This window comes from Tachyglossus aculeatus, chromosome 25 (genome assembly GCF_015852505.1).
Source record: "Tachyglossus aculeatus isolate mTacAcu1 chromosome 25, mTacAcu1.pri, whole genome shotgun sequence".
NCBI classification, from domain to species: domain Eukaryota; kingdom Metazoa; phylum Chordata; class Mammalia; order Monotremata; family Tachyglossidae; genus Tachyglossus; species Tachyglossus aculeatus.
In genome coordinates this window covers 26925626-26996608 of record NC_052090.1, presented here as the reverse complement: position 1 = coordinate 26996608, position 70983 = coordinate 26925626, and the positions used below count along the sequence as shown (strand labels likewise).

At 54.0% G+C, this 70983-nt stretch overlaps 1 protein-coding gene across 3 annotated transcripts; it reads left to right on the top strand.

The window, feature by feature from the left end:
- The first annotated feature begins 13399 nt into the window (after positions 1-13399).
- TPD52 (tumor protein D52) lies at positions 13400-58396 on the top strand. Of its 3 annotated transcripts, none has more exons than XM_038766456.1 (8): positions 13400-13522; positions 19507-19622; positions 19989-20137; positions 20264-20365; positions 25459-25507; positions 33382-33389; positions 46124-46297; positions 58009-58396. In XM_038766456.1, exons 1-8 carry the CDS (start codon positions 13504-13506, stop codon positions 58181-58183), a joined length of 792 nt encoding a protein of 263 aa, XP_038622384.1. In that variant the 5' UTR covers positions 13400-13503; the 3' UTR covers positions 58184-58396. The 3 variants fall into 3 exon arrangements, with proteins under 3 accessions (XP_038622384.1, XP_038622382.1, XP_038622383.1); XM_038766454.1 differs by lacking the exons at positions 33382-33389; positions 46124-46297; positions 58009-58396 and adding exons at positions 21136-21162; positions 22137-22178; positions 28513-28632; XM_038766455.1 differs by lacking the exons at positions 33382-33389; positions 46124-46297; positions 58009-58396 and adding an exon at positions 28513-28817.
- Positions 58397-70983: the final 12587 nt, after the last annotated feature.

Sequence of the window (70983 nt, the reverse complement as noted above, 5' to 3'; positions counted from 1 at the left end):
CTTCCCAAGCGCTTAGTACAGTGCTCTGCACACAGTAAGCGCTCAATAAATACGATTGATGATAATGATGTTGAGGATGATGAAAAGAGAAGAAGGAATCAGGCGAACCCTCGGCTTATACTTCTTTAGCTCAGATGCCAGTGGGAAAACTCAAACACTAAATGAAGTGGGGGACGTCAGCGTGGCTCAGTGAGAAGGGCACGGGCTTGGGAGTCAGAGGTCCTGGGTTCTAATCCCGGCTCCGCCACTTGTCACCTGTGTGACTTTGGGCAAGTCACTTCACTTCTCTGGCCCTCAGTTACCTCATCTGTAAAATGGGGATTAAAAGTGTGAGCCCCCACCGTGGGACAACCTGACTACCTTGTTTATACTTCTTTAGCTCAGATGCCAGCGGGAAAACTCAAACCCTAAATGAAGGGGGGATGTCAGCGTGGCTCAGTGAGAAGAGCCCGGGCTTGAGAGTCAGAGGTCCTGGGTTCTAATCCTGGATCCGCCACTTGACAACTGTGTGACTTTGAGCTAGTCACTTAACTTCTCTGGGCCTCAGTTACCTCATCTGTAAAATGGGGATTAAAAGCGTGAGCCCCACGTGGGACAACCTGACTGCCTTGCACCACCTCAGTGCTTAGAACAGTGCTTGGAACATTGTAAGCTCTTAACAAATGCCATCATTATTTTATTTTATTTTTTTATTTTTATGTCAAAGGTGACCTTCCCCCACTGGCCAAGGCAGGGGGCTGGCTGCGGGTTAGCGCAGCCCCAAGTCCCAAATGACGCCCACCTCTGCTGAGACCACCGGCTGGTAGGGCAGAGGAATGGGAGGAGAGCAGCCACTGCCGCCTGTGCCCTCTGACCTGTGCCCTCTGACCTGTGTTCCCTAGCCTGTGGCCCCTGGGAAGCTTTTCTCCCTCAGCTTTCCAACTCTGGATTTGGGATTGAAATGGCACTCTCCTTTCCCAGGGAAGCTCTCCTGCTCCAAACGGTCTGTCGGGCGACCACCGCCAGTGCTCCAAAATCCCAGGCACCTCCTGGGTGGGCTCTCCCCACTATCCCTGCTCCCCCCCACAGTTCCAGACAGAAACACGCAATCGTATTAATAATAATAATAATAATAGCATGTATTAAGCACTTACTATGTGCAAAGCACTGTTCTAAGCGCTGGGGAGGTTACAAGGTGATCAGGTTGTCCCATGTGGGGCTCACAGTCTTAATCCCCATTTTACAGATGAGGTAACTGAGGCACAGAGAAGTTAAGTGGCTTGCCCAAGGTCACACAGCTGACAAATGGCTGAGCGGGGATTCGAACCCATGACCTCTGACTCCCAAGCCCGCACTCTTTCCACTGAGCCACGCTGCTCGTTTACTATGTGTAGGGCACTGTACTAAGCGCTTGGGAAAGTACACTACAACAATAGGGACATTCCCTGCATACACACACACACACACACACACACATACACACTATTGGACAGGGGACAGGACAGGGCTCTGCATACATCAGGAACCCAATACAGTGCTCTGCACACAGAAGGTGTCCAGTACAGTGCTCTGCACACAACAGGCTGGAGAAGCAGTATGGTCTAGGACTCAGAGGACCTGTGGTTTACTACCCGCTCCACCACTTGTCCGCTGTGGGACCCTGGGCAAGTCACTTAACCTCTCTGTACCTCCGTTACCTCGTCTGTAAAATGGGGACTAAAACTACGAGCCCCACGTGGGAAAAGCACTGTGCTCAACCTGATTGTCTTGTCTCTAACCCAGCACTTAGTAGAACAGTGTTTGATACATAGTAAGCGCTCAACAAATACCATGAATATATATTTTTTTAAGTGGGCCCCCAAGGAGAGTACTGCGCACTCGGAAGCCCCATGGGGGACAGGAGCTCTACTTGTCTCTGATTGCATTGTATCTACCCCAGGGCTTAATACAGTGCTTGGCATAGAGTAAGTGCTTATCACAATCAATATCATGAATTGTGACGCTAAAAGGGCGCTAAAACCCGCCCTCTTCTCTCCATCCAAACTGCTACTGCATTAATCCAATCACTTTTCCTCTCGCACCTTGACTGCTGTATCAGCCTCCTCGCCGACCTCCCTGCCTCCCATCTCTCCCCACTCCAGTCCGTACTTCCCTCCGCCGCCCCGATCATTTTCCTACAAAAACGTTAATTCAGTCCATGTTTCCCTACTCCTCGGGACCCTCCGATGGTTGCCCAGCCACCTCCACATCAAACAGAAACTACTCACCACTGGCTTTGAAGCCCTCAATCCCCTTGCCCTCTCCTACCTCACCTCACTACCCTCCTACTCCAAACCAGCCCACACACTTGGGTCCCTCCATCTCGCCTATCTCGCCACCGACCTCTCGCCCACACCCTCCCTCCTCAAATCCAACAGACAATTAATTACTCTGTCCTCATTCGAAGCCTTAATGAAGGCATATCTCCTCCAAGAATCTTCCCTAAGCCCTACTTTCCTCTTCTCCCACTTGCTTCTGTGTCGCCCTGACTTGCTCCTTTAATAATAATGATGGTATTTGTTAAGCGCTTACTATGCACAAAGCACTGTTCTAAGCGCTGGGGAGGTTACAAGGTGATCACGTTGTCCCGGGGGGGCTCATGGTCATAATCGTCATTTTACAGATGAGGGAACTGAGGCACAGAGAAGTTAAGTGACTTGCCTAAAGCCACACAGCTGACAGTTGGCAGAGCTGGGATTTTAACCCATGACTTGAACCCATGACCTCTGACTGCAAAGCCCGTGCTCTTTCCACTGAGCCACGCCGCTTCTCCTTTCATTCATCCCCTCCTCCCAGTCCAGCACTTACGTACATATCTGTAATTTATTTATTTCTATTAATGGCTGTCTCCCCCTCTAGACTGTAACCTTATTGTGGGCAGGGAATGTGTCTGTTTACCGTTATATTGTACTCTCCCAAGCACTTAGTAGAGTGCTCTGCACACAGTAAGTGCTCAATAAATACAATTGACTGATTATTATTATTGTTGTTATTATTATTACTGTACAACATTTTGTAATAATAATAATAATAATGGTGTTTGTTAAGCACTTACTATGTACCAAGCACGGAAGCAGCATGGCTCAGTGGAAAGAGCCCGGGCTTTGGAGTCAGAGGTCAGGGGTTCAAATCCCGGCTCCGCCAACTGTCAGCTGTGTGACTTTGGGCAAGTCACTTCACTTCTCCGTGCCTCAGTTACCCCATCTGCAAAATGGGGATTAAGAGTGTGAGTCCCATGTGGGACAACCTGATCACCTTGTAACCTCCCCAGCACTTAGAACAGTGCTTTGCACACAGTAAGCGCTTAATAAATGCCATCATCATCATTATTCTAAGCACTGGGATAGATACAAGATTATCAGGTTGTCCACGTGGGGCTCACGGTCTTAATCCGCATTTTACAGATGAGATAACTGAGGCACAGAAGAGTTAAGTGACTTGCCCAAAGTCATACAGCTGACAAATAATAATAATAATAATAATAATAATAATAATAATGGCATTTGTTAAGCGCTTACTATGTGCAGAGCACTGTTCTAAGCGCTGGGGGTGGATACAAGGTGATCAAGTTGTCCCACATGGGGCTCACAGTCTTAATCCCCATTTTCCAGATGAGGTAACTGAGGCTCAGAGAAGTTAAGTGACTTGCCCAAGGTCACACAGCGGACATGTGGCGGAGCCGGGATTCAAACCCATGACCTCTGACTCCAAAGCCCCTGCTCTTCTCCACTGAGCCATGCTGCTCCAACAGACATGTGGCGGAGCCAGAATTAGAACTCATGTCCTCTGACTTCCAAGCCTGGGTTCGTTCCACTGAGCCATACTGCTTCTCTGTAGTCAGTGGAGTCTCAGGGTCAGGCAAGCAGGCCTGCTGGGCCCTGGCAAACTGCCTCCATTTTCAGTATTTCAGCCCTCGAGGGCATTAATAATAATAATAATAATAATAATAATGTTGGCATTTGTTAAGCGCTCACTATGTGCAAAGCACTGTTCTAAGCGCTGGGGGGGGGGATACAAAGTGATCAGGTTGTCCCATGTGGGGTTCACAGTCTTAATCCCCATTTTACAGATGAGGTAACTGAGGCTCAGAGAAGTGAAGTGTCTTGCCCAAGGTCACACAGCAGACATGTGGCGGAGTTGGGATTCGAACCCATGACCTCTGACTCCAAAGCCCGGGCTCTTTCCACTGAGCTGAGCCAGAGCAGAAGGAAAACTGAAAATTGTCAGCGGCAGTAGCCCAGGGAAGCAGCGTAGTCTAGTGGATAGAACCCGGGTTCTCATCCCAGCTCTACCGCTTTTGTGTGACCTTGGGCAAGTCACTTCAATTCCCCGTGCCTCAGTTACCTCATCTGTAAAATGGGGATTAAGACTGTGAGCCCCCCGTGGGACAACCTGATCACCTTGTATCGATTCCAGTGCTTAAAACACACACAGTAAGCACTTTAACAAATACCATCATTATGAATTCTCTGTGCCTCAGTTACCTCATCTGTAAAATGGGGATTCTATTCTATTTATTTTATTTTGTTAGTATGTTTGGTTTTGTTCTCTGTCTCCCCCTTTTAGACTGTGAGCCCACTGTTGGGTAGGGACTGTCTCTATATGTTGCCAATTTGTACTTCCCAAGCGCTTAGTACAGTGCTCTGCACATAATAAGCGCTCAATAAATACGATTGATGATGATGATGAGTAATAAATACCATAAACAACAACAACAACAGTACCCGGCACATAGTAAGTGCTTAACAGATACGATTAAAAAAAAAAAAGTAGCCCCAGTGCTTGGTCCAACAGTGCCAGGGCTGCATACGCCATCGCCAGTTCTACTCTCAGAGCGTGACTTGGTGGTTCCCTGGTCCAAAATGGGCCTGGTTGCAAGAGGGATGGGCAGTCTGCTTCCCAGGGCAGGCGTGGCCCACTGCCCTTACCTCTCTGGGGGGCCTGGCACTGTGAAAGCCACCCCTGCCCCGATCAAGGGGCCCCTGGCACAGGCTGGGCCAGAGTTAGGCCAGGAACCAGGACGCCGAGCCGTCATTTCGGCTTTCCCATCTGTCTGTCCCTCTGGAGACTGTAGGGAAGGCGACGGTAGGGGAGAAGGGGCAAGGTGGGGAGGGGGACTGAAGGAGACTCCAGGAGGGCGTCCAAAATCCAGATCCCAGAATGCGCTGGGCCCGGCCCTGGGCCTACAAGAGGCTGCTCCAGCCTGCAGGGTGGGCCGGACGTTTGGGGTGGACCGCAGCAACTGGGGTCACCTAGCCCCGGTGTGGGCTACCGGCCCATTTGTCTAACACAGAACCCTGGGGTGCCCTGCTTGGCCAGAGCGTGCGCTCAGCCCCGGCCAGTCCTGGCCAGTTGGGGCTCGGCTTCTCCTGGAGGTGGGCCGGCCACGGCCAGCCTAGGGCTGGGAGCGACGCCCACAAGTGAGGGGCTCGTTTTAGACGGTGAGCCCACTGCTGGGTAGGGACTGTCTCTATATGTTGCCAATTTGTACTTCCCAAGCGCTTAGTACAGTGCTCTGCACATAGTAAGCGCTCAATAAATACGATTGATGATGATGATGATGATGAAGGGTCGGGCCAAACACAGGCAACACGCCAGGCAGGCCAAGCATATGTAACCAAGCATATGTCTCCCCCTTTTAGACTGTGAGCCCACTGTTGGGTAGGGACTGTCTCTATATGTTGCCAACTTGGACTTCCCAAGCGCTTAGTACAGTGCTCTGCACATAGTAAGTGCTCAATAAATACGATTGATGATGACGATGATGTAACCAAGCATATGTCTCCCCCTTTTAGACTGTGAGCCCACTGTTGGGTAGGGACTGTCTCTAGATGTTGCCAACTTGGACTTCCCAAGCGCTTAGTACAGTGCTCTGCATACAGTAAGCGCTCAATAAATACGATTGATGATGATGATGATGTAACCAAGCATATGTCTCCTCCTTTTAGACTGTGAGCCCACTGTTGGGTAGGGACTGTCTCTAGATGTTGCCAACTTGGACTTCCCAAGCGCCTAGTACAGTGCTCTGCACACAGTAAGCGCTCAATAAATACGATTGATTGATTGATTGATTGATTGATGTAACACCCAAGATCACGTTAAATCTGCACGGTCTGTGTGGACGGAGAAGGAAGTGACCAACCTCTCTTTGTCCTCTGGGTGGCGCTCAAAGTGCGAATATAGGACAGTAAATTTTCTGGGGGGGGGGGGGGTTTAATCACATTTTTATTATTAATAATAATTAATGATACAATAAAATAGTATTAATTAATTCTAATACTAATAATAATCGTGATTGTGGCATTTGTTAAGCACTTACTGTGTGCCAGGCACTGTACTAAGCGCTTGGGTAAAGATAAGCAAATCAGGTTGAGAAGCAGCGTGGCTCAGTGGAAAAAGCCCGGGCTCTGGAGTCAGTGGTCATGGGTTCAAATCCTAGCTCTGCCAATTGTCAGCTGTGTGACTTTGGGCAAGTCACTTCACTTCTCTGGGCCTCAGTTACCTCATCTGTAAAATGGGGATGAAGACTGTGAGCCCCCCGTGGGACAACCTGATCACCTTGTAACCTCCCCAGCGCTTAGAACAGTGCTTTGCACATAGTAAGCGCTTAATAAATGTCATCATCATTATTATTATTAGAACAGTGCATTGCACATAGTAAGCGCTTAATAAATGCCATCATTAATTAATTAATTAATTAACACCATCCCATGTCCCACATGGGGCTCACAGTCATTCACTCATTCACTCAATTGTATTTATTGAGCGCTTACTGTGTGCACAGCACTGCGCTAAGCTCTTGGAAGGTACAATTCGGCAATGGATTGAGACAGTCCCTACCCCACAACGGACTCACAGTCTAGAAGGGGGAGACAGACAACAAAACAAAACAAGTAGACAGGTGTCAATGCCATCAAAATAAATATAATTTATCTATTTATTAATAAAATAGAGTAATAAATATGTACAAATGTGCACAAGTGCTGTGGGGGGGGGGTAGGGCAGAGGGAGGGAGTGGGGGGGAGGAAGAGAGGAGGAAAAGGGGGGTTTCAGTCTGGGAAGGCCTCCTGGAGGAGGTGAGCTCTCAGTAGGGCTTTGAAGGGAGGAAGAGAGCGAGCTTGGCGGGTGTGTGGAGGGAGGGCGTTCCAGGCCTGGGGTGGGACGTGGGCCAGGGGTCGAGAAGCAGCATGGCTCAGTGGAAAGAGCATGGGCTTTGGAGTCAGAAGTCACGGGTTCGAATCCCACCTCCGCCACATGTCTGCTGTGTGACCTTGGGCAAGTCGCTTAACTTCTCTGAGCCTCAGTTCCCTCATCTGTAAAATGGGGATTGACTGTGAGCCCCCCGTGGGACAACCTGATCACCTTGTGTCCCCCTCAGCGCTTAGAACAGTGCACATAGTAAGCATTTAACAAATATCATTATTATGATTATTATTATTATTATTAATGGCGGGATGGGCGAGAAGGAGGCTCAGCTCTATCCACATAATGGGTGTTGCTTGCTGTCGGATAACTTAAATGTGCTCCAGGCCAGTACCCAAAAACCAATGCAAATGGGGAACGGAAGATGCAATTTCTTGGGGTCCTAACAAGATTCTGCTCCTCTAGCCACAGTGCCCTAATGATTTTGATTTTTATTTTGTGGAATCACCCGTGATTTTATGTCCTCTTGGTCCTTTGTTTCATCTCTCCTTAGGCGTCTGTTGCCAGTCCTTTCTCTCCCTTTTTAATCCCATTTTTAACCAATCAATGGTATTTATTGAGTGCTTACTATGTGCAGAGCACTGTACTAAGCGCTTGAGAGAGTACAATACAAAAGAATTAGCAGACACGTTCCCTGCCATAACGAGCTTATGGTATAGATTTAAATGGCAAGGCCTCTGAGGGTCAGAGATGGCATCTAATTCCCACCTGAGTATTCTCTCCCAGTGCTTAGTAGAGTGCTCTGCCTACAATAAGCACTTAATAAATCCAATTAATAATAATAATGATGGCATTTGTTAAGCGCTTCCTATATGCCAAGTAAGCACTGGGGTAGATACAAGGTAATCAGGGTGTCCCAAGTGGGGCTCACGTCTTAATCCCCATTTTACAGAGGAGGTAACTGAGGCGCAGTGAAGTTAAGCGACTTGCCCAAGGTCACACAGCAGACACTACTATTACTACTACTACTACTACTACAGAGAAGCAGCGTGGCTCAGTGGAAAGGGCACGGGCTTTGGAGTGAGAGGTCATGGGTTCAAACCCCCGGCTCTGCCACTTCATCATCATCAATCGTATTTATTGAGCGCTTACTATGTGCAGAGCACTGTACTAAGCGCTTGGGAAGTCCAAGTTGGCAACATATAGAGACAGTCCCTACCCAACAGTGGGCTCACAGTCTAAAAGGGGGAGACAGAGAACAAAACCAAACATACTAACAAAATAAAATAAATAGAATAGCTATGTACAAGTAAAATAAATAAATCAATAGAGTAATAAATATGTACAAACATATATACATATATACAGGTGCTGTGGGGAAGGGAAGGAGGTAAGATGGGGGGATGGAGAAGGGGGACGAGGGGGAGAGGAATCAATCAATCAATCAATCGTATTTATTGAGCGCTTACTATGTGCAGAGCACTGTACTAAGCGCTTGGGAAGTACAAATTGGCAACACATAGAGACAGTCCCTACCCAACAGTGGGCTCACAGTCTAAAAGGGGGAGACAGAGAACAGAACCAAACATACCAACAAAATAGGATAAATAGGATAGAAATGTACAAGTAAAATAAAAAAATAAATAGAGTAATAAATATGTTATTTATTACTCTAGGAAGGAAGGCGCTCAGTGTGGGAAGGCCTCCTGGAGGAGGTGAGCTCTCAGCAGGGCCTTGAAGGGAGGAAGAGAGCGAGCTTGGCGGATGGCCAGAGGGAGGGCATTCCAGGCCCGGGGGATGTCCTCCTCCCACCTCAGCTCACTTCTCTCCATCTACAACCCAGCCCGCACACTTTGCTCCTGTAATACTAATCTTCTAGACTGTGAGCCCACTGTTGGGTAGGGACTGTCTCTATACGTTGCCAGCTTGTACTTCCCAAGCGATTAGTACAGTGCTCTGCACACAGTAAGCGCTCAATAAATATGATTGATTGATTGCTTCTCACTGTACCTCAGTTTCACCTGTCTCGCCGCCGACCCCGGCCCACGTCCCGCCTCTGGCCTGGAACTCCCTCCCACCTCAAATCTGATGGACAATTACTGCCCCCGGCCCCTTTCAAAGCCTTATTGAACACCCATCTCCTCCGAAAGTCCTTCCCAGACTAAGCCCCAGTTCTCATCTCCCACTCCCTCCTGTGTCGCCCTGACTTGCTCCCTTTGCTCTTCCCCCCTCCCAGCCCCACAGCACTTCATCATCAATCGTATTGAGCGCTTACCGTGTGCAGAGCACTGTACTAAGCGCTTGGGAAGTACAAGTTGGCAACACATCATCATCATCAATCGTATTTATTGAGCGCTTACTATGTGCAGAGCACTGTACTAAGCGCTTGGGAAGTACAAATTGGCAACATAGAGAGACGGTCCCTACCCAACGGTGGGCTCACAGTCTAAAAGGGGGAGACAGAGAACAAAACCAAACATACTAACAAAATAAAATAAATAGGATAGATATGTACAAGTAAAATAAATAAATAAATAAATAGAGTAATAAATATGTACAACCATATATACATATATACAGGTGCTGTGGGGAAGGGAAGGAGGTAACATATAGAGACAGTCCCTATCCAACAGTGGCCTCACAGTCTAAAAGGGGGAGCACTTATGTACATATCCGTAATTTAATTCATTTATATTGACCTCCGTCTCCCCAGACTCTAGGCTGTAAGCCCGTTGTGGGGAGGGAATGTGACTGTTTTACTGCTGTACTGTCCTCTCCCAAGCGCTTAACACAGTGCTTGGAAGAGAGAAAATACTCGATAAATATGACAATCAATGAATGAGAGTTCAATATAACAGAATTGGTAGACACATTCCTTGCCCACAGGGAGTCTAGGAGGGGGGACAGACATTAATATAATTGCCCTTTGCAACCAACAAGGGCCAGAGGACAAGGCGTGTTTGCTCACGAGGAGGCTGGCGGGCCTGTAGCTGGCCGCGGGATAATTCATTCACTCATTAAATCGTATTTATTGAGCGCTTACTGTGTGCACAGCACTGTACTAAGCACTTGGGAAGTCCAAGTTGGCAACATACAGAGACGGTCCCTACCCAACAATGGGCTCACAGTCTAGAAGGGGGAGACAGACAACAAAACAAAACATATTAACAAAATAAAATAAATAGAATAAATATGTACAAATAAAATAGAGTAATAAATACATACAAACATATGTATATATTTACAGGTGCTGTGGGGAGGGGAAGGAGGTAAGGCGGGGGGGGATGGGGAGAGGGAGGAGGGGAAGAGGAAGGAGGGGGCTCAGTCCTGGAAGGTCTCCTGGAGGAGGTGAGCTCTCAGTAGGGCTTTGAAGGGAGGAAGAGAGAGCTCATCATCTAATAATAACAATAATAATAACAATCATAACGATGGTACTTGTTAAGTGCTCACTTTGTGCCAAGCTTCATTCTAAGCGCTGGGGTAGTTAAAAGATAATCAGGTTGTCCCACGTGGGGCTCACAGTCTTAATTCCCATTTCACAGGTGAAGTAACTGAGGTATAGAGAAGTGGGGTTGCCCGAAGTCACACAGCTGACACAGTCACAACCCATGACCTCTGACTCGCAAGCCCATATGCTCTTTCCATTAAGCCACGCTGTTTCTCTGCTTACATAGAAATTCCATGTATCTAAAGGGCGGTTTTGACACCTGCCTACTTTTTTTGTTTCGTTGTCCGTCTCCCCCTTCGAGACTGTGAGCCGGTCGTTGGGTCGGGGCCGCCTCTAGATGTTGCCGACTTGTACTTCCCATCATCATCAATCGTATTTACTGAGAGCTTACTGTGTGCAGAGCACTGTGCTAAGCGCTTGGGAAGTAAAAACTGGCAACACATAGAGACAGTCCCTACCCAACAGTGGGCTCACGGTCTAAAAGGGGGAGACAGAGAACAGAACCAAACATACTAACAAAATAAAATAAATAGAATAGATATGTACAAGTAAAATAGAGTAATAAATATGTACAAACATATATACAGGTGCTGTGGGGAAGGGAAGGAGGTAAGATGGGGGGATGGAGAGGGGGACGAGGGGGAGAGGAAGGAAGGGGCTCAGTCTGGGAAGGCCTCCTGGAGGAGGTGACTCAAGCGCTTACTACAGTGCTCTGCTCAATAAATACGATTGAATGAATGAGTATAGGTAATGTAGAGAGAAAAACTCTCCAGAATATCCATATTTCCATATCGAGGCTAGAAATTCTGCAGTAGCCCTCACCTTCCTGCCGCAATCTCCGGGCTGTGGACGGACGGACGGGAGGTCCTCGGGACCCGGGGACCGGAGACCGGGGACCGGCCGGGGGACGGCCGGGGGGGGGGGGGGGACGGGGGGGACGGGACGGGTTGGCCGGGAGCGGGGGGCGGGGCCCGGAAACACGGGCCGCTAGGGGGCGGTAAGGGGCGGGTCCCGGACACCGGGGGCGGAGCGGCCGGTAGGGGGCGGGTCCCGGAGGGGACCCACCGGTAGGGGGCGTGTCCCGGCGGGCGGAGCGGCCGGTAGGGGGCGGTAAGGGGAGTGTTCCGGAGATCCTAGGTTTATTTATTTATCTATCAGTCAATCAATCAATCGTATTTATTGAGCGCCTACTATGTGCAGAGCACTGTACTAAGCGCTTGGGAAGTCCAAATTGGCAACACATAGAGACAGTCCCTACCCAACAGTGGGCTCACAGTCTAAAAGGGGGAGACAGAGAACAGAACCAAACATACCAACAAAATAAAATAAGTAGGATAGAAATGTACAAGTAAAATAAATAAATAAATAAATAAATAGAGTAATAAATATGTACAACCATATATACATATATACAGGTGCTGTGGGGAAGGGAAGGAGGTAAGATGGGGGGATGGAGAGGGGGACGAGGGGGAGAGGAGGGAATTATTTATTTTACTTGTCCATACCTATTCTATTTATTTTATTTTGTTATTCTGTTTGGTTTTGTCTCCCCTTTTAGACCGTGAGCCCGCTGTTGGGTAGGGACTGTCTCTAGATGTTGCCAACTTGGACTTCCCAAGCGCTTAGCCCAGTGCTCTGCACACAGTAAGCGCTCAATAGATACGATCGATGATGATGATGATGATGATCGGCCGGTAGGGGGCGTGTCCCGGAGGGCGAGGGAGCGTCGGCCGGTAGGGGGCGTGTCCCGGAGAGTTTAGGCGGATCGGCCGGTAGGGGGCGGTAAGGGGCGTGTCCCGGAGATCCTAGGTTTATTTATTTATTTATTTTACTTGTCCATGCCTATTCTATTTATTTTATTTTGTTAGTCTGTTTGGTTTTGTCTCCCCTTTTAGACTGTGAGCCCGCTGCTGGGTAGGGACCGTCTCTAGATGTTGCCAGCTTGGACTTCCCAAGCGCTTAGTCCAGTGCTCTGCACACAGTAAGCGCTCAGTAGATACGATCGATGATGATAATGATGATGATGATCGGCCGGTAGGGGGCGTGTCCCGGAGGGCGAGGGAGCGTCGGCCGGTAGGGGGCGTGTCCCGGAGAGTTTAGGCGGATCGGCCGGTAGGGGGCGGTAAGGGGCGTGTCCCGGAGATCCTAGGTTTATTTATTTATTTATTTTACTTGTCCATGCCTATTCTATTTATTTTATTTTGTTAGTCTGTTTGGTTTTGTCTCCCCTTTTAGACTGTGAGCCCGCTGCTGGGTAGGGACCGTCTCTAGATGTTGCCAGCTTGGACTTCCCAAGCGCTTAGTCCAGTGCTCTGCACACAGTAAGCGCTCAGTAGATACGATCGATGATGATAATGATGATGATGATCGGCCGGTAGGGGGCGTGTCCCGGAGGGCGAGGGAGCGTCGGCCGGTGGGGGGCGTGTCCCGGAGAGTTTAGGCGGATCGGCCGGTAGGGGGCGGCAAGGGGCGTGCCCCGGAGGGCGGAGGAGGAGCGGCCGGTAGGGGGCGTGTCCCGGTGGGCGGAGCGGCCGGGAGGGGGCGTGTCCCGGAGCTCCTAGGTGGATCGGCCGGTAGGGGGCGGGTCCCTACGGGCGGAGCGGCCGGTAGGGGGCGGTAAGGGGCGTGTCCCGGCGGGCGGGGGCGGATCGACCGGTAGAGGGCGTGTCCCGGAGGGCGGAGCGGCCGGTAGGGGGCGTGTCCCGGAGGGTCGGGTCGGGGCGTGTCGTGCCGGTAGCGGCCGGTAGGGGGCGTGTCCCGGCGGGGCGGGGCGGGGCGGAGCTGGAGACGGAAGCGCGGGCGGCGCAGCGGCACCCGAGGCCCGGGCCGGGCGGGACCGGACCGAACCGGAGCGGACCGGACGGAACCGGAGCGGACCGGCCCACAGCGGAGCCATGGACGGGGGCGGCCGAGGTGAGCGGGGCCGGGGCCGCCGCCGCCGCCGGATGCCGTCCTCCGGCTCGGTCGGTCTCTCGGTCTGTCTGCCGGGGCGGGGTCCGTTCCCCCCCATCTTACCTCCTTCCCTTCCCTTCCCACAACACCTGTATATATGTTTGTACAGATTTATTACTCCATTTATTTATTTTACTTGTACGTATCTATTCTATTTTATTTTGTCAGTGTGTTTGGTTTTGTTCTCCGTCTCCCCCTTCTAGACTGCGAGCCCGCTGTTGGGTAGGGACCGTCTCTAGATGTTGGCAGCTTGGACTTACCAAGCGCTTAGTACAGTGCTCTGCACACAGTAAGCGCTCAATAAATACGATTGATTGATTCCCCGGCCTCCCCAGGGCGGACCCCTTCGATCCCGATCCGATCCGGGAAAAGGCCTCCATCCCTCCCTCCGTCCCTCCCTCCCTCCTGTCATCCCGCTCCTCCGGCCGAGGTCAGCGCAACCCCCCGCCCCCGGCCAGGTGCCAAGCACTGCACTAAGCGCTGCGGTGGGGACCCCCGTCCCATCCCCCTTTTCCAGATGAGGGCACTGAGGCCCAAGTCCGTAGCATCATCATCATCATCAATCGTATTTATTGAGCGCTTACTATGTGCAGAACACTGTACTAAGCGCTTGGGAAGTACAAATTGGCAACATAACAGAGACAGTCCCTACCCAACAGTGGGCTCACAGTCTAAAAGGTAGCAGACAGTAGCAGACAGATGGAGGAGCCGGGATAATAATCATAATCATTTTGGTACTTAATAAATGCCATTATTATTTGTTAAGCACTTACTATGTGCAAAGCACCGTTCTAAGCGCCGGGGGAGGGGGGGGGAATACAGGGGGATCAAGTTGTCCCACGTGGGGCTCACAGTCTTAATCCCCATTTTCCAGATGGGGTAACTGAGGCACAGAGAAGTGAAGTGACTTGCCCAGAGTCACACGGCTGACAAGCGGGATGAGAACCCAGGAGCTTCTGACCCCCAGGCCCGGGCTCTAAATAATGATGATGATGATGATGATGGCATTTGTTAAGCGCTTACTATGTGCACAGCACCATTCTAAGCGCCGTTGGGGGGGATACAAGGGGATCAGGTTGTCCCACGTGGGGCTCACAATCTTAATCCCCATTTTCCAGATGAGGTAACTGAGGCCCAGAGAAGTGAAGTGACTTGCCCAAAGTCACCCAGCTGACAAGCGGGATGAGAACCCAGGAGCTTCTGACTCCAAGCCCGGGCTCTAATAACAATACTACTAATAATGATGATGGCATTTGTTGAGCGCTTACTATGTGCACAGCACCGTCCTAAGCGCCGGGTAGATGCAAGGTAATCAGGTTGTCCCACGTGGGGCTCACAGTCTCAATCCCCATTGTACAGATGTAGGCACTTAGTACAGTGCTGGCACACGGTAAGCGCTCAGTAAATACGATTGAAAGAAAGAAAAAGGTGAGGTCACTGAGGCCCAGAAAAGCTAGGTGACTTGCCCAGAGTCACACAGCTGACAAGTGGCGGAGCTGGGATTTGAACCCACGACCTCTGACCCCCCCAAGCCCAGGCTCTTTCCACTGAGCCACGCTGCTTCTCTGCCCACTAGTCCAGCCGGCTTCTGTTGGCCCACGGTGCTCCCATGTCCCATGCGGGCACAGGTCCAGCCTCCATCCCTGGGACCCACCCTGGCACGGGTCAACACGTGTGCGTCCACACACATGTGCGTCCACACACATGTGCGTCCACACCTAGGTCACGTGCACAGAGGTAGCCGGCCGGCCGGGCGGTGGTCCACAGAGGGGGCAGGCCAGGCCCTGGGGCAGCCCCGGTCTGCGGAGACTGTCCTGCCCTCCACACCCTCCGCCTCTCTTCCCAAAAGGGTTGGGGGGCAGGGGCGGATCCATCTGCCGTGGACTTTGGCAAGGAGTGGCCTCGTCTGGGCAACTGCCGCCGCGCCCCCTTTGCCCAGTGCCCGCCGAGATCGAGCCAGAGGTCAGGCCGCCCAGTCCATGCAGCCCGTCCCCCTGCGAGTAATAATAATAATAATAATGGCATTTGTTAAACGCTTACTACGTGCCAAGCACCCTTCTAAGCTCTGGGGTAGATACAAGGCCATCACGTTGTCCCACGTGGGGCTCACCGTCTTCATCCCCATTTGACAGATGAGGTCACCGAGGCCCAGGGAAGTGAAGGGACTTGCCCAGAGTCACACAGCCGACAAGCGGCGGAGTCAGAATCCGAACCCACGACCTCTGACTCCCAAGCCCGTGCTCTTTCCATTAAGCCACGCTGCTTCTCGTAATAATGGTAATTAAGTGCTTACTATGTGCCAAGTACTGTTTTAAGCGCTGGGGTAGGTACAAGTTAATCAGGTTGGACACGGTCCTTGTCCCACATGGGGCTCACATTCTCAATCCCCATTTTTACAGATGGACACAGTCCTTGTCCCTCATGGGGCTCACATTCTCAATCCCCATTTTTACAGATGAGGTCACTGAGGTATAGAGAAGCGAAGTGACTTGTCCAAGGTCACACAGCACACAAGTGGCAGAGCTGGGATTAGAGCCCATGACCTTCTGATTCCCAGGCCCGTGCTCTACGCTAGGCCGTGCTGCGTCCCCACACTGGTGGGGATGGGGAAACTGAGGCTCAGAGAGGGACAGGGACCTGTCCAGGGTTCCAGGGAAGCAGCTTTCTCCCCCTGGTCCATCTGACCTCATCCTGTCCAGCCTGCCCCTTACCCCACCAGGCCCTTCCCGCTTCCAGACTGTCGGAAGGGAATATGTCTGCCGATTCAGCTGTATTGTCCCAAGCGCTTAGTACGGTGCCCTGCAGGCAGCAGCGCTCAATAAATACCATTCGTCGACTGATCGATCAGAAGCCGCTCTTGGCTGCTTCCCAGGGTCGGAGTGCGCGGTGGGGTCCCGGGGGGTGGCGGGCGGGGGTCCGGTCACGCGGGGGCTCTGAAGGCGCTGCCGAGGCCGGGGGGCAGCGAGGAGGAAACCCACCCCACAGGCCCCCGCTGCCTTGCGGTTCTCGGCCCACCCCGGCAAATATTGATCTGAGGGGTGGTGCCTCGGCGAGCACGCCCTGTCATCCGGGAAGCCACGTGGCCTAGTGGAAAAAGCACGGACCTGAGTTCTAATCCCAGCTCTCCCACTTGCCTGCTGTGTGACCTTGGGTAAATCACTTAACTTCTCTGGGCCTCAATTTCCTCACTTATAAACTGGGGGTGAAATACCTGTTCTCCTTCTTACTTAGACTCGGGGACAGGGATCGGTTATCCTGTATCCACCCCGGCGCTTAGCACGGTTCTCGGCACGTAATAAATGCTTAACCAATGCCGTTATTATTCTTCCCGCCGCAGCCCCGCATCCTCAAGCTGGCTGCTGCCGAGATGTGGTCAGGATCCGGGCTCCAAACGAGGCTCAGTGACCGCCACCGCTCTCTGCCCTTCCAGTATCTTCTCAAGGAAGAGCCCACAGGCCCAGGCCTCTTTCCAGAAATCATTCTGGGACCCGGCCAAGGCCGAGGGTTGGTTGGAGATGGAGGGCCAGGCAGAGCACGGGGATCAGCCGGGGCCCTCGGGGCCAGATTTGGTGGCTTTCTGCGCTGGGAAGCAAGGCTATCCTCGGGCATTTTCTGGGCCAGTCTTTCCAGCCTCACCCCAGGTCCTCGCCCGGGCACTGCTGGGCATTTTGGCAGGAGCGACCCGAGGCTTTGGGGGTTTCTGAGTGAGAGGGGGCCAGGCCGGGGCCAGGATCACGTCCGGGACCAGCCTAGACAGCTCCCTCTCCCCGGCCCCTTCCCCATTCCCGCACAGTGCGGGTTGGGGGAGGCTGAGGCCTGGTGTCGGGGCACCGCAGGGCTGCCTGGTCCTCGGCCGTGGCACGGCGGGTGGGTGTGCCATCCATCTGTCCATCCGGGGCACCGACAGGCTCCCCACTCGAACGGCCTGCCCTTCCATCTGTGTCCCAAGCTCACCTGAGTCCCTTGCCCAGACCACCTGCCTGCCCGCCTGACCGCCCGCCCGCCCGGTAGAGTCCTGGGAGTGGAGGCTGGGGGCAGAGGAGGGACGGGTCGGTGTGGGAGGGACCCCAGCCTTCACGGCTGACGGGCACCTGCCCCGACCCCAGGCCGGCGTGGGGGTGGGTGTACAGTGGGCTCGGAGTGCGGGGGGACGGGGAGGGCCCGCGGGGCTGGAGCAAGATCTCCACGATGGCCCTGCCGCCACCCCCGCCCCTCCCTCCCGCCCACCTCGGGACTCGTGGCAGTGGAGAAACCGGGCGGACCTGCTTGGCCGCCTCCCCTCCCCCTCGGAGGAACGGGCCGTGGCCTTCAGGCTTCCCTCTGGGCTTGCGGGGCCCGGGTGCGGTGGGTGCCACCCACCTGCAGCGTCCACGTGCCCCGGCGACCCTTGGCCGGCTGGGGCTGTTGGCTGTGGAATCGATCCCAGGGGCCAACTGGTCCAGCCCCCTGCCTCCAGGCAGCAGTGTCTGCCCTACATAATAATAAAAATGATGGTATTCGTTAAGCACTTACTACGTGCCAAGCACCGTTCTAAGCACTGGGGTAGATACAAGGTGATCAGGTTGTCCCACGTTGGGTTCACAGTCTTCATCCCCATTTTACAGGTGAGGGAACCGAGGCCCAGAGACGTTCAGTGACTTGCCCAAAGTCACACAGCTGACAAGTGGCAGAGCAGAGATTAGAACCCACGACCTCTGACTCCCAAGCCCTTGCATTTTCCACTAAGCCACGCTGCTTCTCGCAGATCTCCACCCCTCCCTGGGCAGCCCATTCCTGGATCTGTCCCCCTGACCATCTGGGTGGTTCTGCCTTGCGTCCCACCGCGATCCCTCCTGCTTCAGTAGAAACACTTTTTCCATCCTCTGCCCCCAGCTGACCTTCCACCCCGACCTGCCCTGTCTCCGGGACTGAGGGGGTGCTGGATTTCTGGCCCAGGAGGGCGAGCGCCCCATGCCTTGTCACTCTGGGGGAGTCGGGGAGGGAAAGGGGGGTCGCGGGGGTGTGGGCCGCTGCGTGCTAGGGGAGAGTCTGGGATGGAGAGGGATGAGTCAAGGGTGTTGGATGGGCCATGCTGGGTCACTGGGGGAGAGTCTGGAATGATCTGTACTGGGTCACTTTTGGGGGGTCAGGGATGTGGGATGGAGAGAAGAGAATCTGGGGGTGTGGGACGGCCTGTGCCGGGTCACCTCGGGAGAATCAGCGGTGTGGGTCACCGGACGGGGTGGTGGCGGGGACATTCTGGCCGTAGCGTCCCCGGCGAGGCCCAGGAGCCGAGGGGAGGAAGCAGTCTCCGGGCCGGGGCGGCTCCAGGTGGCCGGACTTTGGCTGGTCCCGAGCTGGCAAACCTCACGGCCTCGCACCGTCTCAAGGCCTCCCTTGGCTCCTGCCTCTTAGAACACAACCTTGCTGGAGGCTGGGAAGGGCCCCCCTCCTCCCACAGGGCTGGGCTGGACCCCGAGGCCAAAGTACACGGGCTTCGATTCTCCTCGTACTGCTCAGGAAGTGGCGGGGAAGGGCGGCTCCTGGGGCGGCAGGATGGGTGTCGCCGGGGTGAGGAGCGGGGGTCCCCGGGGACGGACGCTGCAGTCCCGGTTCATCGGTCAGGGCGGCCCCTTCCTCCCTTCCACCGAGCAGGATGGACACCAACTAGCCAGCCCCCAGCTTGGGCCTGCCTCGTCCTGCCCCTCGGACATTCCGGCCCCCCGCCCCCAAATACTCCAGGCTTCCCTGGTGACAGGCTCAGCTCAGTTACCGGGGCAACGGCTGGCAGGTGCCTCTTTTCCCGGGATCGCCCTCCCCACCCCACCCCTGCCAGACTGATGCCCTGGTTGGTTAGGAGGAGCCCAGGGATAGCTCGGGGCAGGGCAAGGGGGGTAGGCGGCATCACCGCCCCTCTTGGCAGGCCCCTGCCCCCTGGTCTGCCTGACCCCCATCCCCATCCCCAGACCTGTTGAGGACCGAATCGCTCCTGGAGGAGGGAGAAGACGCGGCTGCCTCCGTCGGGGCCGGCGAGACCCTGTCGCAGCAGGAGCAGGAGGAGCTGAGGAAGGAACTCGCCAAGGTGACGGGCCTTGGGGTCCGGGTTCCCCGGTCCGGCCCGGCCCCACCCCCCCGCTCCCATCCCAGCCCTCCATCCTCCCCCAGCCCAAGCCCAGGCAACGGGGCTGGGCCGCTCAGTCGAGGCTGATTCCAGGCCCTGAGTCCAGCCCCTCCAAGCCTCACTGTTTCTGCTGGGGCAGTCGGCCCCTATGAGAAGGGACTGTGACTGAGCTGGTGGGGCGTCCCAGGGCATAGAGCATCTCCCCCTGTGCCGCCATGATGGTCGGTGGGCAACTTCCCTGCCCCTGCCCCTGCCCGGCGCCGGTCCCTGTGCCCCGGTCGCGGTGCCAGTGCCCTGACCTCACTGACCGCCGCTGCGCCTGGCCAGGTGGAGGAGGAGATCCAGACGCTCTCTCAGGTGCTGGCGGCCAAGGAGAAGCGGCTGGCGGACATCAAGAGGCAACTGGGGGTCAGCTCGCTGCAGGAGCTGCGGCAGAACCTCTCCGAGGCCTGGCAGGACGTGACCGCCACCACCGCGTACGTCCCCGGCGGGGGGCTGCCTTTGGTTGCCCTGGGTGGAAGGGGAGCCTGATGCAGGCTGGCCCGCGTCCTCCCTCCCCCCACCTCCTCTCCCTTCATGCTTCTCTTCCCGGGTACCTTCAGGTACAAGAGGACGTCCGAAACGCTGTCTCAGGCTGGCCAGAAGGCCTCGGCGGCCTTCTCGTCCGTCGGTTCGGTCATCACCAAGAAGCTGGAAGACGTGAGGTACGTGGTCTCGGCCGACCGGTCGGGGACGGTAATCCGTGGCTCGTGCTACTCCCCGGGCCTGTGGCCTTCCTTTTTCCGCAGATGATGCTCAGGTCCCCGGGCAGGCGGAGGGGGAGGCCTCGCGGTTCGGAATGGTTCTGGGCCATCTCTTGGGACTGTCCACTTTTCCATGGAAATGGTCTCAGTATTGGGAACACTGGGCCGGCTGGGCTGTGCTGGTTGCTTCTGAGCGTGGATGACCAGGGCATCGCCATCCGTGCCCCCCATGGCCTGAGAGGGCTCGGGCAGAAGGCCGCCAGTGCTCAGTGTCCTTCCATTACAGGCAGTTGGCATCTCCCCTCTGCCTTTGAGCCGTCCCCATCACCCTTGCCCGGGGCCCTCGCCGTCCATCTCATCATCCACCCTACCATCCTGACCCTCACCGTCCGCCTCACTGCCCACCCCCTTGCGTGGCCCTGCCGTCCACCCTGGGAGCTTGGCTGGGTGCTTCAGGCCGTGATCAGTGCGCACGAGTGTTCGCCGCGTCTCCTGGTGTCCGTGTGTGTGGCAGGGAGCGGGAGCTGTGTATCTCTATGGCTGATATCTCTTGGGGAGTGGGTTTGAAGGCCTGCGCCTTGGGGTGCCCTGAGAGGGTGAGGCGCCCCTGCGCCCATTCTCACGTCTCGTGGCGCAAGACCTTCCTGGGCCGGGCTGTGGGGATGTGGGGCCACAGCCGGTCACCTCAGCTTCCTCCTTTCTCTCCTGATGCTTCCGCTGGTTCCGTGCAGGGCACAGGCCTTGGCACCGTCCTTTAGGTAAGCGGAGCCGGGCGGGTGGGCGGCAGGGCCCGAGGGAGGGCTCTAGGCTTCCCCGCCCCCAGAGAGCTCCAACCGACGCTGTCGGAGCCGAGCCGGTGCTGGAGCCCAGCCCCGGTCCGTCGGAGGGACCGGGCTTATCCCCGTTGGCCGGGGCGGTGCCGGACGGCCCGCTGCACCGGCCGCTCCCCCGCTCCGCCTGGCCCCCGGCAGCGCTCTGATGGTTTGCTCCGCTCTGCGTCCCTTGGGGTCGTGGGTGGGGAGGAGAGGGGTGACTCAAAGGCACAGTCCGGCAGGCGGGAGGCCCCGGCCCCCAGGGACAGGCAGGGAGGGTCCAAGGGGTTGAATGGGGTCCCCGACCCGGGGTCCCCGACCCTCCCAGGTTTACCCATCCCCAGGTAAGTGGGTGGTTCAGATGGGATGGGAAAGGTCCCGGGGCATTGGAGGTTGTCTGGGAAGGGGCGGTTTCCTACCTTGTTAGGTTTAGCGGGTCGTGGCAGGGAAGGGGGTGAGAGCTGGATCTCGGGGCGGGCAGGACGAGGGGTCGTCGAAGCGGTTTCCCGGGAAGCAACCGGCCCCAAGTCCCCAGCCGGCTCGCCTTGTGCTCCTCTGTGCCGATCTGGTGCCGTCTGACTTGGCATCACTCGATGGGGAGTCAGTTCCCGGCCCTGGTGGGGGGGGCAATCAGACTGCAGCCCGATGGGGGCCTGGGATGGCGGCCCTGGGATCAGCGTGGCCTTTCCCTCTGACCGGCCCGCGTTTCTGGTGAAACAGGACAACAGGCAGGGTTTTACGTTGCCTCCGTCGATCAGTGGTATTTATTGAGCACTTACTGTCCACAGCACACTCTACCGAGCGCTTGGGACGATAAGTTAATGCGTTAGATCTGGCAGATGCAACCCCTGCCCTCCAGGAGTTTCTAGTCTAGTGCCGAGCTAATGGCGTTTCTGTCTTTCCTTCACGCTGCGCCCCAGTATCCGCTCCATCCAGCACTCAATTAGCATGCCCGCCATGAGGTAAGCCGAGCCGCGTCACCGTCGGCCAGCCGGGCCGGGCCGGGCCGGGCCGGGCGGGCTCCCGGCTTGGGACCAAGCTCCGGCTTCCCCACTCCGGGGGAGGCCAGAGAGGCCCCCAGCAGGCTTGGACGTCCTTACTGGTCGTTACTGAGTGGCGACGACCGATTCAGTGCTCACTCTGTGCTGGGAGGGGGAAGCGGGCCATCCGATCGGACCCGGCCCCCACGTGAGCCCCCCGCATGAACTCGGGTGAGCCCCTCCTGCGAAACCCCAGCCCAGGGGCACCGTCCTCAGCCCGACACTTATGCCGCGGCAATTGCGGTGGCTGCCAGGGGTGGCTGGAACCTGCCCGGCCGGGGTCCGGGGGCTGCCCGGGGGCTGGGAAGGGGCTGACCCTGGGTGGGCCTCAGCTGACAACGACCTCTGCACCCGGGACCTTTCACCCAAGTGACTCTTACGGGGTCTTGCTGACAATTATTAAATAATGGCATTTGTTAAGCACTTACTGTGTGTCAAGCGCCGTTGTAAGCACTGGGGTGGAGATGAGTTAATCAGGTCGCAGTCCTTGTTCCACACGAGGATCACACACTTTAAGTAGAAAGGGGAAGCAGAGTGGCCTAGTAGAAAGAACATGGGCCTGGGAATCTGAAGGACCTGGGTTCTAATCCCAGCTCCGCTAATTGCTTGCTGTGTGACCTTGGGCAAGTCACTTCACATCTCTGGGCCTCAGTTTCCTTAACTGTAAAATGGGGATAAAATACCTGTTCTCAATCAATCGATCAATCGTATTTATTGAGCGCTTACTGTGTGCAGAGCACTGTACTAAGCGCTTGGGAAGTACAAGTTGGCAACATATAGAGACAGTCCCTACCCAACTTGGACCTTGAGCCCCATGCCGGACTCATAAATTAAAAAATTTTTTAAAAAAAGCATTGAAGAAACTGGGGCACAGAGAATAATAATAATAATAATTATGGTATTTGTTAAGCGCTTACTGTGTGCCAGGCACCGTACTAAGCGCTGGGGTGGATCCAAGCAAATTGGGTCGGACACAGTCCCCGTCCCACGTGGGGCTCAGAGTCTCAGTCCCCATATTACAGATGAGGGAACCGAGGCCCAGAGAAGTGAAGCGACTTGCCTAAGGTCACACAGCAGACAAGCGGTGGAGCCGGGATTAGAACCCATGACCTTCTGACTCCCAAGTCAATTCTCTATCCACTAAGGCAGAGAAGCGACTCACCCAAGATCCCGGAAGGCAGATGGGAAGCCGGGTCCTCTGCCTCTTAGGCCCATCCCTTTTCCACTAAGCCCCACCGCTTCTCCTATTATGGGGGCTTGCTCTTCCTCCATCATCCCCTTCAGCTGTGAGGAGTCCAGGCTCTGACCTGAATGAAGGAAAATGTTGAGAACCATCATCATCATCAATCGTATTTATTGAGCGCTTACTGTGTGCAGAGCACTGTACGAAGCGCTTGGGAAGGACAAGTTGGCAAAATATAGAGACGGTCCCTACCCAACAGTGGGCTCACAGTCTAAAAAGAGAACCAGCTGCCCTTTACACAACAGGGGTGCGATTCATTCATCGAAAGTATTTAAGCACCGAGCACTTGGGAGAGGACAGTGAAGCTGGTAGACCCAACCTTTGTGCTCAAGGAGTTTACAGTCTACTGCGTTTAGAGCACTGCGCTGAGCACTTGAGAGAGGACAAGAGAGTTAGTAGACACAATCTCTGCTCTCAGAGTTTACAATCTGCGCGCAGAGCACTGAATTTAGCCCTGGGGAGAGTGCAGTAGAGTTAGTAATAATAATAATAATAATAATTATAGTACTGGCATCAAGCACTTAGTACAGTGCTCTGCACATAGTAAGCGCTCAATAAATACGATTGATGATGATTTAATAAGCACTTACCATGTGCAAAGCACTGTTCTAAGCACTGGGGAGGTTACAAGGTGATCAGTTTGTCCCACGGGGGGCTCGCAGTCTTCATCCCCATTTTCCAGATGAGGTAACTGAGGCACAGAGAAGTGAAGTGACTTGCCCAAAGTCACACAGCGGACAATTGGCAGAGCGGAGATTTGAACCCATGACCCCTGACTCCAAAGCCCATGCTCTTTGCATTGAGCCACGCGGCTTCTCTGCTAGCAGTCATGAAGCCTGCCTTCTAGGAGCTTAGAGTCTTGTGCGGAAGACAGACGCTGTGATAATTTAAGAGGAAGAAGGAAAGGAGATGTGGTGAGACTGTGAGCCCACTGTTGGGTAGGGACTGTCTCTATGTGTTGCCAATTTGTATTTCCCAAGTGCTTAGTACTGTGCTCTGCACATAGTAAGCGCTCAATAAATACGATTGATGATGATGATGATGGTGTGAATTCCTGCTTGAGGATGCTTGAGTGGGGGAGGAGCGGGTCACACCTGAGCTAATCTTCCGTGAATAATAATTCGAGTACTTGTTAAGCGCTGACTATATGCCAAGCACTGTTCCAAGCACTGAAGTAGATGCAAGTAGAGCAGGTTAGACGCAGTCCCTGTCCCACATGAGGCTCTCACTCTTAATCCTCATTTTACCCGTGAGGTAACTGAGGCCCAGTGGAGTGAACTGACTTACCCAAGGTCACACAGCGGGCAAGGCCTGAAAGGGCTTCACTGTGGCCCGGCGTCAAGTGGCAAACAGCCAGCCTCGTGCCCAGCCAGTCGCCCTAGTTTGCGCCTACGAGCCAGCGGGCATGGGACTAGACTGTTGAATAACGGCTGAGAGCCAGCTCTCTGTCCTGGTGTTTTCTTTTTTCTTTCTTTGATGGCATTTTTTAAGTGCTTACTATATGCTGGCGTCGTACTAGGCGCTAGGATAGACACAGGCTAATCAGGTTGGACACAGTCCCTGTCCCACGTGACTCACAGTCTTAATCCCCATTTTATCAATAAGGTAACTGAGGACCAGAGAGGTTAATCAGTCAATCAATCAATCGTATTTATTGAGCGCTTGCTGTGTGCAGAGCACTGTACTAAGCGCTTGGGAAGTACAAGTCGGCAACATATAGAGACAGTCCCTACCCAACAGCGGGCTCACCGTCTAGAAAGGGGGGACAGAGAACGAAACCAAACATACTAACAAAATAAAATAAATAGAATAGGTGAAATGACTGGTCCAGTGTACAAGTGGTAGAACCAGGATTAGAACCTAGGTCCTTCTGGCTCCCAGCCAGGCCCGTGCCCTATCCACTAGGCCACACTGCTTCTCCCCCCAAAGCTCACCCCTTGCTTTCCCCTCTTCCTCCAGGAACTCCCCTACTTTCAAATCTTTTGAAGAAAAGGTGGAAACCTTGAAGGTAAGCAAACCCGAGGGTGAAACTCGTGCCCACCCAAGGGGCCCGGGTGGCGTTCCTGGGGCAAGGCCGGGTGCTGGCGGCCGTGCGAGGGGGAGACGGATGGGAATAGAAAACCCAAAAAAGGCGCCTCCGGGCCGCTGGTCCCGACCGCAGACCCAGACGGCACGTTCTCCCCAGGAAACTCGTTGATTCAGTCGTATTTATTGAGCGCTTTTTGTGTGCAGGGCGCTATATGAAGCGCTTAGAAAGCACAATTCAGCAGCCAAGAAGACAATCCCTACCCAACAATGGGCTCGCAGACCAGAACTCCTTTCCCTTATGGCTTTTTTTTTAGGGTACTTGTTAAAGTGCGGACTACGTGCCAAGCAGTGTACTACAAGAGACTCACGAGAAGCAGCGTGGCTCAGTGGAGAGAGCACGGGCTTTGGAGTCAGAGGTCATGGGTTTGAATCCCGGCTCCGCCACATGTCTGCTGTGTGACCCTGGGCAAGTCACTTAACTTCTCTGAGCCTCAGTTACCTCATCTGTAAAATGGGGATTGACTGTGAGCCCCACATGGGACAACCTGATCACGTTATATCCCCCCCAGCGCTTAGAACAGTGCTTTGCACATAGTAAGCGCTTAACAAATGCCATCATTATTATTATTATAATCAGGTTTGACACAGTCTCTGTCCACATGAGCCTCAAGGTCTTAGTAGGAGAGATTAGGGTTTACTCCCCACTTAAGCACTTGGTACATTGCTCTGCACAGAGTAAGCACTCAATAAATACGATTGATGGAATAGAGATGAGGAAACGGGACCGGGGAAGTTAAGTGAATCGCCCAAGGTTACACAACAGAAAAGCGGTGGAGCTGGCATTATATTATTATTAGAGAAGCAGCGTGGCTCAGTGGAAAGAGCACAGGCTTTGGAGTCAGAGGTCATGGGTTCGAATCCTGGATCTGCCACATGTCTGCTGTGTGACCTTGGGCAAGTCACTTAACTTCTCTGAGCCTCAGTTACCTCGTCTGTAAAATGGGGATTGATGTGAGCCCCACGTGGGACAACCTGATCACCCTGTAGTCCCCCCCAGCACTTAGAACAGTGCTTTGCACATAGTAAGCGCTTAACAAATGCCATTATTATTATTATTCTTATAACCTAGGTCCTCTGGCTCCTGGGCCCACGCTCTTTCCACTAGACCACCCTGATGTGAGCCCCACGTGGGACAACCTGATCACCTTGTATTCCCCCCCAGCGCTTAGAACAGTGCTTTGCACATAGTAAACGCTTAACAAATGCCATTATTATTATTATTATAACCTAGGTCCTCTGGCTCCTGGGCCCACGCTCTTTCCACTAGACCACCCTGATGTGAGCCCCACGTGGGACAACCTGATCACCTTGTATTCCCCCCCCAGCGCTTAGAACAGTGCTTTGCACATAGTAAATGCTTAACAAATGCCATTATTATTATTATTATAACCTAGGTCCTCTGGCTCCTGGGCCCACGCTCTTTCCACTAGACCACCCTGATGTGAGCCCCACGTGGGACAACCTGATCACCTTGTATCCCCCCCCCAGCACTTAGAACAGTGCTTTGCACATTGTAAGCGCTTAACAAATGCCATCATTATTATTATTATTATTATTATTATAACCTAGGTCCTCTGGCTCCTGGGCCCACGCTCTTTCCACTAGACCACCCTGATGTGAGCCCCACGTGGGACAACCTGATCACCTTGTATCCCCCCCCCAGCGCTTAGAACAGTGCTTTGCACATAGTAAGCGCTTAACAAATGCCATTATTATTATTATTCTTATAACCTAGGTCCTCTGGCTCCTGGGCCCACGCTCTTTCCATTAGACCACCCTGATGTGAGCCCCACGTGGGACAACCTGATCACCTTGTATTCCCCCCCCAGCACTTAGAACAGTGCTTTGCACATAGTAAGCGCTTAACAAATGCCATTATTATTATTATTATTATAACCTAGGTCCTCTGGCTCCTGGGCCCACGCTCTTTCCACTAGACCACCCTGATGTGAGCCCCCCGTAGGACAACCTGATCACCTTGTATTCCCCCCCCAGCACTTAGAACAGTGCTTTGCACATAGTAAGCGCTTAACAAATGCCATTATTATTATTATTATTATAACCTACGTCCTCTGGCTCCTGGGCCCACGCTGTTTCCACTAGACCACCCTGATGTGAGCCCCACGTGGGACAACCTGATCACCTTGTATCCCCCCCCCAGCGCTTAGAACAGTGCTTTGCACATAGTAAATGCTTAACAAATGCCATTATTATTATTATTATAACCTAGGTCCTCTGGCTCCTGGGCCCACGCTCTTTCCACTAGACCACCCTGATGTGAGCCCCACGTGGGACAACCTGATCACCTTGTATCCCCCCCCAGCGCTTAGAACAGTGCTTTGCACATAGTAAACGCTTAACAAATGCCATTATTATTATTATTATAACCTAGGTCCTCTGGCTCCTGGGCCCACGCTCTTTCCACTAGACCACCCTGATGTGAGCCCCACGTGGGACAACCTGATCACCTTGTATCCCCCCCGCAGCGCTTAGAACAGTGCTTTGCACATAGTAAACGCTTAACAAATGCCATTATTATTATTATTATAACCTAGGTCCTCTGGCTCCTGGGCCCACGCTCTTTCCACTAGACCACCCTGATGTGAGCCCCACGTGGGACAACCTGATCACCTTGTATCCCCCCCGCAGCGCTTAGAACAGTGCTTTGCACATAGTAAGCGCTTAACAAATGCCATTATTATTATTATTATAACCTAGGTCCTCTGGCTCCTGGGCCCACGCTCTTTCCACTAGACCACCCTGCTTCCCCGAGGGGAGCTAGTTTGCTCTGGGGGAGGCGGGCAGGCGGGTTGCCGCGTTCCCCGGGCAGGGGCTGGGCTTGGGGGAGCGTCCCACCCGCCCCCCACCGCTTCTCTCTGCTGGGACTGGGCGTTGAGGAGGGTCTGACCTCTCTGTCCTCTCCAGTCGAAGGTCGGGGGTCCCAAGCCCGGCGGAGGAGACTTTGGAGAAGTCTTGAACTCCACAGCCAACGCCAGCGCCCCACCCCCGGAGCCCCTCCCCGAGCAGCCCCCGGAGCATCAGTGAGCGCCCAACCTGCCCCCGTCCCCGCCGGCTCCCGCCTCGCCGCCACCACGGGCACCGGGGCCGGGCCTCGGGCGGAAGCCTCACCGGATCGGATGGCGCGCTTTCGTGCCGCTCGACGTTCACGCGACGACGCAGCTTGTGTGCGGGTTGGATTCTTCCGGACATTAAAGAGTGGTGTGTGGTCCTGCTTTGTGTGGTTTTCTGGGGGGGGGGGGGGACGGGGGACACCCACTGAACACATTCGGGGAGTCCTGCCGTGGGGCTCGGCCTCAGGTGAGGGTCCCGAGAAGGCCCCTGGGCCTCTACGGACGCCTGGCTCTGGGTCATTAGAGGAATGGGGGTTTGGAGAGGGGAGAGTCAGGTGGGTGGCGGATCTGTGTTGAGAAGCAACATGGCTCAGTAGAAAGGACACTGGCTTTGGAGTCAATCAATCAATCAATTTATTGAGCGCTTACTGTGTGCAGAGCACTGTACTAAGCGCTTGGCAAGTACAACTTGGCAACATATCAAGACAGTCCCTACCCAACAGTGGGCTCACAGTCTAGAAGGGGGAGACGGAGAACAAAACCAAACATACTAACAAGATAAAATAAATAGAATAAATATGTACAAGATAGAGTAATAAATATGTACAAACATATATACAGGTGCTGTGGAGAAGGGAAGGAGGTAAGGCAGGGGGGATGGAGAGGGGGAAGCGGGAGGGACAGAAGCAGCGGGGCTCGGGGGCGGGAACCCGGGAGTCAGAGGGCGCGGGTTTGCATCCCGGCTCCGACACCTGTCGCCTGGGTGACCCTGGACAAGTCACTTCTCTGGGCCTCAGCTCCCTCAGCCGGAAAATGGGGATGAAAAGTGGGAGCCCCCCGCGGGACAACCTGATCACCCTGTATCTACCCCAGAGGTCATGGGTTCAAATCACAGCTCTGACAATTGCCAGCTGTGTGATTTGGGGCAAGTCACTTAACTTCTCTGGGCCTCAGTGACCTCATCTGTAAAACGGGGATTAAGACTGTGAGCCCCCCGTGGGACAACCTGATCACCTTGTTACCTCCCCAGCGCTTAGAACGGTGCTTTGCACATAGTAAGCGCTTAATAAATGCTATCATCATCGTCATCATCGGGGAGAGTGAGAGATGGATTGAGTTGGGGATGTTGGGTGGTCTGTGGTAGGACACGGAGGGATAATTCACAGAAGGGGAGTCGGGCTCTGGATGGTCCCGGTGGGGTCACATGAGAAAGAGTTAGGGGTGGAGGGGGGAAACGATAATAATAAATGTGGTACTTATTATGGCTCAAGCACTGTACCAAGGGCCAGGTAAATACAAGGTTAGCGTGTCAGAAACAGGCCCTGTCACGCACCGAGGTTTGCAGGCCAAGTAGAGGGGCAGACGGCTATTGCGTCCCATTTTACAGAAGAGGAAACTTGAGTTACAAAAAAGTTGTTAACTTGCCCAAGCTTACACAGCGGGCGGGTGGCAGAGCCGAGGTGAGAACCCAAGATCACTGACTCCCGGGTGGCCGTGGCCTAGTGGGAACAGCGTGGGCCTGGGACCCAGAGGTGGTGTGTTCTAATCCCAGCACTGCCACACCTATGCTGTGTGACCTTGGGCAAGTCGCTTAGCTTCTCTGTGCCTCAGTTACCTCAACTGTAAAATGGGTATCAAATTGTGAGCCCCATGAGGGGCAAAAACCGTATCCAACCTGATTACCGCCTATCTACTTCTCAGAGAAGCAGCGTGGCTCAGTGGAAAGAGCCCGGACTTTGGAGTCAGAGGTCATGGGTTCAAATGCCGGCTCCACCAATTGTCAGCTGGGTGACTTTGGGCAAGTCACTTCACTTCTCTGGGCCTCAGTTAACCTCATCTGTAAACTGGGGATTTTTTTTTTTTTTTAATAGCATTTATTAAGCGCTTACTATGTGCAAAGCACTGTTCTAAGCGCTGATTAAAACTGTGAGCCCCCCGTGGGACAACGTGATCACCTTGTAACCTTCCCAGCGCTTAGAACAGTGCTTTGCACATAGTAAGCGCTCAATAAATACGATTGATGATGATGATGAATAAATGCTATTATTATTATTATTATTACACCGGTGCTGAGAACAGTGATTGGCACATAGTAAGCGCTGAACAAATACCACAATTATTATTATTATTAGTAAGCACTCGGGAGAGTGAGCTAATAGGCAGCCTGACTGATCAACAGACAGACTCCCCACCCCTCGAGTTCACAGGTAATCAGCGATGACTGATAATCAATAGAGAAGCATTGTGGCTTAGTGGAAAGAGCACTGGCTTGGGAGTCAGAGGATATGCTCTCTCCCCCTCCCTCCAGGCTCGTATCTCCTCCTGCCTTCAGGACATCTCCATCTGGATGTCTGCCCGCCACCTAAAACTCAACATGTCCAAGACTGAACTCCTTATCTTCCCTCCCAAACCCCGCCCTCTCCCTGACTTTCCCGTCACTGTAGACGGGAAATATGTTAATATGTTTTGTTTTTGGTCGTCTGTCTCCCCATTCTAGACTGTGAGCCCGCTGTTGGGTAGGGACCGTCTCTATATGTTGCCAACTTGGACTTCCCAAGCACTTAGTACAGTGCTCTGCACACAGTAAGTGCTCAATAAGTACAAATGAATGAATGGACGGCACTACCATCCTTCCCGTCTTGCCAACCCGCACCCGCAACCTTGGTGTCATCCTCGACTCCGCTCTCTCATTCACCCCTCACATCCAAGCCGTCACCAAAACCTGCCGGTCTCAGCTCCGCAACATCGCCGAGATCCACCCTTTCCTCTCCATCCAAACCGCTACCCTGCTCGTTCAAGCTCTCATCCTATCCTGACTGGACTACTGCATCGGCCTCCTCTCCGATCTCCCATCCTCGTGTCTCTCCCCACTTCAATCCATAGTTCATGCCGCTGCCCGCATCGTCTTTGTGCAGAAACGCTCTGGGCACATTACTCCCCTCCTCAAAAATCTCCAGTGGTTACCAGTCAACCTACGCATCAGGCAAAAACTCCTCACTCTCGGCTTCAAGGCCGTCCATCCCCTCGCCCCCTCCTACCTCCCCTCCCTTCTGTCCTTCTCCGGCCCAGCCCGCACCCTCCGCTCCTCTGCCACCGCTAATCTCCTCACTGTTAGGCCTCCTTCTCGCCTGTCCCGCTGTCGACCCCCGGCCCACATCCTCCCCCGGGCCCGGAATGCCCTCCCTCCACACATCCACCAAACTGGCTCTCTTCCTCCCTTCAAAGCCCTACTGAGAGCTCACCTCCTCCAAGAGGCCTACCCAGATTGAGCCCCCTTTTTCCTCTCCTCCTCCCCATCCCCTCCACCCTACCTCCTTCTCCTCCCCACAGCACCTGTATATTTGTACAGATTTATTACTCCATTTCACTTGTACATATTTACTATTTATTTTAATGATGTGCGTATAGCTTTAATTCTATTTGTTCTGACAACTTTGACACCCATCTACGTGTTTTGTTTTGTTGTCTGTCTCTCCATTCTAGGCTGTGAGCCCGTTGTTGGGTAGGGACCGTCTCTATATGTTGCCAACTTGGACTTCCCAAGCGCTTGGTACAGCGCTCTGCACACAGTAAGCGCTCAATAAATACGATTGAATGAATGAATAAAAAATAATAATGATGGCATTTATTAAGTGCTTACTATGTGTAAAGCACTGTTCTAAGCGCTGGGGAGGTTACAAGGTGATCAGGTTGTCCCACGGAGGGGTCACAGTTTTAATCCCCATTTTACAGACGAGGGAACTGAGGCCGAGAGAAGTGACTTGCCCAAAGTCACCCAGCTGACAGTTGGCGGAGCAGGGATTTGAACCCATGACCTCTGACTCCCAAGCCCGGGCTCTTTCCACTGAGCCACGGTGCTTCTCCAGTGAGTGGGAGTCAGAGGCCCTGTGTTCTAATCCCAGCTCCGCCACTTACCTGCTGTGTGACCTCGGACAAGCCACTTGACTTGTCTGGGCCTCAACTGCATAATGGGGATTTCTTACCTGCTCTCCTCCTACTTAGACTGTGAGCCCCAGGTGGGATCTGATTGCCTTGTCTTCATTCAATCATTTAGAGAAGCAGCGTGGCTCGGTGGAAACAGCCTGGGCTTTGGAGTCAGAGGTCGTGAGTTCAAATCCCAGCTCTGCCAATTGTCAGCTGGGTGACTCTGGGCAAGCCACTTCACTTCTCTGGGCCTCAGTGACCTCATCTGTAAAATGGGGATTAAGACTGTGAGCCCCACGAGGAACAACCTGATCACCTTGTAACCTCCCCAGCGCTTAGAACAGTGCTTTGCGCATAGTAAGCGCTTAATAAATGCCATCATTATCATTCAATCGTATTTATTAAACGCTTACTCTTTGCAGAGCACTGTACTAAGCACTTGGAAAGTACAATTCAGCAACAGAGACAATCCCTGCCCACACCGGGTTTACGGTCTCTACTCCAGTGCTTAGTAAGCTTTAATTCTATTTCTTCTGACGATTCTAACACCTGTCTACGTGTTTTGTTTTGTTCTCTGTCTCCCCCTTCTAGACTGTGAGCCCAGTGTTGGGTAGGGACCGTCTCTATATGTTGCCGACTTGTACCTCCCAAGTGCTTAGTACAGTGCTCTGCACCCAGTAAGCGCCCAATAAATACAGTTGAATGAATGAACACACAGTAAGCGCTCAGTAAATACGATTGATTGAATGAATGAATGAATCTACCGCAGCGCTTAGAACAGTCCTTAGTACTGAGAAAGGGCAGCCCGTTGTTGGGTAGGGACCGTCTCTATATGTTGCCAATTTGTACTTCCCAAGCGCTTAGTACAGTGCTCTGCACACAGTAAGAGCTCAATACATACGATTGAATGAACGAATGAATACGGACAATCTCTATATGTTGCCAACTTGTATTTCCCAAGCGCTTAGTCCAGTGCTCTGCACACTGTAAGCGCTCAATAAATACGATTGAATGAATGAATACGGGCTGTCTCTATATGTTGCCATCTTGTACTTCCCAAGCGCTTAGTCCAGTGCTCTGCACACAGTAAGTGCTCAATAAATATGACTGGATGAATGAATGAATGTGGTCAACTTGTACTTCCCAAGCGCTTAGTCCAGGGCTCTGCACACAGTAAGCGCTCAATAAATACGATTGAATGAATGAATATGGGCCATCTCTCTCTGTTGCCAACTTGTACTTCCCAAGCACTTAGTCCAGGGCTTTGCACACGGTGGGCGCTCAATAAATATGATTGAATGAATGAATGTTGCCAACTCGTACTTCCCAAGCGCTTAGTCCAGTGCTCTGCACACAGTAAGTGCTCAATAAATACGATTGAATGAATGAATGAATGTTGTCAACTCGTACTTCCAAAGCGCTTAGTCCAGTGCTCTGCACACAGTAAGCTCTCAATAAATACGATTGAATGAATGAATGTTGCCAACTTGTACTTCCCACGCGCTTAGTCCAGTGCTCTGCACACGGTGGGCGCTCAATAAATACGATTGAATGAATGAATGTTGCCAACTTGTCCTTCCCAAGCGCTTAGTCCAGTGCTCTGCACACGGTGGGCGCTCAATAAATACGACCGAATGAATGAATGTTGCCAACATGTACTTCCCAAGCGCTTAGTCCAGTGCTTTGCACACAGTAAGTGCTCAATAAATACGACTGAATGAATGAATGAATGTGGTCAACTCGTACTTCCCAAGCGCTTAGTCCGGTGCTCTGCACACGGTGGGCGCTCAATAAATACAACTGAATGAATGAATGTTGCCAACTCGTACTTCCCAAGCGCTTAGTCCAGGGCTCTGCACACAGTAAGCGCTCAATAAATACAATTGAATGAATGAATGAATACGGGCCGTCTCTGTTGCCAGCTTGTACTTCCCAAGCGCTTAGTCCAGTGCTCTGCACACAGTAAGCGCTCAATAAATACGACTGAATGAATGAATGTTGTCAGCTCGTACTTCCCAAGCGCTTAGTCCAGTGCTCTGCACACGGTAAGCGCTCAATAAATACGACTGACTGAATGAATGAATAAAAAACTACCCCAACGCTAGTGGGGAAGCTGCGTGGCTCAGTGGAAAGAGCCCGGGCTTTGGAGTCAGAGGTCGTGGGTTCAAATCCCGGCTCCGCCACTTGTCAGCTGGGTGACGTTGGGCAAGTCGCTTCTCTTCTCTGGGCCTCAGTTCCCTCGTCTGGAAAATGGGGATGAAGACGGTGAGCCCCCCGTGGGACCACCTGATTACCTTGTACCTACCCCAGCGCTTAGAACAGTGCTCGGCACATAGTAAGCGCTTAACAGATACCAACATCAATTAATTAATTAGTAAGGGAGGGGTTGGCCACTAGGGGGCGCGGGCACCGGCCCAGCCAGGAGCGTCACGAGGGCACGCACGGGTCCCCGGAAGTGACGCACGGGACAGGGGTCGGGCGCGCGCGCATGCGCGCGAGGCTCCCGGCCGTCGCCGAGGTTCCCCCGGAAGTGGGCGTGGCTCCTTCCGGCCCCAGGGGCTGTCCCGTCATGGCGGCGGGGGCGTCGTGCTGGAGGCTGGGCTCGGCGTCCGGGCGCCGCCGCCGCCTCGGGCCGCCGCTGGTCCCCGCGCGGCCGGGACACGCCGGCGGACCCGGGGCGGGGCCCGGCGGGCGCCCCGGCGGCTTCGCGGGCGCCATGGAGCGGCAGGCGGACCTGGGGCGGCGGCAGAGGCGGGAGGCGGAGCGCGCGCAGGTGAGGGGAGCGGAGGGCGGCCGGGCGACCGACCAATCCCGAGCCCGGCCAGGCGCATGCGCCGGCGCCCTCACGGCCCCGCCCGGCCCCCGCGGCCGCTCATTCAGTCAGTCATTCATTCATTCATTCATTCATCATCAGCATCATCAATCGTATTTACTGAGCGCTTACTGTGCGCAGAGCACTGTACTAAGCGCTTGGGAAGTACAAATTGGCAACATATAGAGACAGTCCCTACCCAACAGTGGGCTCACAGTCTAAAAGGGGGAGACAGAGAACGGAACCAGACATACCAACAAAATAAAATAAATAGGATAGAAATGTACAAGTAAAATAAATAAATAGAGTAATAAATATGTACAACCATATTCATTCATCAATCATCATCATCAATCGTATTTATTGAGCACTTACTATGTGCAGAGCACTGTACTAAGCGCTTGGGAAGTACAAAGTGGCAACATATAGAGACAGTCCCTACCCAACAGTGGGCTCACAGTCGAAAAGGGGGAGACAGAGAACAAAACCAAACATACTAACAAAATAAAATAAATAGAATAGATATCGTCATCATCATCAATCGTATTTATTGAGCGCTTACTATGTGCAGAGCACTGGACTAAGCGCTTGGGAAGTACAAAGTGGCAACACATAGAGACAGTCCCTACCCAACAGTGGGCTCACAGTCGAAAAGGGGGAGACAGAGAACAAAACCACACATACTAACAAAATAAAATAAATAGAATAGATATCATCATCATCATCAATCATATTTATTGAGCGCTTACTATATGCAGAGCACTGGACTAAGCGCTTGGGAAGCACAAATTGGCAACATCTAGAGACAGTCCCTACCCAACAGTGGGCTCACAGTCGAAAAGGGGGAGACAGAGAACAAAACCAAACATACTAACAAAATAAAATAAATAGAATAGATATGTACAAAATAAATAAATAGAGTAATAAATAGAGTAATAAATACGTACAAACATATATACATATATCCAGGTGCTGTGGGGAAGGGAAGGAGGTAAGATGGGGGGGGTGGAGAGGGGGATGAGGGGGAGAGGAAGGAAGGGGCTCAGTCTGGGAAGGCCTCCTGGAGGAGGTGAGCTCTCAGCAGGGCCTTGAAGGGAGGAAGAGAGCTAGCTTGGTGGACGGGCAGAGGGATTGGGGGCATTCCGGGCCCGGGGGATGACGTGGGCCGGGGGTCGATGGCGGGACAGGCGAGAGCCTGAATGCATTCATTCAATCGTATTTATCAATACTAGTAATAATAATAATGGCATTTATTAAGCGCTTACTACGTGCAAAGCACCGTTCTAAGCACTGGGGAGGCTACAAGGTGATCAGGTTGTCCCACAGGGGGCTCACAGTCTTCATCCCCATTTTCCAGATGAGGGAGCTGAGGCACAGAGAAGTGAAGTGACTTGCCCAAAGTCACACAGCTGACAAGTGGCGGAGCCGGGATATGAACCCATGACTCCAAAGCCAGTTTCTCTTTCCACTGCTTCACGCTGCTTTTATTGAGCGCTTACTGGGTGCAGAGCACCGTACTAAGCGCTTGGGAAGTACAAATCGGCAACACAGAGAGACGGTCCTTCCCTACAACGGGCTCACAGTCTAGAAGAGCGGCCTGCGCCATCGACACAGTTTGGGCGTTTTTCCGCCTGGTTCGAAATTGGACGATCCGCTTCCTGTCATTCATTCAGTCGCATTTATTGAGCTATTACTGTGTGCGGAGCGCTGTGTGTTGCCAACTTGTACTTCCCAAGTACAAGTCTTCCCAAATCTTCTAGGCTGTGAGCCCGCTGTTGGGTAGGGACCGTCTCTATATGGTACCAACTTGTGCTTCCCAAGCGCTTAGTACAGTGTTCTACATGCAGTAAGCGCTCAATAAATACGATTGAATGAATGAGGAGCATCCAGTAAGCGCTCAGTAAATACGATTGATTCCCAAGCGCTTAGTACAGTGCTCTGCACACAGTAGGCGATCAATAAATACGATTGATTGATTGGTTGGGAAGTACAAGTTGGCAACATATAGAGACGGTCTCCACCCAACAGCGGGCTCACAGTCTAGAAGGGGGAGACAGACAACAAAACAAAACATATTAACAAAATAAAGTAAATAGAATAGTAAATACTGTCCGCTCACGGGGCCTCGTTCTCGCCCGTCCCACCATCGACCCTCGGCCCACGTCCTCCCCCTGGCCCGGAATTCATTCATTAAATCGTATTTATTGACCCCTTACTGTGTGCAGAGCACTGTACTAAGCGCTTGGGAAGTCCAAGTTGGCAACATATAGAGACGGTGCCTACCCAACAGCGGGCTCACAGTCTAGAAAGAGACACAACAAAACAGAACAAGTAGACAGGTGTCAATACCGTCAGAATAAGTAGAATTATAAGCTATATACACATCATTAATAAGATAGAGTAATGAGTATGTACAAATATTCACAAGTGCTGTGGGGAGGGGGAGGGCAGGAGGAGGAGACTTGGGCAAGTCTTAATCCCCATTTTACAGATGAGTTAAGTGACTTGCCCAAGGTCACCCAGCAGACAAGTGGCGGGGCTGGGATTGGAACCCATGTCCTCTGACTCCCAAGCCTGAGATCTTGCCCCCAAGGAGTTTACGATCTAGTGGGGACACTAAGCGCTTAGTACAGTGCTCTGCATACAGTAAGCACTAAGCAGTAAGTATCTGCCCCATCAAGCAGATACTCCCGACTGTCAGCCCCCACCCCACAATGGGCAATCGTACCCTCACTCACCTCGAACACTTAACTCCTCCAGCACCAACCAACCTTCAGGGCATTTATTAAGCTCTTACAATGTGCCAGACACCAGGCTAAGCGCTAGGGTAAATACAAGGATGGACACAGTCCCGTGTCCCACACGGGGCTCACAGTTTTAATCCCCATTTTACAGATGAGGTAACTGAGGCACAGAGAAGTTAAATGATTTGCCCAAGGTCGCACAACAGACACCTGTCAGAGCGGGGATTAGAACCCAGGTCCGTGCTCCAACCACCAGGGCCATGCTGCTTCCCTTCTCTTGCCACCGACCCCTCCCTCCTACCTGACCGATCCGCTGCTCTCTCCACCTTTAAAGCCTTCCCTGATTAATCTCTCATCTCCCCCATCCAATTTCCCTCCCGACTGCCACATCGGCACTTGTTGTGCATGTTGGGGGAATGGGTATTTGTTAAACACTTATTACGGGTCAAGCACTATACTAAGCACTGGGGTAGAGAGAAGCTAGTCAGGTTGGACACGGTCCCTGTCCCCCATGGGGCTCACGATCTTAATCCTCATTTTACAGATGAGGTAACTGAAGCCCAGAGAAGAAGTGATTTGCCCAAGGTCCTACAGCAGGCAAGTGGCAGAGCCAGGATTAGAACCCATAACCTTCCGACTCCCAAGCGCGTGCTCTATCCGCTATGCCATGCCGCGTCTAGTCAAGCCAATCAGTGGTATTTGCTGAGCGTTTACTGTGCGTTCAGAGCTTGCCCCCAAGGAGTTTACGATCTGGTGGGGACACTAAGCGCTTAGTACAGTGCTCTGCATACAGTAAGCACTGAAATACGATTGAATGAATGACCCATTAAAATGAATTACAGATGGGGAAGCAGAGATAGGGGAATCACATCGCCCCCCTCCTCAGATCCCTCCACATGAAGCAGAAACTCCTCCCAATCAATCAGTTCATCAAATTCACTGAGTGCTTACTGTGTGCAGAGCACTGTACTAAGTGCTTGGGAGAGTCCAGTAGAACAATAAACAGACACGTTCCCTGTCCGCAACAAGCTTAAAGTCTAGAGGGGGAGACGGACATTAATTGGAATAAATGAATTATGACCTGACCCGTTCCCAGACTCTCCACCAACTCTTCCCATCTTACATCTCCACCCTGTTCACCTGTGTCTCGGCCGCTTGCCCTCTTCATCCCTGCCAAGCCAAGCTCGTAGTGGTCCTTCACTCTGAGCTCTACGCTCCTGCCTCTGGTCCCTCACTCACGCTGTTTCCCCCAGCCTGGAAGCTGTCTCCTTTCTCCCCCAAATCCAATAGACTCCAGCTCACCTCACCTTCAGAGTCCTCCTAAAATCCCAGCTCCTCCAACAAGCTTTCCCTGACCGCGTCTCAGAAATCCCATCAACTCACCATTCACTATTTGTACTCTCCCTCCACCCTGATGTACAAGTCTGTGATCGAATGTACAGTCCATGTATTTATTTGTAAATGTTTCTATGCCAGTCTTACCTGGAAGACTGTAAGCTCCTTGTGGCAGGGCACATTTCTCCTGTTTCTGTTGTGCTTTCCCCAGGGCTTAGAGCAGTGCCCGCTGCCCAGTGGCCCTCAATAAATACTCTGATTCCTACTTCGCCTGATGCTGTTGTTCAGCACTGGGGTAATTGTGCCCTTCCTCACTGTTCCGTGCAGATCTTCACGTACTCTGAACAGACTGAGATCTTCTCGAGAGCTGAGAGGCGGATTTGGTGAGGACACCTCTCAGTTCTGACGAGGCCTAAAGACCTCATCTTGTCTGAGTTCAAAAAAAAGCTAAAACATCCAGCTGGGACTTGCTGTGCCATCAAGCAGGCTACGTGTTGGACATCCCTGATCTCTTGTTCCCCATCCCCACCTGCAATTTATTTTAGGACCTGCCCCCCTATATTAGAGTTTAAGGTTCTAGAGGGCAGGGATGGTGTCTACCAGCATTTATGTGATTTGCACATAGCGCTTAACAAATACCATCATTATTATTATTATTATTATTACCAACTCTATTGTCCTCTTCAATCAGTCAATCATATTTATTGAGCGCTTACTGTATGCAGAACACTGTACTAAGCGCTTGGGAAGTACAAGTTGGCAACATATAGAGACAGTCCCTACCCAACAGTGGGCTCACAGTCTAAAAGGGGGAGACAGAGAACGAAACCAAACATACTAACAAAATAAAATCTCTTCCAAGCCCTCGGTCCAGTGCTCTGCACAGTGTAGACTGTAACCTCCTTGAGGGTAGGAATTGCGTCTACTATTGTCCTTTCCCAAGTGCGCCCAGTAGCCCGGAAGGTCCTCGACGGCACAGATCATGACTGCTCACTCTGTTGTCCCCTCCTAAGTGTTCAGTACAGTGCTCTACCCAAAGAAGACTGGAAGCTCCTCAAGGGCAGATACAACTCTACTGTCTTCTCCCCAGCACGCTCTGAACCACGCTGTGCCCGCGGTGGGCACCAGTACATACCGCTCGCTGATTGATGACAGGGCTCAGGATTAACCAGGGGGAAGAGTCCAGTTGAGCGGAAGGCCTGGGTCTTGCCCTCAAGGAGATCTTTCATTCGTTCATTCATTCAGTCATTTATTGAGCACTTAACTGTGTGCTGAGCGCTGTCCTGAGTGCTTGGGAGAATACAGTTGAACAATAAACAGACACATTCCTTGCCCACAAGGAGCTTACGGGGCAGAGGAGGAAGGACACCGTGGCTGCCGGGGGCAGGTGGGAGAGGAGGGGTGACAGATGGACTAGAGAACATGCCTGATGGCTGGGGCGGGAGACCCAACCAGGTGCCCGTGACCCGGGGAAGGCCAGGGAAGTGGGGAAGAGCGGAGAGCCAAGCTAAGGCTAGGGTCCTGTCCCAGGACCTTAGTACAGTGCTCTGCACACAGTAAGCGCTCAATAAATCCAATTGATTGACACGGTGCAGTCGTTCAATAAATACCATTGATTGATTGAGTGCTTACTTTATGTATAGAGTCCCTGGGAAGATACAATACAGTTAGTAGACATGATGCGTAAGACCACTTCTATCTGAACAAAACTGGTGTCGTGTTAATAGTATTCACTGAACGCTGCCTGCTGGGTGCCGGAGACTGTACTGAGCACTTGGGAAAGTACGCATTCCCTATCCGTGAGGAGCTCCTGCTCCAGTTGGGGTGACGGACGGATGGATGGATGGATGTGAAGCTATTGACCGTTAGTGGGCTCAGAATCAAGAACACTGTACAGTTGAGTGGAAGCAGATGCCCTCACATAACGTAATACGTCTAAAACTGAACATCTTCCCACCCAAACTCTGGCTTTCCCATCACTGTAGACGGCACCACCAGCCTTCCTGTCTCACAAGCCCATAACCTTAGCGTTATCCTTGACTCCTCTCTCATTGAATGCACGTATTCAATCCATCCCTAAATCCTGTCGATCTCACCTTCAAAACATCGCTAAAATCCGCCCTTTCCGCTCCATCCAGACTCCTGCCAAGTTAATACAGTCAGTTTTCCTACCCCTTCTGTGTGCTGGTCCACAGGTCCATCTGTCTGAGGGAGCCCAGCCCAACTGTGTTCAGTTATTGGAACATCCCGATGAGGTTTGGGGGGGCGTTTTTGTAGGGCACTCACTAAGTGCCAGGCACTGTATTAAGCACTGGATAGATACACGTTAATCTGGTTGGGCATCATCCCTGTCCCACATGGGGCTCACAATGTTCATCTTAATCTCCTCAAGAAACTCCAATGGTAACCCATCCACCTCTGCATGAAATAAAAACTCCTCACCATTAGCTTTAAAGCACCTAATCCCCTTGCCCCCTCCTACCTCACCTCGCTACTCTCCTACTACACTCCAGCCCGCATGCTTTACTCCTCTGATGCCAACCTTCTCACTCTACCTCCGTCTCATCTAACTCGCCACTGACCTCTCGCCCATATCCTACCTCTGGCCTGGAACGCCCTCCCTCCTCGTATCAGACAGATAATTGCTCTCCCCCACTTCAAAACCCTATTGAAGGCCCATCTCCTCCAAGCAGCCTTCCTTAAGCCCTCCTCTCCTCTTCTCCCACTCCCTTCTGCACCACTCTTACTCCTTCATTCATCCTCCCTCTCATCCCCACAACAAATGTATATATCTGTAACTTATTGATCTATTTACATTAAAGTCCACCCCCCCACCCCCAGACTGTGAGCCCATTGTGGGCGGGACTGTGTCTGTTGTTGTTTAGTATAGTGCTTTGCACACAGTAAGCTCTCAATAAATACGATGGATTGATTAGTCCCCGTTTTACAGATGAGGTAACCAAGCAACAAAGAAGTTTAGGGGCTGGCCCAAGGTCACGCAGCGGACAAGTGGAGGGGCCGGGATTGGAACCCAGGTCCTTCGGAGTTCAGATGGTCGGCTCCCTGCGGCACTGCGGAGAGAAGTGGGCGAGCCCAGGCCTTTCCCCGGGGTCGCCACAGCCCTGCTCCTTGACCGTGGGAGAGCTTCCTGTCAAAGGGGTCTTAGAGGGAGGGTCCCCGCCCCCAGCCTTCCAGCTGGACCGACTCCCGGAAATGGAGACAACGCGCCCTTTGTCCCTGGTGCCGGCCCACCCTCCCGCTCTGTCCCCCGGCCAGGGGAGAGGGGTGCCCCCGCTCCCTCCCACGGGATTCACCAGGCCCGGACCGCTTACGGGAAGATAGGCTAGAAGGGGCAACCCCAGTTGGCACCAGGAGGCGGCGGCAGATGAGCAGACAATCGGCCCTGGGATGCCCGAGGAATTCATCCGGGCTATTTACTGAACGCTTCCTCTGTGCTCAGTAATAATAATAAGAATAATAATGATGATGGCATTTGTTAAGCGCTTACCATGTGCACTGTTCTAAGCGCTGGGGAGGATACAAGGTGATCCGGTTGTCCCACCTGGGGCTCACAGTCTTCATCCCCATTTTACAGATGAGGGAACTGAGGCACAGAGAAGCTGAGCGGCCTGCCCAAAGTCACACAGCTGACAACTGGCAGAGCCGGGGTTTGAACCCAGGAACTCTGACTCCAAAGCCCGGGCTCTTTCCACTGAGCCACGCTGCTTCTCTACTACGCAGAGCATGTGGAAGAGTGCTGTCCCGGCTTTCAAGGAACTTACGATCGAGCAGGGAGAGACAGACGCTAAAATAAATTGTGGGTAGGAGAAAGCAGCAGCACATAACGACACATATAGTGGCGCTACAGCAGCGTGGCTCAGTGGAAAGAGCCCGGGCTTTGGAGTCAGAGGTCATGGGTTCAAATCCCGGCTCCGCCACTTGTCAGCTGGGTGACTTTGGGCAAGTCACTTCACTTCTCTGTGCCTCAGTTACCTCATCTGTAAAATGGGGATGAAGACTGTGAGCCCCCCCGTGGGACAACCTGGTCACCTTGTAACCTCCCCAGTGCTTAGAACAGTGCTTTGCACATAGTAAGCGCTTAATAAATGCCATTATTATTATTATTAAAATGGGGATGAAGACTGTGAGCCCCCCGTGGGACAACCTGGTCACCTTGTAACCACCCCAGCGCTTAGAACAGTGCTTTGCACATAGTAAGCGCTTAATAAATGCCATTATTATTACCAACTCTGATGGACTGTACTCTCCCAAGCGCTTAGTACAGTGTTCTGCAGACAGTAAGTGCCCAATTAATACCATTGATTGCCTGATTGAAGAGTGAGGAGAGGTGAACAGAACAATGTCTTAGAAGAATGACCTGGGTAGCAGAGCGATGTATGGACTGGACAGGAGAGAGACTGGAGCCAGGGCGGTCAGCGAGGAGGCGGAGGTCGTGGTCAGGGTTAGGGTACCACAAGTAACCAGACCACTGGTAACTGCTGAGATGGGGAGCAACAGGTGAGGTGGAGAAAGAACTGACAGGATTGGCTGACACTGTGAATGTGAGGGTTGAAAGAGAGGGAGGAGTCGAAGGTGATACCACGGTTAAGGGCTTGAGAGATGGGGAGGACCGTGGTGATGGGAAAATTAGGCGGAGGAGAGGATTTGGCAGGGAAGATGAGTTCAGTTTTGGACATGTTGGGCTTGTAGTGCTAGCAAGACATCCAGGAAGAGATGTCCTGGAGGAAGGGGGAGGTGGGAGACTGCACAGAAGGAGAGAGGTCGATGTTGGAGAGGGAGGTTCGGGAGTAATCCGTAATCCACAACGCCCGTAATCGGGCATTGAAGCTGTGGGAGCAAATGAGCCCGGAAGATCCGACCGGTTTCCAAGGCAGCCAGGCCCCGGCATTCCGGGGACCGCCTTGCCGTGGCATGGCGGGCGTCTGGCGGGATGAGCTGTACCTAACCGGACAGCTCAAACACGGTCACTAGTGGGCGGCTGGACGGCCCACTCGGGGGCCTCCCGGGGAGCCGGTGTTCGCCTGGGATGGAGATGTGAGTGAGTCGGGAGCGTGGGGGGCCGTTCCCATTGGCAGAGGGTGGGGGGTGGGAGGGCAAAAGGGGCAGGAACCGCTTTTTAACTCCTTTGGCACTGGGGGAGGACGTGCACATACACCGCTGTCCCTCCCGATCCCTTGGCAGCAGGTGTGAAGCATTCCCGTGTCCGGTGCCGTGGGCAGGCGCATGATCGTCTTCCCCGACCCTGTGGCGGCACGTGTGAGGCGTTCCCACGTCCGATGCCGTGAACACGCACGCGGTTGCCCCCCCCGACCCTTCGGCGGCACATGGGAGGAGTTCCCAAGTCTGTTGCCTTGGGCACACACGCAGTTGTCTCCCCCGGCCCCGCGGCGGCACACGTGTGGCGTTCCCATGTCCGGAGCCACGAGCAAGCACAAAGTTGCCTCCCACAACCCCGCGGCGGCACGTACGAGGCATTACCGCGTCCGGTGTCGTAAACGCGCACACCGTCGCATCCCCCCGACCCGCGGCGGCCCTGTCCCAACAGCTCCAGTTCGCGGGTCCCGGGTGAGCGTCCTCCGATCCCCCAGCAGCATCCCAGAAGGAACTCGCGGTCAGAGCCAAGCTGGGGCACCACCCGGTGAGGGCCGAGGCCTGCGGTTAGCCCCCAAACGCCCACCGCTTGGTGGCATTTCTGCCTTTGGGCTCGTCAGCCAAACTACCCCAGGCACATAGTAAGCGCTTAATAAATGCCATCATTATTATGAGAGCCGTGAAAAGGCAGTTCCCTATTGTGGCGGTTTCAAGTCTCAGGCAGATGCGAATCTCCACCGTTCCCTCCTTCCACAAGTGCAGCTGTCAGCACTGAATGGCCAGGGGTGGGCAGTGGGGAAACCACCCCTGGCTGGTTTTGGGGTGGGAGGAGGGCAACCGGGCAGCCCGCCTCTTCTCCGGAAAAGGGTTTTGCCCCTTCTGGGGATACAGGGGTCTCACGGGTGAGAATCTTTGCTGGGTCACTGGGGGAACAGTCAGGGATGACGGGGGAAAATTGGGGGTGTCAGATGGGCTGTGCTATCACTGTGGGATGGTCATTTCATTCATTCATTCAGTCAATCGTATTTATTGAGCGCTTACTGTGTGCAGAGTGCTGCACTAAGCGCTTGGGAAGTACAAGTCGGCAACATATAGAGACGGTCCCTACCCAGTAACGGGCTCACAGTCTAGAAGGGGGAGAATGGTCCGTATTGGATCACCGGGGGAGAGTCAGGGATGGAAAAAGGAGTCGGGGATGTTCGACAGCCAACGCTGGGTCACTGCGGGAGAGTCAAGGATGGAGAAGGGAAAGTTGGGGACGAGGGGAGGTCAGAGGGTCCATTGGGGTGGGGCAGTTGGGGGGATGTTCTGGCAGCGCCACTGTTGAAGATGAGTCCGTGTTGGATGGGCCTCGGATCTGGTCCCTGGGGGACACTCAGGAAATATGACTGAATGAATGAATGAATGAATGGTGGATTCCATTTTAGCCGAAGGGTTTTCTAGAGCCCCCCGGCCCCGAGTTCAGGAGGGCCCCTCGGTCGAGAGGGTTGAAAGTGACAGGCCCCATCTCATCTACCCCGTGTCCAGGCCTCGCAGAGGAGCACGCCTGCGTCGTTCGCCTCCATGCTGAGGCACTCACCCTTGGTCCAGATGGGCCCCGCAGCCGACAAGCTGGTGATCGGACGTATCTTTCACGTGGTGCAGGATGACCTCTACGTGGACTTCGGGGCCAAGTTCCACTGCGTGTGCAAGAGACCCCAGCAGGATGCTGAGTAAGTCGTTTCTCTGTCGCTGCTCCTCAACTGCTTACAACGGCCCCGTGCCTTGTCTCTGGGTTGTTGAGTGGCTAGCCTCACGGGGGTGCCCGCACTAACGGGGCATCCGGGCACCCAGACAAGCAAGGAGTGGAGGGTGGCCTGCCCTGCCCCGCCCCATCCCATCCCACCTGGCCCCACTCTGCTCTGCTCCATCCCAGCTCGTCCTTTGGGCCAGTGGAACCAGGAGGTGACGTTCGGTTTGTCGGGCCGCTCTGTGAGCTACAGGGGTTCACCATCCCGGGGCCCCCAGCACACGTGGCAGGGACCCGCCTGGCCCGGATCCGGCACCTGGAGACCCGTTCCCAGGGTTCGGCCGGGATCCCCGACGGTGCAAGTGAGGCGTTGGCTGGGGGCAACCGAGGTGGTCAATGAGTAGTGACTGGGCCTAGTCCGACCCCCTCGGCCGTTTCAGATTCCGGCACCCCATTTTGAAATCGATGAGGCGAGTGGCTTTCCCTTCAAGGGTTTCCTCTTGAAAGCGTCTTCCCTGTCCAGTGCCCTCTGAGATGGTCTTCCCCCTCACTAACTTGCCTGCTCTTCTGGAAACTGAGATCCCGATCCGGGGGGCCTGAGCTGAGATTTCAGCGCCACGTTTTGGAATCGATGAGGCGAGTGGCTTTCCCTTCGAGGGGTTCCCCTTGAAAGCATCTTCCCTGTCCTGTGCCCTCTGAGACGGTCCTCCCCCTCCCTGCCTTGCCCAGCTCTTCTGGAAACCGAGATCCCGATCCTGGGGGCCTGAGCCGAGATTTCAGCGCCACATTTTGGAATCGATGAGGCGAGTGGCTTTCCCTTTGAGGGGTTCCCCTTGAAAGCATCTTCCCTGTCCTGTGCCCTCTGAGACGGTCCTCCCCCTCACTGCCTCTTCTGCTCTTGTGGAAACTGAGATCCCGATCCGGGGGGCCTGAGCCGAGATTTCAGCGCAACATTTTGGAATCGATGAGGCGAGTGGCTTTCCCTTCAAGGGGTTCCCCTTGAAAGCATCTTCCCTGTCCTGTGCCCTCTGAGACGGTCCTCCCCCTCACCGCCTCGCCTGCTCTTCCGGAAACCGAGATCCCGATCCGGGGGGCGTGAGCCGAAGGCGGCCGGGAGAGAGGGCCACGGGGGGCAGGCCTCGCTCGACTCCCAAGGCTTTGGCTGCTGCAGCTGCTGAGGCCGCTGCGACTGTCCCCGCTGGAGGGACTCTGGGCTTGTCCTGGGGCTGACCTCGCCTCCGCTGGTTGGGGCTCTACCACCCATTTCTCCTTTCTTTTTATTTTGTTTCCCGGACAGAAATAGTTCCGTGCCAAACTCCTCGGGCAGCCGCCGGCCAGAAACCCAGGCCAGGCCGGGCCCCGAGCCCTCTGTGAGAGCCCCCAACACGGGGCGGCTGCCCCCCCCCAGCCGCATCTCCTCGCCGCCACCATTGTCCAGAGCAGTCTGGGAAAACGAGCGACCCCGTAGCTGCCCCTGTGTCAGTCCGGCCCGGGACTGGCGGTTTGTTGGCTGTCCTCCGGGACACTCAATCTCAAGGTTAGGGGTGGACCGTCCACACCCCTGCCCCTCCTTTCTCCATCCCACCTCCTGATTCTCCCCACTCCATCTCTGACTCTCCCTCCAGTGACCCAGCACGGACTCTCCGACCCCACTTCTCCCCACTCAGTGACCAAGCACGGACCATCCCACACCCCCTATTTCTCCCCATCTCAGTAACCCAGCATGGACTATCCGACCCTCTGATTCTGTCCCCAGCATGGCCTGTTTCACACCCCTGACTCCCCGACTGACCCAATACAGACCATTCGACATCACTGACTCTTCCCAGAGAAGCAGCGTGGCTCAGTGGAAAGAGCACAGGCTTTGGAGTCAGAGGTCATGGGTTCAAATCCCGGCTCTGCCAGTTGTCAGCTGTGTGACTCTGGGCAAGTCATTTCACTTCTCTGTGCCTTAGTTACCTCATCGGTAAAATGGGGATGAAGACTATGAGCCCCCCATGGGACAACTTGATCACCTTGTAACCTCCCCAGCGCTTAGAACAGTGCTCTGCACATAGTAAGTGCTTAGTAAATGCCATCATCATTCCCTCTCTGTTTGACTGTCCCCCAATGAAGCAGCACAGACCATCTGACTCCTCTGATTCTCTCTGCTGTCCATCCCTGACTCTCCCTCCAGTGACCCACTAAAAATTCTCCTCGCTCATGACTTTGTTAGGCTGTATACTCCTTGGGGCTAGAAATACGACTTGACTTTTCCTGCCCATTTAGAGCGCCACGTGCAGAGTGCCACCCCCTTCCCCTGCCGCGAGAGGTGTCCGGCACGGCCAGAGTCCAGACCTCCCAACTGTCAGCCCTGCCCTGGCCCTGTTCCAGGACACTGGGTCGGTGGGGAGACCCAGCTCTTGCTGCCCAGCCATGATCCGGGCCTCAGAGCGCTTCAGAGCCGGACAGGGTAGAGGTCCTGCTGCATGCGCAGAGGTGGGCTCCGAGAGAGCCTCTTTGGGCCGCCCGCCTGCGTTTCCTCCCTCCCGGGCTCGGGGCTGCTGTGGATCCGGAGCCCACAGGCCGTAGACGCTGTGCAGACGTCCCCGAGGCTCCCCACCGAGCCGTCCTTGGCCCTGGGTGAGAACGTCAGGGGACCCCGGCCCCTCCTCTGCACCACCGCCTGTGAGCAGCCTGTCCCCCGGGGGCTCGCCCGTTGTGTCTGCCCTCGCCCAGCAACCCCCGGCCCCGGTCGGGCCGACCACCCACGGGCTGGAGGAAGAGAGGGAGGGAGGGAAGAAGAGAGGCTGGCAGGCGAGGCCGGGACGGAGGGGATAGTGGAGACGGACAGTCACAGGCGATAGTCCCTTGGCGGCAGTATCCCCTGACCCGGCGAGCCTAACCAAACTGGCCACCGGGGCCCGTGGGGGAGGCTGGGCTCGGGCGGGGCAGCGCGTGGATGCCAGGCGGGTCACGTTTGTGGCCGGAGGGTCTCCATCCAGCCCCACCCAGGGCACGGAACGGCTCGGCGCCACAGGGCTCTGCCACTCTCCCCGCTCTTCCTCACAGCCCATCCTGGCTCCCCACCACCACCACCACGGAGCCCACGGCATTCCCCCTCCACAGGCCGGACGGGACCAAACTGGGCAGGAAGAGGGAGCGCGACTCCACCTCGGTACTGTGAGGTGGGGTGGGAGAGCCGGCGGGGCCCAGGCCTGCCTGCCTGCCTGCAGAGGGAGACCGGGGCGGCACGGCGGGAGGCAGGGGGCAAGGTGGGGAGCAGAGGGACTCACGGGTCCCAGCTCGTCCCAGAGTAAATCTGTCCCGCACCGGCCGTTAGGTCCGAGAGCCACTCTGAAATTGTGGCGGGGGCAGGCGGTTGGGAGCCAATGGAGCCAGGGTCGCCGAGGACACCACCACCTGCTCTTGGGCCTTTTCCAGAAAGGAAACGATTTTTCTCCTCCTCACTTAGAGATAAGGCCAGGATCTCAGCAAATAAAGCTCCCTTCATTCCAGTAAGCCGGTGGCTTTTTCTCCGCAGGCATAAGCCGCTGCGAGGAAGTGACCAGATCTCAGGGCGTGCGGCTAGGGCTGCCGCTCCTTGGGGTGGGCGCCCCTCACCCCCACCCCCGGCTCACGTGCTCACTCACATGTGCAATCCCACCAATAACCTGTGAGCTATGTGCAACTCCTTCCTATCCCCAAAATGTAACTCAACCGGTAGTTTGTACCGGGGGCTGCTGGGTGCAAAGCACTGCACTGAGAGCTTACCAAAAAACTTTCCCCTCCCTTTTTCATTCATTCAATCATATTTACTGAGTGCTTACTGTGTGCAGAGCACTTCTTCCCTCCCTAACTGCCATCTTCAACTGTTCGCTCTCCAATGGCTTCTTACACACAGCTGTCAAACATGCCCATGTCTCCCCTATCCTAAAAAATCCCTCCCTTGACACCATGGCTCCCCCAATTATCGTCCCATCTCCCTCTTACCATTCCTCTCCAAACTCCTTGAGCAAGTTGTCTACACCCGCTGTCTCAAGTTCCTCTCCTCCAATTCTCTCCTTGATCACCTCCAATCTGGCTTCCTTCCCCTTTACCCCACAGAAATCACTTTCGCAAACGTCACCAGTGGTCTCCTTCTTGCCAAATCCAATGGCCTCTACCCCATCCTAATCCTCCTTGACCTCTCAGCTGCCTTCGACACTGTGGACCACCCACCTTCTGGAAACATTATCCAACATCCGCTTCACTGACATTGTCCTGTCCTGGTTCTTCTATCTCTCTGGCTGCTTATTCTCCGTCTCTTTTACAGGCTCCTCCTCTGCCTCCCACCCTCTAACTTTGGGTGTTCCTCAAGGTTCAGTTCTGGGTCTCCTCCTTTTCTCCATCTAAACCCACTCCCTTGAAGAACTCATTCACTCACCTGGCTTCAACTATCACCTTGATGTGGATGATTCCCAAATCTACATCTCCAGCTCTGATCTCTCTCCCTCTCTGCAGTCTCACACTACCTCCTGCCTTTAGGACATCCTCCCATCCAAACCCTGTCCTCCCCGTGACTTTCCCATCATTGTAGATGGAACCGCTATCCTTCCTGTCTCACAAGCCCGTAAACTCAGTGTTGTCCTCAACTCTTCTCTCTCATTAAAGCCACGTATTCAATCCATTACTAAATCCAGTTGGTTTGACCTTTACAACATTGCTAAAATCCGTCCTTTCCTCTCCATCCAAACTGTTGCCATGTTAATCAATCAATCATATTTATTGAGCGCTTACTATGTGCAGAGCACTGTACTAAGCACTTGGGAAGTACAAATTGGCAACATATAGAGACAGTCCCTACCCAACATTGGGCTCACAGTCTAAAAGGGGGAGACAGAGAAAAAAAAAAACCAAACATACTAACAAAATAAAATAAATAGAATAGATATGTACAAGTAAAATAAATAAATAGAGTAATAAACATGTACAAACATACATATATACAGGTGCTGTGGGGAAGGGAAGGAGGTAAGATGGGGGGGATGGAGAGGGGGAGAGGAAGGAAGGGGCTCAGTCTGGGAAGGCCTCCTGGAGGAGGTGAGCTCTCAGCAGGGCCTTGAATGCAGTTACTTATCCTCTCCTGCCTTGATTAATGTATCAGCCTCTTTGCTAACCTCCCTGCCTCCCGTCTCACCCCACTCCAGTCCATACTTCACTCTGCTGCCCAGATCATTTTTTTCTACAAAAACATCCGGGCCAAGTTTCCCCACTCCTCAAAAAACTCCAGTGGTTGCCCATCCACCTCTGCATCAAACAGAAACCTCTCACCATTGGCTTTGAAGCACTCCATTGGCTTTAGAGCACTCAATCACGTTGCCCCTTCCTCCCTCACCTCACTACTCTCCTACTAAAACCCAGCCCGGACACTTGGCTCCTCTAATGCTAACCTTTTCATTGTACCTTGATATTGTCTATCTCGTCACCAACCTCTCACCCACATCCTGCCTCTTGCCTGGAACACCTTCCCTCCTCACATCCCACAGACAGTTACTCTTCCCACCTTCAAAGCCTTATTGGAGGCCCATCTCCTCCAAGAGGCCTTCCCTGACTAAGCCCTCCTTTTCTCTTCTCCCTCTCCCTCCTGCATCACGCTGATCTGTTCCCTTTATTCATACCCCCTCCCAGCCCCACAGCACTTAGGTCCATATCTGTAATTGATTGATATCTATCAATGTCTGTCTCCCCCGCATCTAGACTATTAGCTCGCTGTGGGCAGGGAATGTGTCTGTTGTATCGTTGCGTTGTCCTCTCCCAAGCGCTTAGTACACTGCTCAGCATACAGTACGCGTTCAGTAAATACAATTGACTGACTGGCTAGAGATAGTAGACACGATCCTTGCCCCGGAGGACCTTCCTGTCTTCTTATTTAACAAGATTTAAAGGTTTTGCGGGCACAGCGATCCTGAATCCTGAGAACATTTGTCTCGTAAAAGTCTGCCACTCTGGGCTCCGGCTCCCTCCCTCACCCTGGTCAAACCCTACAGTTGGCAGTTTTCCAAGTCCACAGTTTCTTGAATGGTTCTTCAGTGGTCTAACCCGAGATGAGCAAAAGGCCAAGAATTGGAGTTTGCCGGCACTGCGCGCGATCATGCTTAATCAACCAATCGATCGAACGATCCATCGGTAGTATTTACTGAGTGCGGAGCACTGAACTGAGCGCTTAGGAGAGTACAGTACAACAGAGTTGGTAGACCCGTTCTCTGCGCACAAGGAGCTTCCCCACCAGGCCCCACTTCCTCGTCCCCTGCCCGCTTTGGCCCCCACGCCTCTGCCATCCATCCGGGCAAGAGCGTTGCAGGCGGGGCCTCGGCCAGTCGGGCTGCCACAAGGAACCGGGGCCCCCCAGGCACCGGGCGGGCCAGATTGATGGGCTCGTCTCTCTGCCTCGGAAGGATTAGCCTAATGCGATTTTCCTGGCCCCGCGGGCTCCGCCATCCGCCCGCGGAGATAGTGCTGATGTGGGCTGACCGACAGGTGACCTCGACCAGACCGGTAGTGAGCGACCCCTGCCCTCTCTCTCTCCCCTGTCTCCCCCATGGCAACCAGAGTGGTTGGCGTGAAGGGGCCCTGGGAGAGCGGGACCCTCACCCCATTTTGCAGGGGAGCAGGCGAGGGCCCGGAGAGGGTGATAGACTGGCCCCGGGGACGACTCCTGGACCCTGTGACCAAGCTAGCATCCCCAACCCCTGCTTGCGGCACCGGTAGGGACATGGCAGGGCTCCCATGGGTCAGGGTCCGGGCGGGGGAGCGTGTGCCCGCCTTCCTTGGGGACCGGAGCCATCCCAGAGTCACCCCCGCCATCCACACACAGCCGGACCCACAAGCTGAGATGACTGGATGTGGTCCAGGACCTGTAGCAACTCTGCCCCTTCCTGTTCTCCCGGGATCAACCTGTGTTCCAGGAACCGGTCCATCCCAGTGGCCACGCGCAGGGCGGCCAGGGCTTCTTGGGTAGCCCTGTACCCAGTGGGCTTGGCGAGGGTCCCGGGCTCTGCCAATGATTTGGGGCAGTGGTTTCCCGATCTGCTCCCGCCCTCCGCCCTGTTCCGTCTGCCACATCCGCCCTCCACCCAGAGCGGAGGAGAGGCAGGGATGGGCCCAACCAGGCGAATCCTGGCTGGGAATTTACGTAAATACTCTTCTCCGGACCCTCCCGAGCATTGCCATGTAATGCATCCTGGGAGAAACACTCAACACACAGATCTGGGGGCCCCTTGTGGGTGCCTCGGAGGGCGTGTGTCCAGAGAACCATCAGAGAGGTGGCGATAGCAGAGCAGCTGTTCACGGTCAGCGGGGCCGCCCAGCCGCCTTCTGCTCCCATCAGGACTCTGAACTCAGGTCCAGGCCGTAGGGGGATGTTTTGGTCATCTGGCCGTTAGCCCTCGGATCAGACTAATGCCGCCAGGGAGAACGAGCACAGTGTGATCAAGACACACCCCGGGGGAGTAGGGGAAGAGGCACGTCTGCTGCCACTTTCTGGCCCAAACATCACGGGGTCAGTTCCAGCGCACCCGGCCGGGCATCGTCCAGTGCCCTGCCCGGTATGTCTTTCTGGAAAGGCCTTGGACATCCCTGGGACCAGTGAAGTCCAGAGCCACAGCAACAGGAGTGAAGGGCACATGGGCCCGCGGGCAGCTGCCCCCCCGCCTTTCTGAGACAGGAGGGCCCGGAGGGAGATTGTCAGGAACAACCGCTGTGCCGGGGAGAATCTCAGTGTTGGCTGAAAGTGACCTCAGTTTCCCCGCTGGGGTTGGACGCAGCATTGTCTGAGGCTTTGTTGTGCTGCTGTACCGTGTCCTTAAAACGTTTCCCCCGAGACGGTGCGGGGACACTGCCAGGGTGTTCCCAAGGCGAGCGGGGACTAGCGGTCACAACTCCTCCAAGAGGCCTTCCCTGACTTAGCCCCCCTTTCCTCTTCTCCCACTCCCTTCTGTGTTGCCCTGACTTGCTCCCTTTTGTTCATCTCCCCTCCCAACCCCACGGCGCTTATGTCCAGATCTGCCATTTATTTTGTTTATATTAATGTCTGTCTCTCCCCCTCTAGACTGTTAAGCTCTTTGTGGGCAAACACTGCCTGTTTATTGTTCTATTGTACTCTCCCAAGTGCTTAGTGCAGTGTTTTGCTCTCTCTCTCTCTCTCCCTTTCTTTCTTTCCTCACTTTCATCCCGGATCAGAGACACTTACAGACATGGGGGAGGGGAAAGGAAAGGAAAGCTGTGACCCCAGACTGGAAGGACCCAAGCCGGCCTTCTCGGGGTCAGAGGCGACCCCTCCCCCCACCCCGGGGTGTGCGATGGCCTCGTCCTCAGCTGTTGCCAGGAAAGGCCGAGGAACGGTTTCGGCTTCGGGCAGAGCCAGAGAGCCAAGCAGGCCCTGGCTTGGGTCCTCCTGAGGGGGCTGGGAGTCGGATAACTCACCCCTCAGCCTTCTCCTCTCCAAGGGAAGCCTCCTCTACACCATCCTCCTCACCACCAGATTTATCGAGCATCTCCTGTGGGCAGAGCTGCAAACTGACCTGGCCCTGCGGAAAGGCCACGGCTCTGGCCCCGGCTCCCTCTGGACGCACGTGACCTTGGCCGCGCACTGCACCCCTGCCCGTCTCCCCGCTAATGACGCTCCGGGCCCCGGCGGGAACACGTGGGGCAGGGAAGACAGAGCACCCAGGGCACCGGGGCACCGGGCCAGCCACTGGCACTAGAATCAAGTCCTCGGTGCCGAGGTTTTGGAATCGTGTCTCATCAGTACGCCGAGGGGCGACTGAGTTTGAACTGCAAAGTCTCGCGGGCCCAGAGCTGGCCCTGCTCTGGGAGATGCCACCCTAGACAGTCAATCGGTGGTAGCCATGGAGCCACCTGGGTCCCAAACACTGTACCAAGTGCTTGAGAGAGAGTTCAAAACCGTTGAGTTGATGGACACGATCCCTGTGCTTAAGGAGTTTCCAGTCTAGCAGCCAGTGAGAATGACGCTCCTTCCCTCGGCTACCCGAGAGGTGGTCCTGGGCCGCGTGGACCCTTCAGCATCTGGCGGTGCCCACCCCCGTCCTCTAACGTGCCTCGTGCTCTCCCAGTCTTCGGGAAGCCACTGCTGGAGGAGAGTGGCCCGCCCTGGGTGTCCTCTCCCACCAGGCTGCAGCGACCATCCCCGTCCCGGGTTCCGCTGAGAACTGGGGGCTAATCAGCTGCCAACTGTTAGAGCTTCCCTTGCTAGCGGACGTCCAACAGATAGGGAGGAGGGGCTGGAGGCAGGGACACAGGTGAGGAGGCCAGGGGATGAAGGCATGGGCCATCACAGTGTCCTGGGGATGGAGAGGAAGGGGGCTGCTCCCTGAAATACTGCTGAGCGGGAATTGCAGGACGCAGGGCCAGACTGACCCTGGGATTCTGGGATTGCTCCCGTTCAGCGCAACGGCTGGGCGTCGGCTGCTTGTAGGAGGCCAAACGCTCTGCTGGGCCTCTTGACGTGAGATTCCCATGTCCGTCTGCCCTTTCCCGGCCCGCTTTGGGGACCGCCAGACACCCCCCTCCCCGCCGCCCCCGGCTGTCTGCCGGCCCTGCCCGTTGCCTGAGAGAGAGCCGGGTCCCATTTCCTTAGAGCCCTTCCCCTCCACTGATTAACTTCTTTTCTGTCCCCAACCTAATTTCTTTCCTGTCTTGATGCCGTGTATCAGATTCCCCTCTAGACTGTAAGCTTCTTGTGAGAAGGGAATGTATTTACCAGCCCTGTCATATTGTACTCTCCTAAGTGCTTAGTACAGTGCTCTGTACCCAGTAAGCGCTCAATCGATAAACACGATTGATTGATTGATTTCCTGGCTTGCGAGGGGCCAGGGTTTTCCCCCAAAGCAAAGCCTTTCCCCCATTTTCTAACCATTCACTGTCTCTTAAAAGCTGCCTCTGGAACTTTTCATGCACTGGATTCTCCCACCTCCTGAAGGAAAAAGCCCTTCTTCAGAAAGTTGATCCCATTGAATTGCTTGCTTACAGGCAAGCAGATTTTTGGTGGCGGGAGGTAAAGGGAGGTGTCCCGGCCTGCTTCTCAGGTGCTTAATGACGTGGCCCCCCAAAATCTTGGCACGTAGTCAGATTTATGAGCCCTCTGTTGCTTTTTCATGTGTGAGAAAACTCCCCGAACAATTCTGTCTTCTGGAGGAGGTTGCACTGTCAACCCGTTCCCAGAAGCCTTTGTTGGGTACAATCGGGCTCCTTGTCTTTTTATTGCCGGGGGTGGCGGGGGGGTTGTGTTTCAGCGGCGTTCAGAGAGAAGGACGCCGGTGCATTGTGTGGACCGGCCTGCCGGCAGGAGGGGCTTCAATGGGAGCGGGGACAGCCCGGAGCCCGAAAGCGCGCCGGAAACCCGATCCTGTGGGAAAGCGGGGACGGCAGCCTGCCCGGCTCCAAAGGGGACGCCGGGGGTGTGAGCGCCGGACGGACGGACGGCGGCCGGCAGGACCGACCGCCTTGACACGGTTGGGAAAGACGCCCGACCGGCCACAGTCAGGCCGAGGGGCCACGGCGGGAGCGGGGTGGACCCGAGGGAGCTGGGGAGAGAGACGACGGGAGGGGAGGGCCGCTACTCGGAGGAGGAAAATGAGACTAGGAAGGTGGATAAATGAATAAACCAGGGCTGAAGTAGGAGAGCTCGTAAATTGATAGGTACAAAAGTGCTAAGGGCAAACTGCGTGCTGAGATGCTGGAAGGAGGTGAGCCGGGGAGGAGGGAATTAGTTGGGGACGGTCTCTTGGAGGGAGTGGGATTTCAGAAAGGTTTTGAAGCGGGGAGAGGTACGAGCTGGTTAATTTGGAGGGGAGGGTTGGAGGTGGGAGACTAGAGGCAAAGTTAAATAGGAGGAACAGTGTGAGCTGCCATGTAGTGGGAGAAGAGTAGATAAGTAAGAGCTCCGCCACTTGTCTGCAGCGGGACCTTGGGCAAGTCACCGAACTTCTCGGTGTCCTAGTTACCAAATCTGTAAAATGGGGATTAAGACTCTGAGTCCCTTATGGGACGTGAACTGTGACCAACCTAATTAGCTTGACTCTACCCCAGTGCTTAGTACAGGCCTGGACCACAGTAAGCACTTAAAGAAAGAAACAAGAGGAGCGTAGACCAATGTGGGGGACTTTGGGAAGGAAAAGGGGCAGATCCAGGAGATGTGGACAAAAAACTACCAGGATTTAGCTACAGACAGCATGTGAAAGAGCAAACAGTCGAGGATAACACCAGGACTGTGGTGGGCTTTGCAGACAGGATGTTGGGGGGGCGGGGGGGTCATCAAGTGGGATGGGGAAGTTAGGTGGAGGCATGGATTTGGGAGGGAAGATGAGTTCAGTTTTAGACAAAGCACTGAGGCCCAGTGGAAAGGGCCGTAAACACGACATTGCCACCTAGGCCGGCCGCAGAGGCTTTTGGCCCGTCGAATGGGCAGCCCCGTGGCGCTCCCGCATATGGTGGTCACAAAACCGGCCGGGTGTCGAACGGCACAGCGATCGACGCAAAGACTGGGCGAGTCTCTCCGCCCTGACGCTGCCCTCAGCCGAGTGGCCTGCAGGGTGGGGAGAGTCCTCTGCCACGCACACGCGTGTCGTAGGTGCACGCTCGTGTGCCGCAGCGGGTTGCGGTGCTGGCGCGTGCCGCCGCAGGATTTCTCAGTCTGACTGATCCCTCGTCTTGCAGGAAGTACCGGGAAGGGGCCCGAGTGCGCCTGAGGCTGGTGGATCTGGAGCTGACGTCCAGGTTCCTGGGAGCCAAGACGGACACCACCCTGCTGGAGGCCGACGCGGTGCTCCTGGGCCTCCTGGACGGCCACACGCCCCCGAAACCCAGAGAGGAAACCCCGGCGAGGGCATAGCCGGCCGCCAAAGGACGGGACCGGCCCCTCGGCGTCCGGGTCCCCGGGCTGAGCTCCCCCACCCCCTTTCGGGAATGCTCTGGAAGGAGCACCTCCACACGGGGAGAGGGTATGATGGCCGATTGATGGGTGATGCATTAAGCCCCCACCGCGTGCTGACTGCTACGTGAGGACGATCAATAAAGGTCAGGCCTAGCGTCTGCTGTGAAAATATCTGCTCCTTGGGGCTCTCTTTCCCTCGCCGCTCCCCGGCTCTCGGCCAGACGCTCGTCCTTCCGGACCCGGCGGATGCAGAGCGACGCTGGCAACGCCCCACGCGCCCGGGGGTGCATTGGCACCGTCCCCACGGGGAGCCGCGTGGGCAGGAGCCAGGTCCTTGAATGGTTTGGATCGGTCCACATACCAACGTCCATGATGGGTCACCGTGGGGGTTGTTCTCACCCTCCTCCCCTCCAGCCTCTCGGATGGCTCCTTCCACTCTGTCTTCAAACCCGCTCATGGCTCCCTGGCCTCCTCGCCCTGCCCCTGCCCTATTCCAGTCCAGAGCGCTTTGGGGGGGGTGCGGGGGGCGTTTGTGCATGTTCACAGGCAGTCCGCCAACTCACTCTTCGAGCCTAGACAGGCATGCTCCCGCCCCTTCCCTTCAACCCACCAAGCCTGTACTCTCAAAGGCAGTCAGTGGGATTTCTTCTAGACTGTGAGCCCACTGTTGGGTAGAGACCGTCTCAATATGTTGCCAACTTGTACCTCCCAAGCGCTTAGTACAGTGCTCTGCACACAGTAAGCGTTCAATAAATACGATTGAATGAATGAATGAATGAATTTGAGCTCTCGCGGGTGCTGAGCACCGTACTAAGCACCTGGGAGAATACAGTATAACAATAAACAGACACAATCCCTGCCCAGACTTGGTAGACATGATCCCAGCCCACAAGGAGCTTACAATCTAGAGGGGAAGACAGACAGTAAAATAAGTTACAGATATGGACTGCTTAAAGGACATAGATCCAGGTACATGCAGCAATCAGTCAATCAATGGCATTTAGTGAGCACTTACTATGTTCAGAGCACTGCACTAACAGCTTGGGAGAGTACAACAGAATTAGCCGACACATTCCCTGCCCATAACGAGCTTATAGTGTGAGGCAGTAGGGGAAATGAAGGCTTAGTGAAAGAGGACTTCCTGAAGGAGACATAATTTTTAATAAGGGACCATCCTGAGGGAACCAGCCCCCAAGGCCCGAGCTCACGGCTGTTGCTCGGCCGGTTCTGTCCGGTGCTCCTTCCCCACTCCTCTCCTGTCGTACAGTGCTCCTTCCAGTTTTCCCACCAGGGCCCCCGGCTCTGATGCCACGACCCCCACTGTGGGCCCCGTGCCCCGGCCCGCCTGCCCAGTGAGTCCTGGGGTCAGGGAGGATGACTCAGCCTGGGAGGAAGATGAGGACTGGCCCTTGCAACCTCTGCCCCCCTCACCCTGGGGTCACAGGGGCCCCTTGTCTCCCTGCTCCTTCCCCGCAGCCCGCCTCCTCAGCCGCCAGACTCAGCAATGCATGCTGGAGGGGACTGGGGGGCCTCAGGGATGGACGGGTTGGGGGACAGGCAGAGGAAGGGAGGGAGGGAGGGAGGACGCTGGCCCAGCCAGCGGCGGCTTTCAAACAAACAGATTCTCGTGTGACAAACTGTACCCTCTAAGTGGACTGGTGACCCCTTCATCCCTGAGCTCGTGGGAAAGGCCCCTTCACCGCTCCCTCCCAAAGCCTTCCGCCCCCAGCCGCTAGCTCCCTACACCCTTCCCCCCACATACATTCCTGGATTTGGGAAGCAATGTGGGTCTTGTGGAAAGAGCACCAGCCTGGAATCAGAGGACCTAGGTCCTAATCCCAGCTTCACCATTTACCTAAATTATCTTACCTGTAAAACTGGGATTAGGTTTTAGAGCCCCACGTGGGACACGGACTGTGTCCAACCTGATTAGCGTGTATCCATCCCAGTGCTGACTACAGTGCCTGACATGTAGTAAGTGCTTAGATGCCAGACAAAAAGAAGAAAAGAAAATGCACAGGAGTTGGGAGACCCAGGTTCTAGTCCCAGCTCTGACACCAGCCTACGTCACCTTGGGCAAGTCACTTAATTTTTCTGTCCCTGGTAGGACTGTGAGCAGCATCGTGTCTGCTCTAACACATCGACCTTATGTTGTACATTATGTACATTATGTTGCCAACTTGTACTTCCCAAGCGCTTAGTCCAGTGCTCTGCACACAGTCAGTGCTCAATAGATACGATTGATTGATTGATTGATCTATCCCAGCACTCAGCACAGAGTAAGCACTTCTACCATCGTTATTCCTCAGCCTCCTTTATCCCCAAGTCTTCTGCCATATCCCCCCCAATCCTTTTCAGGAGCAGAAAGAAGGAAATTCTCTGGCAGAAGGTGGGGAGGGAGGGAGGGAGAGGGGAGATGGGGGGAGGGGGCAATTGATCTAACTCCCAAGGCTGTGCAGGCCTTTTCTCGCTGGCATCTCCCCACGGGCTAGGAGAGCTGGAGGCAGGGGACAGCTCCAGCCAGCTCCCACCTCTCTCTGTGCGGGAGTCTCGGATGGCTCCCAAGCCCCCAGGACCACCGCCACCACCGTCCCCACCACCACTACCGCTACCCGGGTCCCGGGCCAGGCCAGAGCAGGGCCGGAGCTAGAACCCAGGCCTCTGGAGTCCCCGTGGCCTCCCCACTCGGGGGGACCCGGTGCGGGCGATTGGATGGAGGGACATGTCTTGGGCTCCAGCTGAGGTTTTCTCCCCTCCTTGGCAGCAGTGTGTAGTTAATGGCGCCTAAACCGGCCATCCAACATGTGAGAAGGAAATCTTGGGCTGTCCTTCGCGCCAGTGTGGGCCCTGGGAGTAGAGCCAGCTGCGGGGGCGACGGAGGCGGTGATGGACAAGGTGGCAGCAGAGGCCGTGGACCCGGGGGACACGCCCGGCCGAACCGCCGTCCCAGGGGGTCACTGCTTGTGTGCCACTGGGTGGGAAAGTGGGGACGGATGGGACAGTGCTGGGGGGTGGGAGGGAGGCGGCTGTGCGTGTGCCCGGGAAAACAACGGGAAGGCCGTGAAGAACAGAGTCTGCAACGGAGCTGAACTGGCGCCGGATCCTCTCCCCCCCAATCGTATTTATTTACTATATTCGCAGCACTGTATTATTATTATTATTAATAGTATTTATTGAGCACTTACTGTGTGCAAAGAACTGTACTAAGCACTTGGGAGAATACACCATATATACACAATATAGCAAACACATGCTTGCTCACCACGAGATTACAGTCCTGGATGGGGCTCCCCGCCTCCCCAACACTGACACCGATTTAACTCTCTTCACACTGCAACCGACCAGCTGCTCTCCGGTCCGTCAGGCAATCGTACTTATTGAACACTGACTGTATGCGGAGCACTGTTTTAAGCGTTTGGGAGAGTACGATCTAACAGACACATTTCCTGCTCACAGCCATCCGCATGCGACCCCTCTCCCTCCCGGCCGAGTGGGCCCTGCTGCTACCCCCGGCAGCTGCCCCCGGCCCCGCGGGTCCTGGCACGTCCCCGAGCGTGCGGGGCATGGGGCACAGCCAGTGGGAAGCAGTCCACACACTGCCCACCCAGAGGAGTGGTGGATGTGGGGGGCAGGCCCCGGCCGCCCGGGGTCGGTCGCACAGAGATTGAGTTACAGCCGAACCCGATCCGCCCGAACTGTGGGAAACGACGGCGGCTCACTGACCCCCACCCGGGCTCCGGGGAGGTGCCCGGTGGGGCATGACACGGGGAAGGGGGGATGAGGCCGGGGGACAGGGAGGGCTGCACCAAAGCATGGGCAGAGGAAGGGCTCCAGTCCTGCAGGGAGTACTGCAGGAGAGTACAACAATAAGCAGACACATCCCCTGCCCACAGCAAGCTCACAGTCTAGAGGGGAAGACGAGCATTAATAGAAATAAATTAATGACAGATACAGACGTAAGTGGTGCGAGGCTGGGAGAGGGAATGAATAAAGGGAGCAAGTCGGGGCGACGCAGAAGGGAGTGGGAGATGAGGAAAGGGGGGCTTAGGGAAGGCCTCTTGGACTACTCGTGCCTTCAACAAGGCTTTGAAGGGGTCGGGGGGAGAGTAACTGTTGTCAGATTTGAGGAGAGAGGGGGCATTCCAGGCCAGAGGGAGGAGGTGGGCGAGGGGTCAGCGGCGAGAGAAATGAGATGGAGGTACGGGGAGGTTTAGCAACAGAGCAGCAAAATGTTGTGCGGGCTGGGTTGTAGTAGGAGAGTAGCGAGATGAGGGGGGCAAGGTGACAATATCAAGACCTCTACAGAGTTTTCATATACCTTAAGGAAGTGTGTAATACCATCAGTAGATCTGGGCTCTCTGGAAGTTACTTAGCAAAAATCGACTGCCCTGAAAAAATGATTTAAGATGCTGAGACTTTCTCACGGCTGGCTGGGTAGGAGCCGAGCGTGCCCTGTCAGATCCGTTCCCCCGCAACGACCGAGTAAAGCAGAGATGTACTGTGGGCCTGGTCCTGTTCAACTTTTTCTATGCAGCCATACTGGAAGATGCAACACAGAGACTTGGGTACAGTGTGAGAATACGCTTCTGAACCTCTGAGAAACTCTTCCAACTCAACAAACTCCAAGCATCTCCCAAAATCCTAGACGGTCATTCCGGAATTACTGGATGTGAACCTCGGGGCCTTAGAAGCCAACACCCAAGACGTGCAAATGATTGTAAACCGCTTCACTGGCTCAGCCAGTCGCCTGGAACTGACAGTAAGTCTTCAGTACAGCAAGCTGAGGCAACATCCCGCACCAGAGAACACATATAACTTAATAATTAACACCGACAACAAAGAGCTAAATGCTGTCACAGAATCCTGTTACCTAAGCAATAAACTGACCAACCACACAAGGACGGACAAAGGAAGGAGAAAACCGAGAAACCTGAATCTAGATGTCCAGCAAATTTGTTGGGAGACGGTCATCATCATCATCATCATCATCAATCGTATTTATTGAGCGCTTACTGTGTGCAGAGCACTGTACTAAGCGCTTGGGAAGTACAAATTGGCAACATATAGAGACAGTCCCAAACCGAGGAGGGCAGTGGCTTGGTCTCGGGTTCCGGACCAAGCTGAAGGTCTACGGTCTATGGAGCTGTGCCGTTGTCCAACCTTCCTTCTCTACGGCGATGAGATCTGGACCCTTCCCAAGTGCAAGTCTGGCTCCATGGCTTAATGGATAGAGCCCAGGCGTAGGAGTCAGAAGGACCCCCTCCACCACTTGTCTGCTGTGTGACCTTGGTTAAATCACTTCACTTCTCTGGGCCTCAATTCTCTCATCTCTAACATGGGAACTAAGACTATGAGCCTTCCGTGGAACAGGCACTAAGTCCAACCTGATCTGCCTGTTTCCACCCCAGTTCTTAGTACAGTACTTGGCACATAGTAAGTGCTTAACAAATACCATCATCATCATCATTATTATTATTATTCCAGCATCACTTAAGGGTTGCACTCTGTGGCCTAGTGGATAAAGCCCACCGCTGGGTTCTAATCCTGGCTCCGCTACTTGCCTGCTGTGTGACTTCGGGTAAGTCACTTAACCTCTCTGGACCTCGGTTTCCTCAACTGCAAATGGGGATTCAATATCTGTTCTCCCTCCTATTTAGACTGTGAGCCCCAAGTGGGATAAGGACTGTATCATCAGCTTTGATTAACTTGTATCTACCCCAGTATTTAGAACAGTGCTTGACACACAGTAAGCACTTAAGTACCACAAACTTGGAACAAGTTTGGAGAAGCACTGTGGCCTAATGGATAGAGCCTGGTCCTGGAAACCAGAAGGGGCTGGGTTCTAATCCCACCTCCTCCTCTTTTCTACATTGGGCAAGTCTCTTCACTGGGCCTCAATTCCCTCATCTACACATGGGCTGTGTCCGACCTGATTAGCTTGTCTACCCCAGTACTTAGCATAGTGCCTGCCAAACACTATGTGCTTAATACCATGAAAACCAGAAACAACAACAAAAAACAACCAAAATCAGTCTCCCAGCATTGCTACACTCAACTCAACACAGCTGCAGTGGGTAGGACACCTGAGTAGAATAAACTACAGGGGTGGGGGGGCCTGAACAGCTGCTGCACGGAGAGCTGAAATTGTCACACTGTAGCCAAGGAGGGCAATCAATCAATCGTATTTATTGAGCGCTTACTGTGTGCAGAGCACTGTACTAAGCGCTTGGGAAAGTACAAGTTGGCAACATATAGAGACAATCCCTACCCAACAGTGGGCTCACAGTCTAGAAGGGCAGAAGAAACAGTTTAAGGACACCATAAAACCAAGCCTCAGACGGTACTGCATCCCAGCTGAAAATGGGGACAAAGCCGCATGGCACACTGCCATCCAGAATGGAGCCATCCTTTTAGAACAGATGCTTTGGAGACTCAAGGAGGGAGGAGTTAAAGTGATCAGGTGCTGTGAACAAAAAATCAGAATAGGAGACAGAGTGTGTGCATTTGCACAATACAGGGTCTTACAAACAGTCCAGCGCTTAGAACAGTGCTTTACACATAGTAAGCGCTTAACAGATGCCATCATTATTATTATTATTATTATCTGCTTTTTTTTTTAATGATATATAGTGCCAGGCACTATACTAAGTGCTGGGGTGGATACAAGATCATGAGGTTGGACCCAATCCCTGTCCTACAAGGACTCAATTAATCCCCATGTTACAGATGAGGTAACTGAGGCACTGAGTACTGAAATGACTTGCCCAAGCTCACACAGCAGACAAGTGGCAGAGCTGGGATGAGAAACCCAATCTGCGGACTTCCAATCAATCAGTCGTATTTATTGAGCGCTTACTGTGTGCAGAGCACTGTACTGAGCGCTTGGGAAGTACAAGTTGGCAACATATAGAGACAGTCCCTACCCAACAGTGGGCTCACAGTCTAAAAGGGGGAGACGGAGAACAAAACCAAACATACTAACAAAATAAAATAAATAGAATAGATATGTACAAGTAAAATCAATCAATCGAGTAATAAATGTGTACAAACATATATACATATATACAGGTGCTGTGGGGAAGGGAAGGAGGTAAGATGGGGGGATGGAGAGGGGGTTGAGGGTGAGAGGAAGGAAGGGGCTCAGTCTTGGAAGGCGTCCTGGAGGAGGTGAGCTCTCAGTAGGGCTCGAGCTTCCAGGCCCGAGCTCTCTCCGCTAGGCCAAACTGTTTCCATTTTCAGCCACAGGCAGTCATGGGCAAACTGGGCTACCGGCTCACAGCAACCCCCTCTCTAAATCCATACGTTGGCCACCATCCCCATCCCAACACAACGAGTACCTGTACTTAACTTGTACTTCCCAAGCGCTTAGTACAGCGCTCTGCACACAGTAAGCGCTCAATAAATACGATTGAATGAATGAGTAGGCCAAGTTTGGCAGGTTTTCAGCAATGCCCAAGAAGAGGCGGGTTACCTGGGGTCCGGATCAGGGAAGGCTTCCTGGAGGAGGGGTAGTCCGAGGCCCAGCAGCAGCAGCAGGTGTGACAGGGTGGAGGGGCCGCTGGGGCCGGGCCGGCGGTTCCGATGGGCCCTGGCCTGTTTCCTCTGGGAACGGTCCCCGGCAGAGGCCGAGAGGCGGGTTTGGACAGTGCTGGGCCAGGACCCGGTCATTCAGTCAATTGTATTTATTGAGCACTTACTGTGCACAGGGCACTGGACTAAGCGCTTGGAAAGGATAAATAGGCAACAGATAGAGACGGACCCTACCCAACAACGGGCTCACCTAGAAGACCTCGCCCAGGAGCGGTCGGCGGGGGAAGGGGAAGGGGAAGGGGAAGGGGAAGGGGAAAGGGAAAGGGAAAGGGAAGGGGAAGGGGAAGGGGAAGGGGAAGGGGAAGGGGAAGGGGAAGGGGAAGGGGAAGTGGAAGGGGAAAGGGAAAGGGAAAGGGAAGGGGAAGGGGAAGGGGAAGGGGAAGGGGAAGGGGAAAGGGAAGGGGAAGGGCTCCGGGCAGGGGGCGGGGCGGGGTGGAGCCCTGCTGCCGGCCCGGAGTTCCACGTGCCGCCGTAATGGGGCACACCTGCACAGCGCGCCGTCCTCCCGCTACAGCGCGATCGGAAGAAGGCGCCCGCAGGGGAGCGCCCCGTCTCCCCCTTCTAGACTATGAGCCCGTTGTTGGGTAAGGACCGTCTCTATATGTCGCCAACTTGGACTTCCCAAGCGCTTAGTACAGTGCTCTGCACTCAGTAAGCGCTCAATAAATACGATGGAATGAATGAATGGTGCCAACCTGGCGGGCAGAGCGGGGGCCGGTCGGAGGGTCCCTCGCCCGCCGGGCATGGGGCCCTCCAGCCCCCGGGCGCCCCGGGAGGGGCCTCTGCGTGGGTCTGGAGAGCCGGAGTCATTCATTCATTCAGTCGTATTTATTGAGCGCTTACTGTGTGCAGAGCACTGTACCAAGCGCTTGGGAAGTACAAGTTGGCAACATCTAAAGACGGTCCCTACCCAACAGTGGGCTCACAGTCTAGAAGGGGGAGACAGAGAACAAAACCAAACACACTAACAAAATAAAATAAATATGTACAAATAAATAGAGTAATAAGCACTGTTCTAAGCACAAGGTGATCGGGTTGTCCCACGTGGAGCTCAGAGGTTTAACCCCCATTTTACAGATGAGTTAACTGAGGCACAGAGAAGTGAAGTGACTTGCCCAAGATCAAGCAGACAAGTGGCGGAGCGGGATTAGAACCCCTGGTCCTCCGACTCCCAAACCCGTGCTCTTTCCACTAAGCCACGCTGCTTCTCTCAGGGGGTGTGCACAACACTTTACCAAGTGTTTTATTACTCTATTTATTTTACTTGTACATATCTATTCTATTTATTTTATTTTGTTAGTATGTTTTGGTTTTGTTCTCTGTCTCCCCCTTCTAGACTGTGAGCCCACTGTTGGGTAGGGACTGTATATGTTGCCCACTTGTACTTCCCAAGCGCTTAGTACAGTGCTCTGCACACAGTAAGCGCTCAATAAATACGATTGATGATGATGATGAAGTGCTTGGGAGAGTATGATATAACAGAGTTGGTACACATGTTCCCTGCCCACAGAGAGCTTACAGTCTAGAGGGGGAGACAGACATTAATAGAAATAAATAAATTAGGGATAGGTACGTAAGTGCTATGGGGCTAGGGGAGGGGTGAATAAAGGGAGCGAGTCGGCTCTTATAGTTGGAACTGGGGGATGCTGACTCCATTGATCCCCTCAGCTGGAACTGGGAGACCCCAGCTTCCTTTACCCCCTACACACACATCTGGAACTGGGGCCCCCCAGTTCCGTTGCCCCCCGTCAGCTGGAACCACAGACCTGCAGGGAATCCTTTGTCCCACCTCACTGCATGGCTGCCTCTCCCTTTCTACTGGTTGCCCTTGGTTACCCTGACCCTCTCTACTGGTTGCCCCTAGTTACCCTCTCCCGCTCATCCTGTTGCCCCTGGTTACCCTCTCCATCTCGCCTTCCCAACGGGGACATTGGAACCTTTTAAGGACAGATCGACCCGTCCTCGGCCCCTTTCGACAGTTCTCCGGCCGCAGCGGACATCTCTGCAGGGGGACTCTTCGTAAGGCCTTGGGCTGAAGGTTCTCTGGGTCTTTGAGTTCTCTGAGTCTGAAGCTCTGCCACGCCTTTCGTACCTTGTCGACAATAAATAATAAAAATAGCAGTAATAATTGTGGTGTTTGTTAAGCGCTTACTATGTGCCGAACGCTTTTCTAAGCGCTGGGGAAGATTTGGGATAATCAGGTTGGACGCAGTGCCTGACCCATACAGAGCTCACAATCTAGGTAGGGAGGAGAATGATAACAGTAATTGGTAAAATAGTAAATGGTAATTGTGACATTCAGTGCTTACTACTTGTTTTGTTTTGTTGTCCGTTTCTCACCTTCTAGACTGTGAGCCCGTTGTTCGGGTAGGGATCGTCTCTGTTGCCTGAATTGTACTTTCCAAGCGCTTAGTACAGTGCTCTGCGCACAGTAAGGGCACAATAAATGCGATTGAATGAATGAATGAACAGGTATTGAATCCTCATTTTGCAGATGAGGTAACTGAGGCATAGAGAAGTGAAGTGACTTGCCCAAGGAGACAGAGCTGGCACTCGGCGGAGCCGGGATAAAATAAAAATAAAATAAATTGTGGTAATTAAAGCGCTTGCTATGTGCCAGGCATTGTACTAAGTAAGCCTTGGGGTGGATACAAACAAATCGGTTGGACACAGTCCCCGTCCCACGTGGGGCTCACAGTCTCAATCCCCATTTTCCAGATGAAGGAACAGAGGCACAGAGAGGTGAAGTGACTTGCTCAAGGTCACACAGCAGAAAGTGGCAGAGCCGGGATTAGGACTCTGACTCTCAGGCCTGCACTCTGTCCATTAGGCCTTGAGAACCCAGGTCCTCTGATTCGCAAGCCGGTGCACTTTCCATTAGGCCACACTGCTTCTCTACTTGTCTTTCGAGGGGGAGGGAACGGTTCGCAGGCGACGGGCAGAGAGAGAGAAAAGGCCTGGGGCTTTTCGGAGGGCCGGGCTCTCCCCAGGAAATGATCTCTCTGCTTTTAAACGGGCCACACGCCTCCCAGCCAGCCAGCGACGTTAACTAATTAGCACATGTGATGGGACTGGGAAACCAAGTCTACCAAACAATGGTAGCGTGGGAACCTGGTATAAACCGCAATTACAGGGACCGGCCCGAGCCCGGCCCCCGGACAAACCAGTCAGGAAAGAGCCGTCGACTGGATGGGGGGCGGAGGGGAGGGGGGGTTCAATAATAATAACCATACTTATTAAGCGCTTACTATGAGCCAAGCACTGTTCTAAGTACTGGGGTAGATACAGGATACAGTGCTCTGCACATAGTAAGCGCTCAATAAATACGATTGATGATGATGATGATACAGGTTGGACACAGTCCCTGTCCCACATAATAATAATAATGATGGCATTTGTTAAGTGCTTACTATGTGCGAAGCACAGTTCTAAGTACTGGGGTTGATACAGGTTGGACACAGTCCCTGTCCCACATAATAATAATGAAGATGGCATTTGTTAAGTGCTTACTATGTGCGAAGCACTGTTCTAAGTACTGGGGTTGATACAGGTTGGACACAGTCCCTGTCCCACATAATAATAATGAAGATGACATTTGTTAAGTGCTTACTATGTGCAAAGCACTGTTCTAAGTACTGAGGTTGATACAGGTTGGACACAGTCCCTGTCCCACACAATAATAATAATGACGGCATTTGTTAATCAATCAATCAATCATATTTATTGAGTGCTTACTGTGTGCACAGCACTGTACTAAGCGCTTGGGAAGTACAAATTGGCAACATATAGAGACAGTCCAAGTGCTTACTATGTGCGAAGCACTGTTCTAAGTGCTGGGGGGGGATACAAGATGATCAGGTTGTCCCACGTGGGGCTCACAGTCTTAATCCCCATTTTACAGATGAGGTAACCGAGGCCCAGAGAAGTGAAGTGACTTCCCCAAAGTCACACAGCTGACAGGTGGCAGAGCCGGAATTAGAAACTAAGACGGCCGGCTCCCAAGCCCGTGTTCTTTCCACTGAGCCATGCTGCTTCTTCACGAGGCTCACAGTCTTAATCCCCATTTTACAGATGAGGTAACTGAGCCACAGAGAAGTTAAGTGACTTGCCCTAGGTCACACTGCAGACAAGTGGTAGAGCCGGAATTAGAACCTAAGACCGCTGACTCCCAAGCGCGGGCCCTTGGCACTAGGCCATGCTGCTTCCCAAAATCTGCCCCTTAATTCTGACGGGGAGCCCCGGTGAGGGTTAGAGGGAAGGAAACGGGGTCTGTGTCCCATCGGATGGTCCTCTAACCATCCGGTGCTTAGGGGTGGCGCACAGTGAGAGCTGAATCAATACCGTCGCTAATAACTCTTCAACACTAAATGGAGGAATAATAATAATAATGGCATTTATTAAGCACTTACTATGTGCAAAGCACTGTTCTAAGCACTGGGGAGGTTACAAGGAGATCAGGTTGTCCCACGAGGGGCTCACAGTCTTCATCCCCATTTTGCAGACGAGGGAACTGAGGCACAGAGAAGTTAAGTGACTTGCCCAAAGTCACACAGCTGACAATTGGCAGAGCCAGGATTCGAACCCATGACCCCTGACTCCAAAGCCCGGGCTCTTTCCACCGAGCCACACTGCTTCTCAGTCTCCCGTAGAGATGGAGGATTTGACCATGCGCTTAAAGGAGTATTTTTAAGCCTTGTGAAGCTTTAAAGACATTGAGATGGGTAGACTAAATGGTGATTCATCCAGACTTTACGTCTAGGAGAAAAAAATGATTAAAGTGCAGCTTCCCCTACTGCCTGATAGATCTTGGAGGGGGTTCCCTAGAACCCCAACCCTCCCTTGATTCTGGCCTCTGGCTAATATTTTCCAGGCTGTCCCAGCCCAGGTCACGGCCAGAAAGGGCCGAAGGAGGATAAAGTGGAGGGGAGGAATCCTGAGGTCGGACAGAAGTGTGTGTATGTGTGTGTGTGTGGGGGGGGGGGGGTGTTTGTTTATGTGCATATATGTATTTGTTAATAAATGTATCAGTCACGTCCCTGCCCCACACAGAATTCACAGTCTAAGGGGAAGGAAGAACAGGTATTTACTTAATCTCCATTCTACAGATGAGGAAACTGAGGCACAGAAAAATCTACCAGCTCACAACACTTTTGCCAGTTGTGGATTCC

Excerpts from the sequence above, each read along its gene's own strand:
- TPD52 (XM_038766456.1), top strand. Across the intron at positions 19,623-19,988 it reads TGAGGAAGGAACTCGCCAAG|GTGGAGGAGGAGATCCAGAC; the intron begins GTGACGGGCCTT and ends GCGCCTGGCCAG. Across the intron at positions 20,138-20,263 it reads GACGTGACCGCCACCACCGC|GTACAAGAGGACGTCCGAAA; the intron begins GTACGTCCCCGG and ends GGGTACCTTCAG.